The following is a 72,089-nucleotide window of genomic DNA, read 5'->3' as shown; positions in this document are numbered from 1 at the left end:
CTTGAATGTAACTCAACCAATAGACAATTCCAAGGGCTGCACCTACACTAAGAAGGAAGTGAAATTAAGGAAGAAACATGATGTGCACAAAGAGGATAATTCTTTTAAGTTTTATGCCCAACTTGTGCTACCCAATGATGAAGCGATTTATGAAGTAACCGTACATGAGGTCCTTGGTTATGGTAATGCTTCACCTAAGAGAGGGATGAGTACATGTTTTTTGGAACACAAATATTTATAAAATGTCTTCAAAATTAGATGTTGGAGTGGGATGAGTACATGTTTTTGGAACACAAATGTTTGTACACTTTCTTCAACATTATATGTGGGATTGGTGGTACGTTTCTGTGTACTACTGAGTTTTTATCTCATTTCTATCTTTGAAATTTTATTTTCTGCTAGTGGAAGGACCAAAGTGACAAGATTGCCTGAGGGCATACACTGGTCTTCATAAGTGCTCATAAACACACACATGCAAAATCGTCAATTTTGTTGGCCTATTAAATGTGATTGTACGCGAACTCAACATTTTGTTGCCACCGCAACAAATTCTTAATATCGTTACATTAAAAGGTTTAGGATTTGGAAGTATTATTGATAACAAGAAGTTGTAAACTGATTTCTTGACAGCTTTACAAAACTATTCACAAGCCACCATATATTTACAATAGCCAGTCATATATCTGTCATTTTGATCCAGTTTTTGTTGATGTCACATTTAATGACATGTAAATTCACATCTATAAATGCAAACCAAGGACAATTCAGTAGCCAACACTTACTTTGTCTACAATACATTCTTAATGTAGTTACACAAAAAGGGTAACTAATGGGAAGGAATATTATTAACAAACTAGTTGTATACAGACTATTCTTTTCCATCCATTTGATCTTGGTGTGGCATTTAATGACATATAAATTGATCATCTAGAAATGAAGGCAAGACCAATTCAGTAGCCATGGCAACCACACATGTCATGGCTCTGTCAGGGAGTTATGGTGATTCCAATAATCTGACGGATCAAATTGCAGAATCAAGGAGCAAATTTTCTGCCAACTCACCGTCCATCAATTAATGGCATCAAAAGTGCCTCGAACAAAAGTCCCTATTGGTTGCACTACAGTAACAGATTAACAAGGCATTGTAGAAATCAGCCAAGTACAAATGCCAAATACGTAGCCGAAAGCGTAAGTATGATGAACTAGTTCTAAAAAATGAGGAAGATGTACGTTGTATGTCAATCTATTGATAGGCAATGAAGCAATTTGAGAAAAAGTGTGACTCTGGTTTCTATGATGGGTTTGAGAAATTTCATTCGTATCTCCATCAGATTCGGTCAGGATATGATTAAGATTGTGTTATCACACATTCCATCACTACTGTGACACGCATAAGCTTTCAAAAACTAACCATATATGGCCACAGCTAAATAATAGTTCATCGCCTTGCAAACTGAACACATCTTGCATACTAAAGGACTAGCCACAATTTAATTTTCACATCCTGCTATTCATTATATATTCGTAAAAATCATTTAGCATTCCTGAATTACCACATGTAAGTTCAGTGTTACTGTTATGGATTGGCATGGAAATAGGCTTGGGGTCAACAACTTCATTTAGCCCAGTAACATCACCTGGAACAGGGCTTAATGTCGCCTATGTGTGTTCTTCGAGACCAGTCCGGCAACTGGACAATTACAAAACAATCCAAAATTGTTTCAAATATTACAACCATAAATATATTGTTAACCAAACCATAAACGATAATTCATTACGTTGCGTACCTTGTGCTTAGACATGGATAATTCTTCTTCCCACCACTGCGTCTCTAATTTTGACTTTGCTTCTCTTTTGTACTTGTTTTCGACACCCTTTTTCTTTTAACTTGAATGGGATCTTTAAGCACCTCGGTTTGAGAACACCTACCTCCCTGTTCACTCTGTTTTTTTTTTTTTTTTTTTTTGACCACGTTTACCACCACCCAAATAGTTAACCTTCTTCTGACATCACCGCTTTGTCAATCAAATTTGAAGCTTTTCTTAAAAACTGAGCTCTTTTGGACACGATAAGGTTGTCGGTGTCTTTGCCCACTTCTTTCCATTTTGTGTCCAAAACAATTTCGCATTTGGCGGTTTGAAGTCACCTTTTTATGTAACGTTCTGGTAGCAACTGTATTTGTTTCATTCTCCAATGAGCCAATATGTGCCAACAAGGAAGTCCCCAAAACTCTATCTTTTTGCAACTTCATTTAGCATAACCCAAGTTCGTATCAATTACCAACCTCTTCATCTTTGTCAACCCATAGCCTTCTCAAGTACTTCGTACATTGCCTCATTCCTATCCTCAGACTGCTCCCTTAAGAAACAAGTCAAACTCTTAAATTCCTCCACTTGAAACTTTTCGAACATAAACCGTGTGTACAATTTGGCCATTTGAGCTTTCATTGGGGTGCGAAGCTGCAATGGCAGGGCACAATTTTCATCACTATGGTCACCGACCACCTCTTTCTGAAGTTGTTGTCCAAGGGCTCGATTAAACTGAATGATGAATCCAATCAAAGAATGCTTTCTACGCACATATTGCATGAAAAAAGAATGACAAGCCTTGATTCGTTGACTGCTTGACATTCCGGCTGAAAAAAAAAAAACATGCTTACAATATGCTAGAACCCAATTTGCATGCAACTCATAAATGTCCTCAAGCCACGTTTTATCAACCAACACATGTTCTTCTACCAACACGTTTCACCTTACCTCAAATTCTTCTTTGCTTTCGATATCCCATATGCAATCATGCAAATCCTTGAAAACGCCCTCAACCTAATCTTTGTCATTAAGCTTGTTAATAGCAAGCCATATGCAGTATTGCTGAACGGTGACTGGTAGTTTGCTGCCAATAGCCTTTAACTCCATCTTGATCTGTAATTATGACTTTTGGCGGCACACCGACAAAGCTTTAAGCATTTCTTCAAACAACCACTCAAAGCTCTTGGTTTTTTCATTTTTCAAGAAAGCTTTGATTGTGGTTATTAACTCCTAACAAAGGAGCAAGCATCATCTCGTACACATTGTGTTGAAAATGGTGTCAAACACAATCACTTCATCAAAATGGTTGTAACCATGGCATGACTTCACATCTGCTCAAAAGAAATTCAAGTATTCTGCCTTCGTCAATCTCCATCTTTTGTCAATCTCTATTTTGAAATAAAATGAATCGTTTTTCTTTTTCTCATCCTCAAAATTCTCTTTCAACATTTCCGCATCATGCCCGATTAGATGACTTCGTAATTGCTATTCAACATTATACATATCCTTGGGGGTGCAACCAATATTTCAAATTCCTTCACTTGGCACCTCCAATAAACCCACTTGTTTACTTACGGAAATATTGTCTTGCACACATTGTTCAATCATCGCCTTCCTTACCTTCGAAACTCGATGATGTGATCTAAATAAGTGTGATGCACTTGACATAGGGTGGTTGCGTTCTTCATTGAAAACCGTTACAACAAATATTTCACAACCAATTCCCTTATTCACCGCAAGTTTTGCCTTGCACTCAGTTCTAGCATCTCCCCTCATACCTTTCTTGTTAGGTTTGGGATTAGCATCCACCCTCTTCTTGTCTTGTTTGCAATAAACAAATTATTTCCTTAACCAACATTCACCATCACTGGATATTTTACTACTATGCTCCTTAACCAACATTCACCCTTCATCCAACGACTCAAGCTCCATTTTTAATTTTGGTTTCAACTCATCGTATACCATTGGAAAAACTAATTCAACCCTCCGTGCACCACATTGATCCTCTACATCTACGTCGTCTCTTTCTACCACAATTTCCCTTGTTTCTAACTCATTCCTCATCAATATACACTTCTATGTCTACTTGCTACACAACTACAAAATAACTTATCAAAACACAACACAAGTTTTGCTCCTATATATCTAAAATCCAATTTCACGATTTCAACCAAATAAAATCCCAGAATTATACAAACCAAAATGGAATGGAAATGGATTATAACAGAGGTTCTAGATTTCTTCAGAGACTCACCTTCACAATCTCGGTTCTTCATAGCTTCTGGATGAACCACCATTGTTAGCTCTAACACAAGCACAACTTCAACCCACATTAAATCAAGCCCTAACTGACACCCTTCACCACCACCCTCTCTCTGCCTCTCTTTCTCGGCGAAGACAACCCTAATATGATCCCTCTATCAGTGACAAATATACACCCATTGAACCAAAAAAATAAAAAATAAAAATAAAAATAAAAATAAAAGGTACAAGATTACCAAGTCACAGTCGCAACGTAGATTCAATCTAACTGAAATGGGTTCCTTACCCCACCTCCCTCTCTCAGCCTCTCTTTCCCTCTTCAGTGCGCCAATATTACCTCAGCTACCCGCCTCCCTCTTTCTCTCCAACAATAAGATACCCAGTGAAGAAAACAAATTTAAAGGTATAAGATGATCGGCTCACAGTCGCAATTCAGCTTCAATCCACCTCTGATCCAATCCTCACCCCTACTCACTCTCTCTGCATCTCTTTCCCTCTTGAACATGTGAACTCTTAGCCCCCTTTCTCTCCGAATAAAAGATACCCACTAGGAATTTTGTTTATTTTTTTTTTTTGTTTTTTTTTAAATCCACTGGGTCACACTAACCCGGTTCTATCATGAGCTCAACAAATTAGGACCTTCCGATTCCCGTCCGCACGTAAGGTCTAAGGTCCACACCTTAGAAACGCCCATATGTTGAAAGGGTGCCGGGTTGTCAGCCAAAATTCATTTGGTTTGCTTCACAAGTGACCCAACCCAACTCATTTCGGTTGATTTGTTCAGGTTGGGTGGTTGACCAGTGAACATGCTCACCCCTAGGTAGCATATTCAAAACTTAAGCATGATAGCATATTAATATCTTCCACTTTGAAAAAGCATTAGGTGAACCTCGTCACACTCTGAAAGCTTTTTCCACCACCTTTTAGAACATATACATCTCCCTCAACTTGGATGATGACTTTCAGTCCTACTTCTCTCATCAGTTTGAATTAAAACTTGCTTTCCCCACCTTTTTAGAAAGTCTTTGGCTCATCATCATTATAAAAAGGTCTTGCTTTGCATTCGGTTCCTTCGTAGGGAAAAAGTTCTTTTTTCCCACTACAACTCAATGCCTTTTCAAGCCCTCCCACCTTAGCAATAATAGAGGAACCATAATGCTAATGAAACTTTCTTTTGTTTTTTCTTCTTCCCTCCAATTAAGGATTGATAGATCCACCAATAACCCTAGTTCCAAGGATTTTCCAAGTTGGCTCTCATGTAATTGATTTTTAATAGAAAAGGGCTCTCTAACTAGACTGTGGTTTGTAATGTTAAGTTGTTAAACTCGTCTTAATTACTAATCAGATAATATTTATTTAGACTTTTTGTTTATTTTACTCATTTAATTTGAATAATTAAATATGAAGATTCAACCATTTTTCTAAAAAATAGTTAAAAGAAAATTTGTATGCCATCATGTATGATACCTACACCCTAGGTTGACAAAATTTAACCGGTGATTAAGGTAAAAAATATGAAAATAAATAAAACTTAATCTAGCTATCGAGAATAGTTCAAAGAAATTTCATCTTCATACATTTATAGATCCATACCATTAAGTATATGCTCATACATATGGTAGCTACAAAATAAATTATTAGTTAACACAATTAACATGTGATGAAGGTAGAAAAAGAAACTACGATAGGATCTAGAGCAAGAAGAAGAAGAAACAACCCTAAATTCTTGTATTTAATCTAAAATTAAGTTAAGTATAATCCCATAAATAAGCTATAAGATTGATTACAATTTAATAAAAATAATAATAATAATAATAAGTTGATGTGTATAATTGGTGAGCGGACATAACCCAACAAAGTGAACTAAACCCAATAGTAACTTACAAAAGTAGACTTATTGTTGTAGAAGAAAATAATTTGGGAGAAAATGAGAGAATGAGAGAATTCTAATAGAGAATTTCTTAGTGTGTTGCAATGTGCGGCATAGCCACGATTATATAATGGTGTGGCTATCTTGTCAAATTGCACAAATATCCATGATTCAATAAGGAGAATCAATTTTGCTAATCAATTGAATGACCTATTCATTTAAGGTTTGAGGAATCAATGATCTAACAATTGCAACAGTTACACCAATTAGTGGGTGAACATAAATATCCTGCAACACTCATCATTGGACGTACACAAATTGCGTAGTTGGGTAATAACGAGAACTCCATGTCCATGCCTCACCTTTGTCTCTCTTAAAAATGAAATGTATGCTTTTCACACAGACAACCCAGAAAACTCAAGTAGGGAGAAAAACTGTTTAGTCAGCATAGGAGAAACTTTGTACCCCCTGGGGATTTCTCCCCTTGAGAATGGCAGAACACCTTGGGAGGCTTTCCATGACTTCAGGCATGACACAAGTGCCGAATGACCGTTCTTGTCTGGTCAGAATACCAAAACTGGTGCCTCATTAGACCATTTCCAAAGAACATGTCAAATACGTCAACTAGGATTAAGAGACATCAAGGTGTTCTCCAAGAGAGATGTCATATATGACTTTTCAACTGAGTCATTGGAATCCTTGCTTTCTAGCTTTATTTTTTTATTTTTTTTTATTTTGACAGCAAATAATATATGGAGTCAAATGCCTTTAATTTGATTTTTAATGCAAGGTTTCCATTGACAACCAATAGAATGAAAACTAAAATCAAATTTTAATTATTTTTTAATAGTTAATGAACCTTTGGGCCCAATTTATTAATCAAATAAATATTTAACACATCCATTGGAAAAAAAAAAAAAAAAAAAAAAAGCAGATTTAACATCTATATTCATTAGCCACATCAGCAATCAAATATACTTTTGAATTATTATATTTAACAACTCCTTTGATATGCTCTTAAAAACCTTTCTAAGCAAAACCGAATGGAGTAAAAATTTAGCGAAGGAAAAAAGAATACACGGGCCGAAGTGTTGGAATCTTCGGGATGTCGCCCCCTAACTAGCACACGACTAGGTGGTTCCAGAACATCAACATGGACAAGATGCTTCATTTTAGCTCCGAAATCTTTTGTAACCCAATACCTCTAACGTACTTCTAAAATGAGCTCTTAGTCAGGGATTTGGTAAATAGGTCCGCATGGTTATTCTGGGAACTAACAGAAGGGACCTCAATTATCTTCTCTTGCAACTGTTGTGCGAGAAGAAGAATTTAGGTTCTATATGTTTGGTGGCATGACCCTTGATAAAGCCTAACTTTATCTGGCTTATACATGCAGTGTTGTCCTCATAGATGATCGGTATGTCATCGGTAGCAGCGGTTAACTTATACGTACTTCGAATAAGCTCGATCATAGCTCGTATCCAACTACACTCCCGGGTAGCTTTATAAAACACTATGAGTTCAGCATGGTCAATCGAGGTAGAAACCAAAATCTGCTTTTAGACCTCCAGGATATAGCGATGCTTTCGACCGTAAAGATATAACCCATCTAGGAACGTGCCTTATGCGTGTTTGATAGGTACCCAGCATTGGCAAATCCAACAAGCAGTGCTCGAACTTCTGGGATGCGTGGGTATAGAACAGGTCCACAACCGTAGTACCCTTAAGGTATCAAAATATATCTTTGATGACATTCCCATTGAGGACTGTTGGCGCAAAAATGTATCTCGCCAGGAAATTCACAGAAAATGAGATGTGGACGAGCAGCAACGAAAGCAGTATGCTGAACAGGAGTCATTTGGGCAACAAGAGTTTGTTGTCCTTCAAAAGCAAGTAGACTAGTCCTCGGGTCAGAAACGGAAGGAAGTGGTGGAAAATTCAGAAGCGTAGTCACAATCATCTAGTAATATCAAGTCCCAAGCCACGAAACACATCAGTAACCAAGTCAGAATTGGAGATAAGTTCGTGGATCGCTGCTAGTAGGCCATGCTTTTGGCTGTAGCCAGGTATTCAAAAATGGACTGGGATCCTTTGGTAAAAAGAGAAGAGGCAAAAGTTTAGTTGAGCGGAGTTGGCAAGTGATTGTTGGGAGAAATTTTGTTGAAGGCACTCCCAAATTTTCTTGGAGGTAGAGAAATCGATGACTTGACAGGAAAGACAATTCGAGCTTTCCACCGGAAACTCTAGGAACACACTTTTGGGTGTCGGGTTGGGCTTACTTATGGAAGTCCCACTAACAACAAAGTTGCTATGGCTTTACGCCCAATGGGGATTGAGGCATCATGTTGAGCCTCAATATGGCATATACATGTATATTATGAAAAAGCACAAACAACCGCTTTCGATTTAAAAATCACAAACAACTGTTTTCGGTTATATGCACAAAATTAGATTAAAGAGGTTCATCATGGTGATTTTGTGTATCGTGAAGCTTTTGCAAAATTGAAAAAAATAAAACGATATATGATAATAAAAATAAATCACATAACCAATAAGAAAATATTATAATCAGGTTCATCCTTCACCTGATGTTTAAACATATAATTACAAGTTTGGCGTGAAATTGAAACCATGAAACAAAATACTTACTTCAAAACGCAAAAATGATCGTACTTTCAAAATTCAGAGAAACTGAAATTTTGTTGCCAAAAGGTGAGACCAAACTGTAGGTTTTAATTTCATTAAGAGCAAATGTGCTGATAGCATGTTGTAGAGGAAAATAATTTGAGAGAGAATGAGAGAATCGATTAGAGAACGTTCAGTGTGGTACAATGTGTGGTACAACCACCTTTACATAGTGGTGTGACTATCCTGGTAAAATTACACAAATACCCCTAATTCAATAAAGAGAATCAACTGATGAATGAATAGCCTATTCATTTGAGAAATCAATGACCTAACTATTACAATAGTTACTAGAGTAAAGACATATATGTCGTGCAACATTTATGTCAAATTTACTCTAAAAAAAATCTCGGAATTGATGGAATATCATGAGACAAAAGGGTCCACAACTCTTTTCACTAGTGCAAGGGAAAACCCCACCTAGCTCTTCTTTTCTTTGTTCTTATTTTAAAAAATACGAATATATAGATGGGACAATCATGTCACCAAGGTCAAACTTTAAGCATAAAATAGCTACAAATCATTCACAGCTGGGAAGAATTGTGAATTGAGAGTCGTCCCCTCGAAAAGGTTTTTGGTAGCTTCTTGCTCTCAAAGCAAGCAAGACTTTGAAGCCCCCCTCCTTTTTCCACCCCTCCTTTTTAGATTAGAATAAAGAGAAAGTGGCCTTGCTTTTTCATGAATCATGAGAAATGAATTCGATCGGCAAGAGGAGCACCAATCAAGCAAAAGATGACCATTGGTTCCCCCTTTCACCAGTGTGCTGTCATCTAGGTTTTATTTTTCTTTTTTGGTTTTGTTTGTATCATCTAATTTTATTACAAGGAAACTACGGGAAAAAGTTTAAAATATGATGTCAAATTTTTTTTTTTTTTTTTTTTTTTTGGGAAGAGAGAAGATTAAAGTTAAAGAGAAACCTCAGTGACACTCAAGGTCTCGTGAATCATACAACAGAGCGTTTTTTGCTTAGGGAGGAACACACTCATCCCAAACATATAAATTAGTACAGTTATGCCCAAGGTAAGTGATAGGATCCGCTGTGAAGCTCACTTCCCTGTAAACATGATTTCCATTCTACCAGCTCGAAAGATGAGGTAAGCCATTTAATATCCTCAACAATGGTCCTAACTCTCCACGGAACATCACACTTTCCTAAAACTACATCATTGACAATCTTCGAGTCTCCTTCCACCACAATTTTTCTGATTTGGCGATGTTTGGCCGAAGCCAGAGCATCCCGAAGAGCCTAGCTTCCACCATGGTTATAGTGTTTGGCCCATGATGACGAGCACCCGCCAATGAGGGCTGCCCCCGATGATTTCTGATGAAAAAACTCGTAGCAGTAGACGTGTTCTCCACCGACACATCAAAATTGAGCTTATAAAAGCCTTCTGAAAGTGCTTTCCAACTAATGGTGTTGCCTAAGCTCTTACTCATTCTTGGTTTATGTTTCAATTAGCCTTCAAGAAATCTTTATTAATTGTAGCTGCATGCCATTAGACAACTAGTTGGATGAAGTTTAATCTGTTTAAAAACAAAATTATTTCTATTATTTCACATTTGCCAACAAAGAATTACGATTTTACTAGGATTAGAAAGATCATCTTAATCTAAAAATGACATCCTTATTAACCAATCATTCATATTGGTAATAGAGGAGGATAGAGACAAGTCGTTACAGAGTTTCCAAATTTCATGAGCATGAATACAGTTAACAAAACGGTGTAGTTGATCCTCCTTTGCAATATTACGTAAAGGACAAAAAGTTTGACCATTAAGGTGATTCTTACATAATCTCTTCTAGGTAGACAATCTATTTCTTATAAGCAACCAAGCAAAAAACTCAACTTTATGCGGTATATTAAGTTTCCACACTTTCTTTAGTAAATCTAAATGTGATGTCAAATGCTGAACCAACCTTTTTTCCTTTTCCTTTCAAAACTTTCTCTAAAAGAGAAAATGGAGAGATTATTAAAACATTCACATTAGAACTGGGTGTGGATTATATTGGTTTTGTATAAACCGTGCACCAAACCGCACACAACGGTTTGTCTAATAAACTCAAACCACAACTGAAATACAATGTCTTAAAGTCGAAGTAATTAGTTCACCAGTGTTGCGATTTGGTTTGGTTCGGCTTCCTGTTTAACCTACACGTATTACCATATGAAAATTTCATAGCTGGGGACAAATAAGTTAGAAAAAATTCATAAACATATCAATTTATAATACATTCATGGAAAAATTAGGTTTTCATTCATATTTTTCCTAGTTCATTAATTAAAACCTTATTCCTTTTCAATTTTTTTATCAAGGTCCTTAGGTTTTAATAAACGCCATTAATTATTTCAATAATAAAATATTTTTTATTTAGAAATATATTCATTTAGTTTTAGAAAAGTTACATTTGGTATATTTAGATTTATGGCTATATTTTTTATTTTATATATATATATAGTTTGTAAACATTTTTAATTTGCAACCCTTTTTTTAATTTGTACTAATTTTCTTTTTAGTTCTAATTTGTACCCATACATTAATTCCTTTTTGTGCCCATATTTTTTAAACTTTTATTTGTATTTGTGCCCATATTTTTTAATTTATTTTGTACCCATTTTTTATTTTGCTAAAAGTATTATTGTTTAAAATATGTTAATAATTATGTGGGTACATTATTTTATTTTTTTTTTTTGTGAAGAACAATATTACTCTAAAATTGATTTTTAAGTATTTATTATATTTTAAAAATATTATTTGAATTTGTTTAAGTTTCATAATTTTTGGGACATTAAATGCATAAATGCATGAGTTTAATCTCTTAAATGATGCTAAGGATCTTGATCAAAATATTTCAACAAACAAGGTTTCAGTCTAACAATTAGGTTGATTAGGGATCGAAACCAAAATGACCCTACATTCGTTGTCAAGATGTCAACCTTGAAACTTAAATTCACAATCTCATAACTCAATCACAGTTTCAATCTTCCAATATCATAACTCTAAGATGTTTAGTAAACTACTAACATATATACATGTTTGGGCCCGAAATAACGCTTTGTGCCGAGTCTAGAGTTATTCTCGATCCAAAGAGGGATAATGGGAATATTCTTCCATGGACCCAGCCTAGTGGAGTTCGGTCGAATCCTATCAAGAGATGGTTTTATCTGGATAGGGGTTAGGTGATCAAATCCCAGTACAATGAGGATTCTCAAAAATTAAGGATGCTCAAAGTCAGAAAAGATGTTGAGAATCAAGGAATAAATCTAAGTGATTAAAGAGCTTGGTTCAAAGTCCTTTGGTCGAGACCTGATGAGATTAGGTTGAGGAATTCTAGTCCAAGTGAAATTCTACCTCGGCCATGGAGGAAATCATTACTATAAATAGAGAGGGGAGTGCATCATTCAAAGCCCCTCTAATTCAACACACAACTGCCCTGCGAAAACCTCTCAAACATCTTGAGATTTTTATTTTCTTTTTTCCTGCCAACACATCTTCAGTTTGGATAAACAACACTTTGAAGGCAACCAGCAACATCTTCAGTTTGGATAAACAGCACTAGAGCCGTAGAATCAACCGACCGAAGAGTACGTTCAGTTTGGATAAACAGCACTGCTTCGAGACCGACTTGGTTATCTATCCAAGTCTCGATCAATAAGGATTTCCAAGTCCTTGTTGGAAGAGGTCATCTCATCAACCTTCTTAACAAAGTGAAGTGTTACCAGGCTCGGCACATTGAAAGCTGAATTGGATATTCGCAAGTACATTTTAGAGTTCGGCATTCCGAGGGCTGAACCACATTTACAATCAAGACACTTATCTCTTTTGAGTATTTGTGTTCGTACAATTTGGTACCAGTTTAGCGTACTTATATTGTCACATCCCTGCCCGGGACGGATCACTTCCCAGGCCCGCTCCACCACCGTAGCACGATATTGTCCGCTTTGGGCTTACCATTGCCTCACGGTTTTGTTTTTGGGAACTCACGAGCAGCTTCCCAGTGGGTCACCCATCATGGGATTGCTCTGGCCCCCTTCTCGCTTAACTTCGGAGTTCCTACGGAACACGAAGCCAGTGAGCTCCCAAAAGGCCTCGTGTTAGGTAAGGATGGGAATATACATTTAAGGATCACTCCCCTGGGCGATGTGGGATGTCACAATCCACCCCCCTTAGGGGCCCGACGTCCTCATCGGCACACACGCGACCAGGGTTAGGCTCTGATACCAAATTGTCACATCTCGGCCCGGGGCGGATCACTTCCCCGGCCCGCTCCACCACCGTAGCACAATATTGTCCACTTTGGGCTTACCATTCCCTCACGGTTTTGATTTTGGGAACTCACGAGCAACTTCCCAGTGGGTCACCCATCATGGGATTGCTCTGGCCCCCTTCTCGCTTAACTTCGGAGTTCCTACGGAACCCGAAGCCAGTGAGCTCCCAAAAGGCCTCGTGTTAGGTAGGGATGGGAATATACATTTAAGGATCACTCCCCTGGGCGATGTGGGATGTCACATATATTCTTAGAAATATAATTACTGTGGCCAAACCCTGCGCCAACGATTCGTGAACTTCGAAGAAACTAGCAACCTTTCAAGCTTTAGAACCCAAAGGCTGAGACGATTTCCTTCCTCGCCGCAATTGCAAGATGCATAAGTCAGCAGCGCGCCCAACGCCACATCAACACATATTTTAATCCCCGCCCAAGTTCGGCTGACGAGTTGGCATGCCCCACATTTGATCGAATGATGTAATTAGCTTATTAATTACTCAACCTACGTGCCACGTAGGCTAGGTAGTTTTTAAAGTCAACAATGAGGATTCTCAAAAATTAAGGATGCTCTAAGTCAGAAAAGATGTTGAGAATCAAGGAATAAATCTAAGTGATTAAAGAGCTTGGTTCAAAGTCCTTTGGTCGAGACCTAATGAGATTAGGTTGAGGAATTCTAGTCCAAGTGAAATTCTACCTCGGCCATGGAGGAAATCATTACTATAAATAGAGAGGGGAGTGCATCATTCAAAGCCCCTCTAATTCAACACACAACTGCCCTGCGAAAACCTCTCAAACATCTTGAGATTTTTATTTTCTTTTTTCCTGCCAACACATCTTCAGTTTGGATAAACAACACTTTGAAGGCAATCAGCAACATCTTCAGTTTGGATAAACAGCACTAGAGCCGTAGAATCAACCGACCGAAGAGTATGTTCAGTTTGGATAAACAGCACTGCTTCGAGACCGACTTGGTTATCTATCCAAGTCTCGATCAATAAGGATTTCCAAGTCCTTGTTGGAAGAGGTCATCTGATCAGCCTTCTTAACAAAGTGAAGTGTTACCAGGCTCGGCACATTGAAAGCTGAGTTTATTTTATGATTGGATATTCGCAAGTACATTTTAGAGTTCGGCATTCCGAGGGCTGAACCACATTTACAATCAAGACACTCATCTCTTTTGAGTATTTGTGTTCGTACAATTTGGTACCAGTTTAGCGTACTTATATTCTTAGAAATATAATTGCTGTGGCCGAATCCTGCCCCAACGATTCGTGAACTTCGAAGAAACTAGCAACCTTTCAAGCTTTAAAACCCAAAGGCTGAGACGAGTTCCTTCCTCGCCCGCAATTGCAAGATGCATAAGTCAGCAGCGCGCCCAACGCCACATCAACACATATTTTAATCCCCGCCCAAGTTCGGCTGACGAGTTGGCATGCCCCACATTTGACCGAATGATGTAATTAGCTTATTAATTACTCAGCCTACGTGCCACGTAGGCTAGGTAGTTTTTAAAGTCAATAATAAGATAATATATTTTTGTTTGAATATATTTGTTTATAATATTATACTTATTATGTGTTATTTTATTATAAGCAATTCGGTTCGGTTAACTTACGATTCGTAAAAATCAAAATCGCACACTAACTGATTCTTCCAGTTTGGTTCAGTTTTATAAACCGAATGGACAAAGAAAAAAAAAACAAACCAAACCAAACCAATCTAAACAATTCGGTTTGTTTGACCGAAATTTGGATAAAATGTTAAAAAACAAACAAACAAACAAAACCAACACAGAAAATTGTCTAAAAAAATAGCTTTGTTTCCAAATTCTGCTCTATTCTATATACAGGTTCTTGAAAACTATTTATGATTAAATCTTAGTTGTAAAATCTTGATGATAGGGGGCACTTATATTAACTAAATAACTTCTCTTTATTCCCTAATGACTATTTAAATATGCCGAATCTCCACCTCAAAAGCTTTGTTGAATGAACATGCATGGCATCTATTTGCTTTTATTTTTTGGAGTTTTGGAATCCTTAAGAGTTACTAACAATAGAAAATCCCACTTTGAACATAAGAAAAGCTACTTTTTTCCACTAATGGTGTTCAAAATTAGTTTTGTCAAGCACTAATCTCTTCTACTTTACGCATAAAGCATTCAACTTTATGACAAGAAATTAACCAAAGCTTTCTAAGCATGACTGACCCTTTTAAGTACATGGCAAAAGGAAGACATGCCCACGTGAGACTCTTAAACCCTACATTAATGGATCGATACTATTGTTATGGATTTCAATTAAAACTATAAAGTTAGGTTCTAAGATGTGCTATTAAAAGTTAAGACAAATCTTGAAGATGCTCATCTCTTATAGGGACCTACTACATTAATAAATTTAATAATCACTAGTGGTAACGTGAAGTGTATCTTTATGATCGTTTATCTTTATGTGTACGGCTCCCAAAAACAAAAGTATTTCTTTTTCTCAAGTTTATAAAGCAATATTAAAGCATTTTCAAGTACTGTGTAGAGATTGACAAATTATGTGGTTAAGAGCATTCGTACATGCATCTAAGGTTTTAGGTTTTATTCCCCCCTCTCCTCCCAAAACATGCATGTTAAAGGACGAGGGTAAGGGATCCCGCACTATGTTTGATCATAACATTTACACTATCTTCACGTCCAAGTTTATTTTTCCAAGTTTCTTACTTTGTATTGAGCACAAAATGTTACACCATCTTCACATCCAGTAAGGGACCGCAATGGTCCTTTGTTAACCTCCCATTTTTTAGCATTAACAAGAACCATTCTACATAGGGATTCCTCAAATAAGCTTACTTGAGGGACACATTGTGTTTCTGTTTTGTAAGTTTTTGAACGATCCAAACTATCTATATTTTAATAGAAAAAAAAATCATCCAAAAACCATTTAGATATCCAATTTGTGAAGAAATAGACAAATATCTTACTAAAATGGCTACTGTATAATCCAACAATCATATGATTTCAGATTTGGGTGATTTTTTTATAGAATCATTGAGAGAAGACCTCTAAAGATAGATAGTTGGATCGTTGAATAACATGGAGAATTGTGTCCTGCAAGAAATATCTTATTTAAGGAATCTCTCAACAACAACCAAAAATACTTGTCTCTCATTTTCTTTCTTTTCTTCGGAATCGAATAGAATTTTTTAATTTTTGAAATTATAGTTTTCTTCCTTGTTCGCCTCTCATGTCTCAACATCCATTTTGCACTTTCGTCTTCCGATCCAATAATATCATGATCATCATCTCACTCTCACCTTCCTTAGACACCCTTCCTCTCCCTTTATAATATGACAACGACTTCACATCGCTTTGTTACTTTAGCATAACCTCCTTGAGGTAGCAAAAATCTGCTGTCTTCAATCTTGATATATTTGTACCTACAAAACAATTACACTTTGTTACTTTAGCATAACCTCCTTGAGGTAGCAAAAATCTGTTGTCTTCAATCTTGATATATTTGTACCTACAAAACAATTAACACCTTTGATCAAGAACAAAGCCACACGCGCGCAAGAGGTGTTAAAGGGGTGGGTTCGGCCAATGGATCATCGATGCCTAAGTCAATAACTATGAAAAAAGAGTGAGTGTTTAGGGCTTGTATGTGTAGCAAAAAACTTACCAAAATTTGGTGGAGATGAGGTATTAATAAGGAGGTGGCCGACCTAGGTGTAGGTTTTGCTCTACATGTGCCGGCTTCCCATTGGTCAAGTTTGTGTTATCCTTATGATGGATGAGGAAATAATATTACCAAGATATTAATTAGGAGATAATATCTTCGAATGATGATGGAAAGATCCTTGATTGATTGTGATGAGGATTACTTACTAGTTTGAGTTGATCTTCAATTAAGAATGTATTGAAGATAGGATTTGGTGATTAATCCTATCTTTTATGCCTTCGAGTTTTCCATGACTCGAGCAGGGGAGCTTTGAGCAACCGTAGTCAGCTGCTTAAACCTCCAAGGATGATGAGTTGCTCGTTGGAATATTTGTTTGTCTGTTCATTTAACGAGGGCAATCTTGTCTTCTTCAGGAAAAAGTCCATGTGTCTTCTTCAGGATTTTTGGGATTATTCTTTGCTCTACAAATGCCCCTACACCTACTGCCTACACACAGAAAAAGGTAGTAGGTGTAAAAATCCGAACCTGGATAAGTGAGAGAGTTATTTTCCAATTTGAATAGATTCTCCGCTTTGACTTGGAATAGAGTCTTTGAAGAAAGGGAAACCATTTGTCACCAAAACCTATTTAAGTCTCCCTTAAGTAGGGGTTAAGTAAATTTGGAGAGCAATTTTAATCCCAACAAGAAAGAGAGGAAACCAGAGGAAATTTGTTCTCTTTCCCCTAGTCTTATTCTTTACTTGCCCTTGCAAAGAGTTGTTTGTCATCATCGTTCTTCTTCTCAGTGTCACACCAAGGTAAGAAGAATTTAATTCTTTTTCTTTTTTATTTTTCTGGATCATCGGGGCTTCATGAGATGGTTCGACTAAGGCCAAGAACGTGAGAAAACGTGGCTGGAAAAACACGAGGCTGCTACGGGAGGAAATGGCTCAACTGGGCTAAGGTGGTAGTGTGGCGTGGCTGGCTAGGCCAAAGTGTTGGCTCGTCTTGGGCGAGACCACCCCCTCCCCCTGAGGAAGAGGTAGGGCGCAGTTAGGCAAGACTGATGCGCTAGGCCTCACACAATGCTGGGCTAAGTGTTGTGCTAGGCCAAGATGAAAGAGAGAAGAGAGGCTCATTTAGGCCTTGCTCCATTGGGAATGAGGAAAAGGGCATGCGGGCCCATCTTCTAGAGAAGAAGGAAGGAGGCACGAGCGTCTTTGCACCTTAGTCATAGGGCAACGTGGTGGACTGCAGCTTGGTGTGTTGCTCCATGCATTTTTTTAATTCTTTCTCTTCTGAATCACCCCTAAATATTTTCTCGATATTTTTTATGCAGGAATTCTTCAAGTATGTCTCCTTCTAGTTGCAAAGGTGATGAGTAACCACTGCTCTTCTATCGTCAAGGCGGACACCACACATCAGAATGTACCAAAATCAAATGGCAAAGTAGCTTTAGAATCACAATTTGGAAAGGAAGTATGACGACTCTTAGCCATGACTCATGTTTCACGCTTGACCTCTGAATCACTACAAGTGCAAACAAAGAAGGAAATAGATGCTTCAGATAACTAATGTGATGGATGTCCCAAGCGTCGATGATGCAACCAAATTTGATGTTTATCATCGACTTTCGCATTTAGAACTTCATGATTACTTGAACCTGAAACAACTATGTCTTCCATAGTCAAGATGTACAAACCCTCAATTCTTTTACCACGACCAATAATCTTCTGAGTTTTAAGGTCTTAAAATAATAATATGTGGGGTGGAACAATATAAGGTATCAAGTAGTTTTCCTTACCGACAGAAAATTGCACTTAACATTAGGAACAAGTACAACATGGACTGGTGATAAGGTCGAAGTAAGAGAGATAGTGCCAGGTGAAGGTGTTCCATTTGCACTAGTAATATACGGATCATGAACATAATTACATAACTCATCAAACACTTTAAGGTCATCAGTCACATGGTCAATGGCCCCAATATTAATTATCTACTTCTTTGTTCCAGCAAGAGAACAATTAAGGCACAACTGAAACACCCCGACCGAGATCAGGGCATTCTGGCCGTCACATGGAAGTGACGTAACCATGTGCACAGTGCGGAAGCTAATAAAATAATAATAAAAGTACGAATAAATAAAACCAGCTTTACACAAAGTAAGAACATACATGTGCAAACGTAAATGTGAAAACAAAGTTCAGAGCACAACAACCTAGTGCATTCCGGGAGAAACAACACTACTTAAACACACTCAAAGGTGGTCCTACACTGGTGATAATCTGTCAGATATGCCGGAAAAATCCTCTGGGGAGCCACCAAAAGTGCTAGCCAACTAAAACCTGGAGGGGCGCAAAACAAAAAGGGTGAGTGGGCAAAAACAAAGCTTTTCAAAAACCATTTCATAAACAAGATTCTAACCCCTCGCCGTAAAACCTGTATACTTCCCAGAAAAATAGAATATAGATATATATAAGTCATGCTCAGAAGTATGCCGTGCCAAAAGCCTCGAAATAAAATGCAAGTGCTTAGGTAATGTCAAAACAATGCCATGTAATCTGTCAGCCGGAGTCACCTAACGTGACCTATACGGCTGAGTCTAGAGCTAAAATCTCCATCTCACTAACTATACCTGCACACGAGTCGGAACCACCTAAAGTGGTCTGTACGACAGAACTGGGTGTAATATAAGTACGTTCAAGTGCTACGATCACATGAAGGTTGGACGAATAATCGCAGGTCACCTACGAGTCGGAACCACCTAAAGTGGTCTGTACGACAGAACTGTGCACCTAACTTGGATCCAAGATGAGCGTGTGGTGCGGGAGGTGAACATCACGTGAAGGATTGTGCCCAACTCTGGGCGGGAGCACTAACACCGGGGGTGCAGGTTATGAGCTCTCTATGCATCTCAAATCACTACTAAACATAAACATAAATCATAACTCATCTGGCACCTACCTGTGCGTCCGCAGCACCTAACATATATATACATATGCGACTAATAATGCATAAATAAATGGCAAACAATAAGCATGGCATATAAACGTATAAACGTTTCATTTCACTTTCTGGGAAAAGTATAAGTATATAGGTATATACGGAAAACCAGAAGCCCACTCACTGGTATGTAGAAGAGTCGTAACCCCCTTGCCTCGAGTGACCGCGCTTGTCCTCGGGATAGGTCTCATCTATATGCAAAACAACTATAAAAACGTTAATTTTAAAGCACATAACCAACATCACGAAATAACTTCTCATACAAAGCTCAAATGGGGTGTATGAATACACCAACGTGATCTACTCAACCTCAGGAATATCCCCGTATTTTTAGAAAATTTTTCTGACGCTGCACACGCCCCCACGCGCCGGCCACGCGCAGGCACGTGCCTGGTACACTGACGGCATCAGTTAACGCCGTCAGGAATATTCCGTTAACTCTGACGGATTCCGTTAACGCCGTTAGGAATATTCCGTCCAAACTGACGGAATATTCCGTCATCTTCTTCGGCGAAGCTCTGGCGCCGTTGCCAGCGCAGGAAAATCGGGAAAACTTTAAAACCTTGTATGTTCTTCGTTTTTCAACCAAATTTCACAAAATTGGTACCAAAATGAAGCTTACAACAAGAGGAACAAATCCATACCATTTTCAAGCACTAAAACCCACGGAATCTCGACGGGAAAGCACCACCAACTCCGGCCAAGCTTGTAACTCACGATCCCGACGTCCAAAACCTTCAAACGAACCACCTCGAGCTTCCTAAGGACCTCACCAAGCTTCCTACAAGCTTGAAATTCCAAAAAACACAAGAATTAACGTGTGCATGAACAGTGACCAAATCGGGGTATCCCGAGTTCAACGTGAAAACGAAGGTATCCTTATCTGAAATGGGTATGGTTGAACTTCCAAGGACCTCACGAGCACAAATATGTAATTTATTTCCTCAATCTGTGAAGGTTTGGATGGTTTTGGTTGTCGTCCGTACAAAGAGAATAGGAATGGGAGACAGGGAGGGCTCGGGATAGGGCAGGGAGAGAGAGTGAGTGAGTGTGGTGTGTGTGTGGTCCAAAACCAGCCAAGCAACACCCAAAAAGAACCACACAACGGAACCACCATAATAGGGGCAAAATCGTCATTTCACCCCTACGGTTCGAAAATCCGGAACTGGCTGTCACAACCTACCCACCTTATTAGAATTTCATCCCGAAATTCAAAACAACCACACAAATCAAACCCCTAGCGATCAAAGAACAACCGAGGATACAAATCTCTCATCCGATCTTCAGTTTCCCAAGTAGCTTCCTCCACGGAATGATTCCTCCACAAAACTTTCACTAAATTCACTGTCTTGTTCCTCAGAACCTTTTCTTTCCAATCTAGAATCGTCACTGGTTGCTCATCATAGTCAAATCCGGATTGATTTCCAAGGGTTGAGGAGGTATCACATGAGACGGATCAGCAACATAATGTCGAAGCATGGACACGTGAAAAACGTTATGTACTTTAGCCAACTCAGGAGACAATTCCAGCCTGTAAGCTACCTCGCCAACTCGTTCGGTGATCATGTACGGTCCGATATACCTGGGACTCAGCTTACCTTTCTTTCCAAACCGTACAACGCCTCTCCACGGTGAAAGCTTCAGAAACACCCAATCGCCAACCTCATACACCCTGTCAGTAGCATGCCGATCTGCAAAACTCTTTTGCCGATCCTGGGCCGCCTTCAAGTTAGACTTGATTACCTGAACATTTTAAGTGGTCTCCTCAACAATCTCCGAGCCCACCAAAACTCTTTCTCCGACCTCTGACCAACACAACAGGGTGCGACAAGATTTACCATACAATGCCTCAAATGGTGCCATGCCGATACTCGAATGAAAGCTGTTGTTGTAGGCAAATTCCATTAAATCCAACCGCTTGTGCCAAGCATCACCAAACTGTAACACCGAAGCTCGCAACATATCCTCCAACGTCTGAATGGTTCTCTCTGACTGTCCGTCCGTCTGAGGATGATACGCCGTACTATAAAGTAATCTTGTACCCAAAGCTTCCTAAAATGCCACGCAGAATTTAGATGTAAATCTTGGATCACGATCTGAGACAATACTCACAGGGACACCATGGTACTTCACGATCTTTGAGATGAACAACTCAGCTAATCGGCCCAAAGAATACTTATCCCTCACTGGAATGAAATGTGCTGACTTAGTAAGCCGATCAACAATCACCCAAATACCGTCAAAACCATTATGTGTACGCGGAAGCTTGTAACAAAATCCATAGTAACGTTTTCCCATTTCCACTCTGGAACGGGAAGTGGCTGCAACAACCCAAACGGTTTCTTTCTTTCCGACTTAACTTGCTGACAAACAGCACACCTACTCACATACTCAGCTATCTCTCTCTTCATACCTGGCCAATAATAAAATGGTCGAATGGTATGATACATTTTAGTAGCTCCTGGATGCATAACATAAGCCGAGATATGTGCTTCATCGAGAATTGCTTTCTTTAAATCCAAATTATTAGGCACAAACATCCTACCCTCCTGCATCAGCATGCCATCCGAATCACGAACTCTGAGGTCTCTCCTCCTCCCTCGATCTCGAGCTTGGATCAATTCTTGAGTTTCCCTATCAGCTACCTGAGCTTCAAGCACCCAATCAACTAAAATTGGCCTAACTTGAAAATTAGCAAGTAAAGACAACTCTCGATCTTCTGCCTCTAACCTCACTCCCGTAGATCTTAAGTTTGCCAAAAGAGGGATACGATTAGCGTACAACGCATTGATACGGCCCTGAGACTTCCTACTAAGTGCATCAGCCACTACATTTGCACGACCAGGGTGATAATCAATCGTGCAATCATAATCACTGAACAGCTCCATCCACCTCTGCTGACGAAGATTAAGATCATTCTGCGTAAAAAGATACTGAAGACTCTTATGATCTGTAAAGATCTTACATTTCTCCCTATAAAGGTAATGTCTCCACAACTTCAACGCAAAAATAATGGCTGCTAACTCCAAATCATGTGTAGGGTAATTCAACTCATGAGGTTTCAGTTGTCATGAAGCATAAGCAATTACCCTACCATGCTGCATCAACACACAACCCAGACCATTCAAATAAGCATCACTATAGACCTCGAAATCACCACTATCGTCCGGGAGCCCCAAAACAGGTGCATGAGTGAGACAATACTTCAACTGCTGGAAACTCTGCTCACACTTATCATCCCACTCAAATTTAACATATTTCCTCGTTAATCTCGTCATGGTAAAGCAATCATAGAAAAATCCTTAACAAACCGTCGATAATACCCTGCTAAACCAAGGAAACTCCTCACCTCAGTGACGGTTCGCGGTTGCTCCCATTTCTCCACAATATGCGGTAATGGATAACGGTTTTTAATTGTTACCCGATTCAATTGCCGGTAATCAATAGATAGCCTCAAAGTTCTGTCTTTCTTTCTCACAAACAACACTGGAGCTCCCTAAGGTGAAGTACTAGGCTGAATACAACCCTTATCCACTAATTCCTGCAATTGAACTTTGAATTCCCTTAACTCCGCAAAAGCCATACGATAAGGAGTCAAGGAAATAGGATTAGTACCTGGAAGCAACTCAATGGTGAACTCCATGTCTCGATCTGGCGGCAAGCCAGGTAAATCCTCAGGGAAAACATCAGGAAAATATCTGACTACCCTTACATCCTCTACTCTACTAGGAGCAGCCTCATCCAACACCATATGAGCTAAGTACCCCTAGCAACCTTTAGATAACAACCTTTTCGCTCGCATAGCAGAAATAACGCCATCTCTCACCCCACTCTGCTCGCCCACAAAAGTAACCACAGGTAATCGAGGACGATGAAACGTAACTATTTTCCCGTAACAATCAATATTGGCATGATTGAAATGCAACCGATCCGTGCCCAGAATCACATCAAAGTCAACAATATCCAACGGGATAAGATCAGCTGGCATAACAACATCCTCTATTATCACTGGACATCCTGGGTACACACGATCTACAATACATCTCTCCCCTCTAGGCATAGCAAACTCTAAATCATACCCTAGAGGTGTGGGGCGAGGTTGCGTCACTTGGGCAAATGTATGAGAAATCACAGAATGTGTAACACCAAAATCAATTAATACTCTAGCAAAATAACCAAGCATATTTAACGTACCCATGATCAGGTCTGGATTGTTTTGAGCATCCTGCAGGGAAATGTTGTGAATACGCCCCTCGGTCTGCTGTTGTCCACCTCAACCTCTGCTCGTCTGGCCACCACGACTCTACGTACCACGCCCCTGACTGGGCTGACCAGACTGCCTCGAAGACCCCGCACTACTCGTAGCAATCTCCCCCTGCTGAGTCTGTCCTCCCTGAAACCACTGAGACCCGCCTGCTGGAACTGGAGGATAGGGCATATAGCCACCAGAATACTAGGGATAACCACCCTGAAAATATGGGTCATAGGGATATTGATATTGTCCCGGGGCATAAGGAACAACATCGCCCTGATAGTAATAGGCACCACCTCGACCCATTTGCCCATAACTGCCAGGACTAGGAATCTGCTGAATCGGTGCAGGTGGTGGCAAGAAAGTCTGCTAACTCTGGGGACAATTTGCAGCCCAATGTCCTATCTGCCCACAAGTAAAGCAACCACCGCTACCTCGCCTACACTCACCAAAATGTCGATTATTACACCTGCAGCAAACTGGGGCCCTACCTTTACCAGCATCACTCTATCTCTGGCCTCTAGCACCACCAACAAACCTACCACCACAACCCTGACCAGTGGCACTAAAGCCACTGCTAAAAGAGCTAGAATTAGTGCCACCCCTCTTGAAGTTCTGGGTCCTACGAGGTCCGAACGACGCTTAACCCTTGCCCTTATCACCCTTCCTCTGATTATCGTCTTTCTCTTCCTCCTCACTCTCGCTCGGCATATTCTTTGAATCCTCAATTCTCAACAAAATCTCATAAAACTCCTAGTAGGTGTCACAAGGGGTAGTGGTCACCATCGAACGCCACTTCTTCTTAGTGCCTAAACGGAAACGACGAAGCATCTCCGCCGGATTGCCAGCAACATCCGGATGATAGCGAGACAGATCAGTAAACCTCCAGTAGTACTCGTTTGCTGTCAACTTCCCCTGTCTCAACTCAGTGAATTCCTACTTTTTGCGGTAAATATACTAAGGAGGCACAAACCTTCTCCTGAACAACTCTCTAAATACATCCCAATCAGTCTTCTCCGCTGGAGACAAACGAATAAGTTCCTGCTCCCACCAGGATGCAGAATCCTTACCCAAAAACCACAATGTCGTCTCAACCCACTTCTCGACAGGGAGATTCCCCTGATTATGCAGAACACGAAAGGTCTTCTCAATATGTTCTAGCCACCACTCCGCACCCTCAAAACCCTCGTTGCCTTCGAACTTATCCAACTTCAGATTATACATAGTCTCCAGAGGAGTCCTCTGGGGAGGGCCATGCACCAAATGGATAGCTGTAGCGATAGCTTACCCCAGCTGAGCTACATCGGGGAAACTAGGCTCAACAGAGCGACATAGTTCCCAACGAGGCAGCATAATTCTGACAAAAGACACCAAAACCATTAGAATACTCACAAAAGTACAGGACTGCGAAACCTAGGCTCTGATACCAAACTGACACACCCCGACCAAGATCAGGGCATGCTGGCCGTCACGTGGAAGTGATGTAACCATGTGCACAGTGCGGAAGCTAATAAAATAATAATAAAAGTACGAATAAATAAAACTAGCTTTACACAAAGTAAGAACATACATGTGCAAGCGTAAGTGTGAAAACAAAGTTTAGAGCAAGACGACCTAGTGCAGTCCGGGAGAAACAACACTACTTAAACACACTCAAAGGTGGTCCTACACTGGTGATAATCTGTCAGATATGCCGGGAAAATCCTCTGGGGAGCCACCAAAAGTGCTAGCCAACTAGAACTTGGAGGGGCGCAAAACAAAAAGGGTGAGTGGGCAAAAACAAAGCTTTTAAAAAACCATTTCATAAACAAGATTCTAACCTCTCGCCGTAAAACCTGTATACTTCCCAGAAAAATAGAATATAGATATATATAAGTCATGCTCAGAAGTATGCCGTGCCAACAGCCTCGAAATAAAATGCAAGTGCTCAGGTAATGTCAAAACAATGCCATGTAATCTGTCAGCCGGAGTCACCTAACGTGACCTATACGGCTAAGTCTAGAGCTCAAATCTCCATCTCACTAACTATACCTGCACACGAGTTGGAACCACCTAAAGTGGTTTATACGACAAGACTGGGTGTAATCTAAGTACGCTCAAGTGCTACGATCACGTGAAGGTTGGGCGAATAATCGTGGGTCACCTACGAGTCGGAACCACCTAAAGTGGTCTGTACGACAGGACTGTGCACCTAACTTGGATCCAAGATGAGCATGTGGTGCGGTAGGTGAATATCACGTGAAGGACTGTGCCCAACTCTAGGCGGGAGCACTAACACCGGGGGTGTAGGTTGTCAGCTCTCTATGCATCTCAAATCACTACTGAACATAAACATAAATCATAACTCACCTGGCACCTACCTGTGCGTCTACAACACCAAACATATATATACATATGCGACTAATAATGCGTAAATAAATGGCAAACAATAAGCATGGCATATAAACGTATAAACGTTTCATTTCACTTTCTGGGAAAAGTATAAGTATATAGGTTTATACGGAAAACCAAAAGCCCACTCACTGGTATGTAGAAGGGTTGTAATCCCCTTGCCTCGAGTGACCGCGCTCGTCCTTGGGATAGGTCTCACCTATATGCGAAACAACTATAAAAACGTTAATTTTAAAGCACATAACCAACATCACGAAATAACTTCTCATACAAAGCTCAAATGGGGTGTATGAATACACCAACGTGATCTACTCAACCTCAAGAACATCCCCATATTTTTAGAAAATTTTTCTGACACCGCATACGTCCCCACGCACCGGCCAAGGCACGACCACACGAGCCGGCCACGCGCCGGCACGTGCCTAGCACACTGATGGCGTCAGTTAACACCGTCAGGAATATTCCGTTAACTCTAAGGGATTCCGTTAACGCCGTTAGGAATATTCTGTCCAAACTGACGGAATATTCCGTCATCTTCTCCGGCGAAGCTCCGAGGCCGTCGCTGGCGCCGGAAAATCGGGAAAACTTTAAAACCTTGTATCTTCTTCGTTTTTCAACCAAATTTCACAAAATTGGTACCAAAATGAAGCTTACAACAAGAGGAACAAATCCATACCACTTTCAAGCATTAAAACCCATGGAATCTCGACGGGAAAATACCACCAACTCTGGCCAAGCTTGTAACTCACGATCCCGACGTCCAAAACCTTCAAATGAATGACCCCGAGCCTCCTAAGGTCATCACCAAGCTTCCTACAAGCTTGAAATTCCCAAAAACATAAGAATTAACGTGTGCATGAACAGTGACCAAATCGGGGTATCCCAAGTTCGACGTGAAAACGAAGGTATCCTTACCTGAAATGGGTATGGTTGAACTCCCAAGGACCTCATGAGCACGAATATGTAATTTGTTTCCTCGATCTGTGAAGGTTTGGATGGTTTTGGTTGTCATTCGTACAAAGAGAATAGGAATGGGTGAGAGAGAGGGCTCGGGACAGGGCAAGGAGAGAGAGTGAGTGAGTGTGGTGTGTGTGGTCCAAAACCAGCCAAACAACACCCAAAAACAACCACACAACGAAACCACCATAATAGGGGCAAAATCGTCATTTCACCCCCATGGTTCGAAAAACCGGAACTAACTGTCACACAACAGACACAAAGTAAAATTGAGACAATTTACTAGAAACGTTCGTGGCACTATGACAAAATCATTGATCATTGGCACGCACTGTAGCATATCACTATTTAATGGCACTTAGGGCGCAATCCTAAGAAAAGTGGGCACAAAAATTAAAACACACAGGTCACCAAGAGAACTGCTCTGATGTCAAGTTGAATTGAAAATGATAATTACCAAAAATATATAAAATAATATTTCAGGAATTTCTTGTACATTTATTAATTTTTAAAGTTAATTATTAGTATTACATATGCACTTCGTCAATATGAGACGAAAAACAAATGCATATATAGAACAACAGTAAATTTATTTCGTGTAAATCATTTTGGTTGGATAGAAATTCAAAAAGCCAAAAAGGGTGATGGGGTCCTCTTTCAAACATGCGCTGTAAACAAAAAGCTGACTGATAAAGAAACTCACGATAAATCCCAGAAAGAAAAAAGAGAAAGCACGGCACTTGTTTTGTCAAGGATTCACATCTTCTCATGACCTTTTTAGAGTTTAGGGTGCGCAAACAAAGCCACTGTCATTCTGTCAAAAGTGAAAACAAATAAGACAGCGAAAAAGGGAGTAGTTACTGTAATTTTTTGTTACTTAGGGTATTTTTTATTTAAGAATATAAAAATTAAAATTTAACAGCTAAAAAATTACAACCTTTTGTCACTCAATTCTATGGTCTGGTGGCATTCCTCTTAAAAAAATTAAAAAAAATAAAAAAAAAGTCAAAAGTACCCGGTATTTCAGAGCTTCGAAGAATTTTTGTTATTCACTTTCACCATGCACGATTTTTACCCTACAAAATTGCCAGTGCGGTTCTCTGTCTCTGTCTCTTACCTTTTAAGTGGTTGGCATGGAATTCAACTTTCTACTTCTTTATGTTCCACAATAGATGGGTCGGAAAAGTGTGTGAGATAACTGAAAGAAAAGGGATTCACATTTAATGCAAAAAGTGAAAGTGGGTGCTGCTAAGATGGGATGCAGAAGCACCCGTAATTGGTGCTGCTGACTCTGTGTGTGTGTGTAATTAGTTGATGTTTCGTGGCAAATGGGGGCATACGTGACCTCATATCTTAATTTCTTTAGGGTTTTCGTTTCTATTATTGCATGTTGATGTTATTGTTTTTATTGTTTTTAAACAAAAAAAAAAAAAAAAAAAAAATCAGCTGATGGTTTAGGCACAACAGTTCATTAGCTGGAAAGATTTACAGAGACATTTCGATCTCTTCCTGACCACTATAGTGTGATTCACCGACGCCAAAAATTGATAAAACTAAGTTATGTACACATTTCAGAGTTTTTTTTTAGTCAACATAAATTTGTTTTTTGTGTGAGTGCATTGAATTTGAATAGATTGGTGCAAGTAAAAATTAACATGGTGGAGAGGTTGAGAAGATGATGAGTGTGAAACGAAAAAAGAGGCACAGATGGCATACGGAATTCAATGTGATACAGACGAGAGAAGCAAGCTGGAGCACACAGGGAGGGAGAGACGACACCGAGTGAACGAAGACGTGATACAACTTTTTTCATCACCCACAAGACTTTTTTCTTTATTGGCCGGCATATGTCGACATTTGTAGAGACTTGTCGATGATGAATACAAGATACTATGGAGTAATGTTGAAGACTATTAGTGCTTTTCACCTAAAGTATTTCATACAAGAAGAGAGAAAAGAAAAAAAATGAAAGAAGAAAATAGAAGAAGTAGGAGGAGGAGACTGTAATTTAGTTTGTCTTAACTGTTTATAGAGGTCACATACAATATACAAACAAATATACATGGATTTTTTAAGTTGTTGAGATCGAGGATAACCAAAAATCCTACGCTGGCTCCGTCAATGGGTAAAAATTGTAAAATTACAACTATTTAATACTGAGGATAACCAAACACCAAAACATTGTAATTCGGTCTCTAATAAGTCAACACACGACAAGTTAGGGAGCTATTACAATGCTCCACCTACGGTATTAGGCCCAACCCGGCTGAGAAAGATGTAGAATTCGGTCCCAGCCCACTCCCAATCCTTCAAGGCCTATCGTCGTACTTGAACCTTGATCGTGGTTGCTAACTCTGATGCCAATTGTGAAATGCAGGTTCGGAATTTCACTATTTAAATTTTGAATTTGAAAGAGGACGAAAATGCCCCTGTTGCGCCTCTCTTCTTATCATACTTGGATAGTACGTGACCATACAAACGCATTGGCTCAAGGAGCAGGTAATTTACACTTGCAAAAATGGAGATTTGAGGTAGTTGCTACACATACACTGGAGCTTTTTCCAGCAACATCACTTGGTCATTCAAGCAGACTCCCCAGTTATCCATCAGCAAAACAACACTAAATATAGACGAAAGTGCAGAGGCAGCTCTGTTGGTTGCTTGGTTTGAGCATTACTCAAAAGGACTCGAATGGCTATATTTCTTTGCTCTATAAAAATGGCTGTAAGTCTTGAACGACCGTAAACGTCTTCTATTCAGTGTTGCTCTGGTTGAGCTCACAAACTGCGATTATATCAATATACGGTTTGTCTTATACATCCGATGCACCCCAAGAGACAATAATGTCCAACTTCTCTAACATCCAATGCACCAATTCACCTCTTCCACCAACCTCGATTGGTCGATTATGGCGGTATAATTCGGATGTCAATGGTATCAGGCATCGCAATCGGCGGGGATTCGCGTGAAACCTGAAATACCCAGTCCTGCAAACTAAGATGATTATGTTGTACATGAATGAGTTACACTTCGCCTTTGACGAAAAAGCTAAACCTATCTTTACACCCATAAGCCTGCTTTAAGCAAAACCTACTAATCTTCAGGCTCAGTGGAAAAGTCCGGTTCTTCAGGCTTTCGTAATTTTGGCATCTCGTCTTTGAGCTTCTGAGCTCCCCTTCTTGTGTTTGCAGCAAATCTTGAAGCCAGTAATGTGACCCCAAGATTCATTTTTACCTGGGAAGCGGGATTTGAAACAACAGAAAGATGTTCTTCCTCTTGCTCAGTCTCATAAGCCACTTTCTCATCCAAAGAAAATGATTCGCTCATACAATGATCTTTTACCGTCATTCTTCTTTTGTGGCGGCGCCAAGCAGCCTGTATGAAGCAGGCCGCCCAAGTTCTCCAATGGTGAGAGTAAAACCGAAATGTGTGCTGCAGCTTCTTGCTGTGCAGGCGTCTGAATTGGTTAGCAACAAATTTGAGATCTTCAGCTCGCAATGCAAAAGCTTCAACTTCACTAAGTGCTTTAACTGTCCGTGTTGAAGAAGGCAAATTAACAGTGGATTTTGGGAGCAAAGCCCATGCAAGCAGCTCCTCACCACAAAAGTCTCCAGGTTTTAATGTGATCGAGTTGAAGAATCCACTCCGCCCTCCATTGGTAGTAGAACTATCCAGAGACCCTCTTATAATGAAAAGCATTTCTGTCACCGGGTCACCCTCTCGAACTATGTAGGTACCCCCCGTGCTCAGGGAGGACACCAAACGCTCACATATTGCATCGAGAAGTTGATCATCCATCTGTGAGAAGAACGGGACCTGAAGAAATGAGAAAGGAAAGTGGGTTAGTAAATTTCATTTACAGGCACACGAATCAGCAGAGGTTTTATATAAGTACGACATTATAAGCAGTTAGAACCCATATTGTGCAGTGTCATTATAGCTTACACTACATTAGACTGAGTTCCCAAATGTGCCAAACACATGCACTTTGAGACATCCTCAAATGAGTCATACTAAACTTTGATGCCTGCTTAAATTGGTAAGCCTTTCAACCTTAATCCTAATCCAACATACATCGGGGACTGGAACCTAATCCTCTCATCCTGTTAATTTGGATGGAATATGAGGAATGATATTTATTGAACAAGATTGCCTGTAAGCCCAAAAATATAAATACTCGGGAAGAATCATACTCTTCGAACAAGATCTAAGCATAGGTGGCGTTGAATATCATGACGAAGATCAGCAGGTAAGCCATGAAGGATGGCTTCTTCATCAACTCCTCGAGTTGCCAGCCATTTGTATTGAACAAAGCGACGAACACGTCGTCTCAAATCTTCAGGGAGTTGACGATGCTTCATCCATTCCTCAGTGTCTCTTCGCTTAAGCCTCCACTCCTCAAGCCTCACAGTGATTGATTGGAGATAGGTCTACAATATAAAGACAATCCCCATGTTTAAACTATCAATTCCACGTGCATCAACGATTATTTAAGGACTAAAAAGTGATGAAAAAAATACTCCAGACATGAAGGAGAAGAAAAGTAAAACTAAACGCAAGATACAGAGGCAACAAGTGTTTCTCCTATTACCTGCATATTCCCGATTAAGTGGGCAAATAATACAAGACCCACAATGGCAATGAGAATGGCAAACGACGTCTCCCCAATAAAAGTGCTTGTCGACAAGTTTTGCCCATACGAACTAAGACAATAAGAATGGAACGGTAAGAATCAACATTTTTCATTCATTAACAGCTTTAAAAAAGGTACTATCATCAGATCCCACTTTATCTGAAATAAGAAATTAGAAAAAAAAAACTGCCATTTCTTATAAAAACTGTTCTGTCAAATTATAGGTACACAACTATGTTCCAACCACCTACGGTATCTCAATGTGGTAGTCGAGCTATTATATCAATGCCACAGAAATCCTTGACAGCCAAAGAGCATACAACCAAGGAAATGCTAATAAGCTGTATACTTCAAAGTGATCAGTATTGACCCTCTATGTAAGGCGCAGGTCTATTCCAGCAAATCGGAGGCACTGGTTCAACATCCAAAAGCAAAACCATCTTCTAACCATTGTAAAGTTAATCTAAGATTCAGTTTCACAATAAATGTTAACCGATTACTACACAGGATTGCATTGATAATCTTCATTCTCTTTTTAATTTTTCCAATGCATGCCTAGGAAAATGAATCTTTCTAGACCGCAAGCAAAAGAAAAACATTCGTGCCAAAGCATATTGGGTATGTCTCCAATGTGGAAACCCATCTTATGATGGTCTGTCTAAAATCAGATAGGAAGGTAACAATTTACATAGAAGTGAGAAGGAATTTAGTTTTGGAACTCAGAATTCTTCAACCAAATTATTCGAACTTAGAATTCTTATGATGGTCTGTCTAAAAAATCAGATAGGAAGGTAATCATTATAGGTGTCGCGGGATTATATCCTACTGCAGGTCATATAAGGGAATTTGCAACTAACTGGTATTTAATGAAGTATATAATGGTCTACAGACTTATAATATTTCAAAGTTCAACAAGTGAATTACCAAGACTCATTTAGAAAGCAACAGGAACCAACGATGATAATTAGTAAGTAATCAATCATAGCCACTATCATTCTTTGTGAATAAAAATAACTACCACCGGTAATAGAATAAGCCTTTTCTGAATTTAGTCTGTGAATAATAACATGGCGTCTAAATCTTCATGACATCTTAAATTTCCAAATTTTCCTTTTTGTTGATTTTATTCATACCTTTCTACCTAAAAAAAGGAAAAAACACCATACCTTAGTTGTTGTAAGCCCCACCATAAACAATAGAAGTATTTTGTGATGAAGTTTAAGGAGACAACATTTTTTGTCACTGCGCTTTCAAATATGCCATATTTGAAATTTTTGCTTGCAGGATTACAATTCTCGAACACATTTGTACTACTCGCCCAACCTTTTCTGTTAACATTGTCACAATCTAGATAAGAAAGCGAGCATTTTGTAGTGTTGAGTTCCTTTTTGCAAAATGACTTCCAGCATGAGGTATATCGGTCAATTGATAGCAAATACCATGCTGCCCCTAACACCTGTAACAACAAAAGAGGTAAAAGATTAGCATCCTGTTCTGGAACTCAGAGAGGACGGAGGGAAAGAAAAAATTAATAGGAAGAAAAAAGCAACCAGAGACATACATGGCTGGCCAGCATGTACAATAGAAGATTATATGCAGCCCCTGCCCAGGCAGTCTTTGTCACCACTCCAGTTGCTTTGATTATTTGCAAACTCAACGGAAAAATAAGATATAATCTGGGGACATATTGGATCAGAACAATTAGTGCAAGCGCATTGTTGTTATGATCCGTTTGAGCGCTTCTTGTTGCGGGGATAACAAACCAGATAACTATCTGCAAAAAAATTTCAATCAGTCATGAACCTAGCATTTCAGATTTTAGTGATAGTCTCATGTCTCATGTTAATGAATCTAGCATTTCCTCTACGGAGACTGTACAGTCTCTAATAATTAAGTATTTTAACCATATTTCGCAGGGTTTAGGGTTCTGGTTAAGATTGCCAAAACCTCACCATCAGACAAAGAGGTGGCAATCTTTGAAACAACACAAAATAAACACGGGTTTTAGTTGGTGTAATCATGATCGAGTGGAAATTGTGTCCACCAGTTTAACATGAACAATAAGCATTTGTGTTTCGAGCCAACTAACCTAACCCGAACACTTCAAGAATTGACATGTTTAATAAGCTCATATTGATACACTCAATAACTGTGTCACGTTGACACATTTATAACCTATAAAACAAGACATAATTATAAAGTTTAAAGTAACACTGACAATGTAAACATAACATATCTGTCAAAGAAAAACTAATCAGACATCTTCGATCAAATCAGGCTGATCTCTACTGCTATAACCATTTGCATTACCTGTTTAATACAACTCGCACAAAAAGGCAACAATTATGTAATCTTCTTCAGATTAATATTGGATCGCTCTGGTAAATTTTAGAGTAGCACTCACTTAATCTAGCTCTTATACATATTTTCTCTCTAATATTATATGGGTATCATAATTTTCTCACTCATTCTTTGATGCAATATAACTTGAACAGAAAAGGAAACTAAGCAAACCTACAATGTCAAGAATCAGTTATAATCCAAAAAAAAAAATACCTGAGGGAGGGGCAATGTGGCTATGAGATCAATGAAGAAGTCAGATGTAATATATCTCCGCGCAATCTTCTTTGGGTCCATGACAAGTTCACCCCTCCCAAAAACACGAGAACTTGGCGCAACATAGGCTGTCCTAAACTTTATCATCACATGCAACATATAAAAGATATCCGCAATAGTTCGGAAACAAGTCACAACAATTCGCAACCTTAAGTCCGTCTTCACACAATATGTGTTTGCATCCCCTCCCAGCATGGGCAGATAAAAATACAAAGGGTCAACAAAAAGTGCCACCAAGCAGGAGACAATGAAAACCCGATTCCATTGCAACACGATCTCACTACCCGGGTCAAGTATTCTCTTTTGCCAAGGTTCATAGTCCTCTGGAAACACCTTTGAATGCCCAATGCTGGAAGTTTCAACAAATCTATTTCTTCCCCCCACTAGTCTAGTGTCAGATTTAAGCAATGAAGACGACTTATATGCAGATGATGACTTTTCAAGCTGAGATGGCTCAGCTCTTCGCCATAAAGATTCTTTATGCCGTTTTTCATCAGAATAAAACCTAAGCCACATTAAAGGTGAGCAGAGTATTAAAGAGTGTCCTGATCCTTAGATTGAGTAAGGTTGTTTCAAAAGTTAATTATAATTCTCGTTCCTCACATTAAACTTAAGGAACTTGATGATAATATTCAACAAATTAGATGCATAAAAGGAAGTCTTATTAAGCAAATGAAAAGAAAAAAAAACCGTAGAACAATAAAATTAAGGGAAAATTGCACAAACACCACCTGGACTATTAGCGCCGTGTGCAAATACTACCCAAACTAAAAATCTTGCCAGTTTACGAACCAGACTCACGTTTTAATGTGAATGTCCAGCCTCCATTAGTTTTCTTAAAAAAATTTAGTCAAATTCATCTAAACACAAGTGAGCATTTTTCTAAGGGTATTATGTCACTTGCCAGTTTACCAACCAGACTTACGATCGGTTGACCAAAGCTCGTGGGATGTATTTTCCACTTCCTCAAGGGCAAGACACAGTCATCAAAATTCTTACCCTTAAGTCATCTAGGGGTCTTGCTGTCATGGAGTGGTGAAAATACACATGAAAAAGTGCTCATGTGGGCAGCACCATATGAGATTTTACGGAAATTCTAACGGAGATTTGACAGTGGCGGTACATGCCCACTACAAGTGGATTCTACATTGGCAGGAGTTCAGTTTGGGTGGCATTTGTGCACACAAACTAGATGTGGTATGCCGTAGGCTCCAACCTGACGGAATTTGTTTGTACGGGTTTATAGAAGGGTAAATCATTCTAGCTGTATGTATAGATTAGATAACCATTACTTTCCCGGGTCCCATATAATGAAGAATTTTCAATATTTTTCATCACATTTTCTCAGTATCCAAACAAGCACGGAAAGAAGAAAGAGGGACTGAAACATGGGGTTCCCAGAAACCTTGAGCTTCTGTCATATTTTCCCATGCCCAGTCCTACCTATTTCCTAAGCTCAATAATCATCATTCACGTTCTGAAGCAAACAAACAGAGAAATAATTTATTTAAAAAAAAAAAAAAAAAAAAAAAAAAAAAAAAAAAGGAGACTTTGCGGGTGATTCACCTGACAAGCCTTTCCTTCCTCAATTCCATGGCAAGGAGGAGGAAGCTGAATCCAAATCCTTCAGCTCAAAACCCTAACATACCATCTCCCCCACCATTTGAGGAATTTTGGTGTGTTGCAAATCTAAGTTCAGAGTAGCCGACAAGAGAGACCGGTGAGAGAGTGACAGTGGTTTAACGAGAGAAAATCTAAAAGTAGTCCCGCGAGTAGTCAAGACCCAAGAGAGAGAGAGAGAGAGAGAGTGTTCTGTCTACCGTCTACTAACTTAAGTTTGTGTTCAGATTGATCAAACAAAACCGATTCCGATAAAATTATGTTAATATTTTATTTTGAATTTTGTATAGAGAGAAAAGGACAAAAAAAATGTGAGAAGAGGAGAGAAAGGGGAAAGGAAAGAATCCAAATAGCACGTACATCAGTATATATTCTGCTGCAATACTTACATCTATTATGTAAAAGGATATACTATTCACACACCTATTTATACTTTTCACACATTTGATTTTAGTGTATGTCTTTTGATTTTCTTTCATTCGTCTAGTCCAAAAATCGAAAATTAAAAGGACATGTAAAAAGTAAAAAAGAATACATAGATAGTCCAATCTTAGCAATTGTATTACATCCCTGATATTATTTAAATTCCATTAATGGACGTGGGCCCAATTGAATTTTGTATACTAATCACAAATGATAGTGGGAAGGAATGGATGTTTTGGGTTTTGATTATTATTTTAATTCAACTAAAGGATAAAAAAAATATAATTTTGTACCAAAGACCTAATTTGACACATGGATTGTCGTCGTCCACTCAATGTTGTAATGTTGTCAAGATAGAAAGAAAGAAATTTGACAAAAAAACCATAAAAAAGAAGAAAGAAAGAAAGAAATTGAAACTTGCCCCTACATTATGACGTCCAATTATGGCGGAGATTACGACACACAGCAACCAAAAGAGAAATACAAGAGGATAATAGTAAAGACTTGACCCTAATAGTTATAATGTTTTAGGCCTCTCATGACTAGGAGTCCATCAACTCCTTCCGGAAGCCACCAGCGTCCTCCCAAGTAGCGTCCTCGACAAGTAGTCCCAGCCACTTGATTAGCCACTTGAAGTGGCAGTGTAATTGAGTAGAGGAGTTGACATGATCACGCACTTTTTTTCTTCAACAAAGAGACATTGAATGTATGGTGGATTCGAGCAATAGGGGCACCTCCAGCTTGTAAGCCAGCTTACTAATGTGTTCCAGGATTTTATAGGCTCCAAAATAGCGGGAAGAAAGTTTGCGACAATGATTTTTCTTCATTATGGTCTGCCGATTAGGCTGGAGGCCCAATTAAACAAAATCCCCCATTGTGAACTCGTGTTCAGTATGACTTGTTCAAATAGTTTCTCAACCGATCCTAAGCCATTTGTAGATTATGGCATAGCTGCTTAAGGATATAATCTCTGTTGAAGAGCAGTGGAAACCTGATCATAAGAAGTGACAGTATGCTGTTGGTAGCCATAAACTGTTGGGTTTCCGGGCATGATTACTTTAATTCAAATAATTAAATACGTAGAGGAAAATAATAAACAACATACAATATTTATCTCAATTACACATATGGTTGGTTGCAATTGATAAAGCACCAAAGTAATAAGTCGATGAAATTAACTTACTTGAATTTCTAGCCATGTGCATTCCGGATGATTGGATCATTCCATATGCTTGCAATCTTTCTCTTCATAATGGATCACGCAAAGCTCCCCAAGTGTTGAGCCTCTAAGAGTATCCACACTAATAAATCTAGAAATGGATGATGGGGTGATTGTGTAGAATTATAACTTTCTTAATTTCATTTATTCACAAGATTACAAATATATACAAGTCAAGTGACTTGGTGGACAAGTAAACCTAGGCCCACATAGATTTACAAAACCTAGCCCATATTAATTATCCTACATTAACAGCCCCCAGCAAAATTGGCGATCTCGAAGTGACAAGTTTGGACTTTAAAAATTCAAAACATGGTTTGGAAAGGCCTTTAGTGAGAACATTCTCAGGTTGATCGATCAAAGGAATGAACAAAACTTTGTGAGAACTCCCTGGACTTGTTTCACGGACAAAATGATAATCAAGCTCAATATGCTTCATTTGAGCATGAAAAATCAAGTTTGCAGCCATGTACGTGGTACTCAAATTATCACAATATAAAAGGTGGCAAAAGAAACCATAAATTAAAGCTCACAAAGCACATAAGAAAGCCCAAGAGATTCTGCACAAGCATGAGCTAAAGCCCTGCATTCAAATTCCGCAGTAAATCGAGAGACATTCGGTTGTTTGGTAGAGCTCCAGGAGATTAAGTTAGGCCTTGTTTGGGTTAATATTTTAACATTGGGCTTAGATAAAGGAAAGCCCAAGGATGCCAGATTAAAGGGGACTTGCCCGAAGCCCAGCACCAAGCCCAAAAGGCAAATTAAAGCCTTCTCAGCCAAGATGCAAGCCACGTGCTTGCCATTAAAGTGACAAGTGATGGAGACTAACCTACTACCAGCCAAATAACACTTTCTAGTGGCATTCCAAGTAAAAAGCCGATGACTCATTACCCTCCAAATGTTTTCGGGCAAGAGCAAAGTTACAGCAGTCGGGCTAATTTGTCCATAAAAGGAAGAAGAGGCCCCAGCATTTGCATCTTGAGTTTGAACTCAAGTTCATACCCTATGCCACTCTGCATTTGCATGCCTAAGCTCAGCTTCGAACTCCGGCCAGATTGTCGTCGAGTTCAAGGTTGATTAGGCTTTTGCAGTGCTCTTATATTAGTTCCTTCTTGTTTAGAACTGCAATTGATGAAGTTATACCTATTCTTGTGGTTCTAAACCTCTGCATGCTTCTCAGTGCAATTTCCCAGATTCCAATCATCTTTCCTGTGCAAACTCCGGCGAGTATGTGATTTATAGCGCTTGGGAACACCTCCAATCAATCCTAGGTATTTAGATACCTTTATGCATGTTATTGTTGGTTTGAATTGGCTGAGTTTGACATGCATGCACACTGATTTCCATTTCCAGAATCCAGTGAGGTTTTTCGAGGGAAATCCATTGAATCTGAGGTGGATTCGAACCCTATTCCTCTTAAATTGATTCAATGTAAGTCCCCTAAGCTTCTAATTGATGTTTCTATTAGTTCAGAAGTGAAATGTGTGAAATTTGGGACTGGAATCACCCTCTGCAATCTCTTGGTGCAATTTTGTAGTTTTCGGTGAGGCTCCGGTGACGGTACACGGCCACCGACGACGATTACCGTTAGTTTTAATAGCAGGAATTGAGATTCTGTTAACTTTAATGGAATCTACTAACGAAGCAGGTATGTTTTGTTATCCCTGTTTAAATCTTCACTGCACTTGCGCATGGCACCGGCGACGACGAGTGTGATGCCTACTTGCCCACGGCAACGCGCTTGCCGGCTGTTGCCGACCCACAGCAGTGCGTGTTTTCCGATGCGTGTCACCACTGCGGTGGTGCATGCAGTGGCATGTGACAAACCCGAGACCTAACCTTAGATTTTTCGGTGTTCTAATTCACGTGGTGCCTTCCGTTTGTGCAAATTCGAAGCCTAAACGATTGAATTGGACTATGTTCCATTAAAATGATGATTTAAGCTTATCTTAGCTTATATTGACATTCACCTGATTGATTGAGGATCGGAAGGATATAGGCAATGAGCCTAATTGCGAGGGACGCTCTGCTTACTTGTGAGTGGACCCTTTCGAAAAACCATTTTTTTAACGTTATATATTTACGTATACACTTTAATGCTTAATATGTGGATGCATGTTATTGTGTTAGTCTCGGATGAGACTTGTGATGATATTGATAATATCTTTAGATCATTCATGATCTATTTTCACCACATTGTCATCATGTGATGAGTTGTATAGCTATCTTTGGTCATAGATTTGTTTGCAAGTTTTATTTGTCCTAGTGGACACTAGGGTTGATGATCATTACCGGTATAGAGACTAACTAGTTGATGCTAGTATATTTCATGCTTGTTATACTTATGTTAGTGGATGCTAGCATGATTGATTGATGTAAGTTATGATTTCTGAACTTAACTTGATGGTTTTTCGTTGATATTGATGAACAAACTTTTCTATTATGGTAGTATTGTATTATATAGTTTTTCACTATATATGTTTTCAAAACAGGAGTTTTTATGTTTAATGATGATTTTATAACCGTGATAAAAGTAGTCCACTCACATTTTGTTTTATCGACTCCTTCAGGATGTAACGAGACTAAGGAGAACACCGATAGGGACGAGTGGGCTTAGCAGTAAGGCTTCCATCCTCTGGCCTTTGAGTGATGGCTCATTTACTGCAGTTTTATCTTAGTTGTAATAATGTATGCATGATCGTACTTTTGATTATGCATAGCACTGCACTTTGTGTTTATTGTTGTGTGAAACTTCTGGCTGCTCTAATCTGATGTGATTAATAACGGGGTTAAACCCGAGATAATTTGTGTCCCCAAGTGGGGAGGATGATAAGTACTTATGAAGTAACTTTGGATTTATTATTTTCAATGAACATCTTTTGGTTCAAATTCTTGCACATCATAAATATCTTACTATGGCTTCATCGTTGAGTTAGCTTGTGACGTCATCTCCGGATGGGGTCATATAGTCAATTTAGTGTCGTCCAGTATATCACAACCTCGTAACTTGTGTTATTGGGATTGTGGTGTGTCAATATTCCTACAAGTTAGGAATTTAAAGTTTTGTCACCCAGAATTGGAATCATTAACTTTTGTATGACAACTTAAACACAAAGGGCACAAAAGCCTAATGACTTAGCATGGCCCGCCATAAGAGAAAGTTTGGTTTGGTTTCACTTACGCCACTCAAATGTGGGTAGTTATATAAAGGGGATTATAACACAAACCTCATTAGGTTTTCTATGAGGAAAGAAGGAAAAATACAACTCCCTCTTTCTGTCTAGGAGGCCGACCCTAAGGGGGAGGATACTAGTATCCATCTCTCCCTTACTCACTCACCTCTTCTTCAAATCCTTCCTTAGTGTGGAGATGTTAGAGGTTCCTTCTCTTGGGAACTTGGAGAATCCATTCATCCATCCACAACTCCAAGAAACCCATGAAGTAAAGAAGCAAGGAATAAAGGCCCTCTCTTTGAGTGATTACCCTTTGCTTATACAAAGAGGAACCTACAAAGGTATAAAAAAATTATCAACTCTTTCTCTGTGAATTTGAGTTTGGTCTTTGGTTCACCACACTACTAGGCTTTGAATTTCTTGGGTAAAGTTTTATTTTGAGTACATATGCTTTAGCTTCCGCTATTTAATTGTTAAATGTAATATTTTTGTTACTCAAATGAGCTTAGAATGACCAAAATTTTCCTTCAAATATAAGAGATAGGTCTCTTCGATCTAACATTCTTATATCACTGTCTCTTAGGTTGATTATATTCTGTTATTCAGTAAACACATAATACATCAAGTAATGATTAACAATAAACATTGCCCATAAGTATTTCAAAAGTATGAGTGACTTTATGGCCATACTTCCAACACATGTACCCACCTCCACCTTTATACCCACCATATTTTGCCTAGGACAATGGTTCAGTAGCGTCAAAAAACATTGAAGTTGTGAAACAGAAGATAGCTTAAGATCGAGGCTGCTAAAACCAAAAACCAATTGAACAGAACCAAAAAACTGAGCCGGTTTGGTTCACTTGGTTTGGGTTTTTTTTTTTATTTTTTAATTTTTAATTTTTTTTTTTTTGTAGATTTTTCTATTTTTGGATTGAACTAGATTGGGTGCAATACTTAGTTAAGGTTTCAAATTTGGGTGATGAGATAGACTGTACCTAACGGTGCTCACCCTTACAAGGTGCCACTACAAACACAAACTTTTAGGGATCTTAACAGACTTTAGTCATAGTACATGTACCTGCAATAGAACTAGAAAAATGTACACACAAAAACAATAAAAACGAAATACAATTACTAGGATATTGATGTCCAAGTTTAGCCATTGCATCAATTGTTATGTTCGCCTCTCTCAAAATATTTTAGAACGACAATTTGTAAAAATCTTTTCGTGAGATGAATTAACAGTGGATTTAGTTATTTTTCTATTTCATAAGAAATAATTTTATGCACAATGTTTATTTATTTATTATTTTTATCAATAACGAATGATTTCCTTTCATAACATAGCCAATTATACCACTTGAACGAGAGAGACGAGGAAAGAAACAATCATACACCTCTCACCGGGATGGTCATTCTTCATCAGTAATGAACCACCACCAGGAAAAGCTTGCCGCCTGCTATTGTTGGAAATTATACACTTCTGTCATCCAAATCATCTTCCAAAATTGGCTCTAGCCATGGAGGAGCCTCCTCCATCCAAGTTCTGCGCTCGTTACAACTAAGCGTTGAGCGAGTGTGCTACCTTGTTTGCCGTTCTCAGCTGCCATTGACAACCAAAACTTCGAAAACAATTCCGTAAAACTTTGATCTCTTCTACTAGATGCCGGTCCACTCCTCCATCAGCTTCTTCATCTTTTAAGCCATGAGTTCATAACAAGTGCCCGTTCCCAGCAAGCATGCAACTTAAGCTATTTATTCTAGGGCTGGAGTGGAGTAAACATACACTAGTAAGAAATACATCCAAGACACCTTATCCTAGCGGTTTACACGCCAAAGGCTTCTTTAAAATCTATCAGCCTATGCCTATGATCTCTCGTCTAACCCTCTTTTGGTCCATACTTATATAAAGTGATTGAAAAGCATATAGCTATGCATCCAGCTTCATCCTTCAATGATGGACAGCCTATTTACAATATCATTTTACACATTATGCAGTACACATGCGTAATGAAGTCCACGTGAAAAGAATGCCATAGTGAATTACAAACAGGTCGGCACAGAAGCTGAGTTATAAGTACAACATATATGTTACACAATATGTTAGCAGATGCAACGATTATTTAAAACAACGAATTCATAGGATTTGAAAGAATAATACAAGAATTAATCTGCAATTCTTCAACCATGCACCAAAATCATCTCTATCGCATGAACATGTCGACAATAGCCCTCCAGTAGCCAACCAACTGAAGGGAAAAGGTTTCAGGCATGAAAATGTCAACAACGACACTCCAGTAGTCAACCAACTGAAGAGAAGAGATTTCAATCAAAGCCCACAATAGAAGGAATCCAGTGAAGTGGCAGAGGTTAAATTATCGGCCAATGAACTGGTGTGGCATATGTGTGTGGGTGTGTGACAGTTGAACACCATGTTACATGAGCACTCAAAAGCTAGGAAAGTAAGTTAACCTGGGTCGGAATGCTTTTTCCAGTTTGAGCTTCAATTAGCAAGCCTGCTGTAAGACCAATCATTGCCCATGCACCATTAATTGCTTCAATTTGACGTTTTCTCTGTAATCACGACAATATTTTTAGAAATGAATAACTTCTATGTATGATATGTAATCATAAGAAAGCTTGAAATATGACATCAGCTGACCCCAGTTATCTTGCATTTTGTGATACATTAGTAACAGAAAAGAAATGAAAATAAGGATTGGGGCCTCATCAAGGAACCAACTCTTGTTTTAAAAGAAATCAATATTAGCTAGAGGATACTGAAATATATGAATTGTAATACAGAAGTTTGTCGGACAAGTCATTTTCACACTCGCTATCTTAACAAAGCATGCAATTCCTTAACCTTGTATTTCTCTTTTGCTTTAATTTCTTCCATTTGCTTGGCAGCCAACCGCTTGGCTTCCAAAGGATCAACCATAATCACTTCATTATTTGATGCTCCTTTCTTTGAAGAAACCTGTACCGAAAGAAAATACAAATCATAGTTCAATCAGAAAAAGGAAAAAAAAATAAAAAATAAAAAAAAAAAAAAAAGGGGGAAAAGAAAGAAAGAAAACACATGAATTCTCTTTTTATCAACTGTAGGAAGAAATGGAACCAGGAAAAATAAGTTTCACCATATAGCTTCAATTTGATCATGTAATAAGATTGGCGACAGTGCATAAAATGAAAAGTGAAAGATGCAACTTCATGGACTTCTAATTGAATTGGATTGGACAAAAGAAGTTTGAAACAATTTTTCTAAGATTGGGAATATATTGAAGTATTTTACAATAAAAGTCTTTATTAATTGTAGACCAAATCTAGATGATATTCAAGGAAAGCCCTTCCAGTAAGTCATAGACTGACTAACTTGTTTGAACTCAACATCCCCGCATGCGGCTTGCCACTAACTGATATTGATTGCCTATGTTCGGGAGGTAACGGGCAACTACAGTATACAAGAGTGAACATCCCTGCTGGAACCTCCTTAACTTATGAGGATGCATAGCAAGCAAGCACACACAAGTTGGTTGATGATTCCCTTAATTTAATTTCTACAGATTATTGTTAGACGAAAGTAGAACACTCAAACAAGACTGGAAATTTAAGCAATTGATCAAACTGCACTTAAAAGTCTCAAACCCCGACCCAAATGCAATCAGTTTTAAAACTTTTAGGACTGTGGTTTCTGCTGTTATACTTGATATGAAGGTTCCAGAAACTGATGATGCATTATTAACTAGGAAAACAATGAACTACGAGCATCCGTATCTAATGTCTAGACATTCGGACCAACTACATACCTAAAATATCTTTGACCATATTCAAACCAATACATTGGTGTTATACATGTGGAATCCTTGGGGTTGATTCATACATTAGGATTGGCCAACAATTGAAGAGCACTGCCATTGGTTCTGTAAGCAACTACACTTCCACCTTGGTGTCTTCTCCAACCCCAACTGCAAAACAAATAAAATTTTGCAAAAAATTATAAGCAAGAAACAAGCTTAGAAGCTTGGATAATAAAAGTTCTAAATTATATAAGAATCCATCAGCAAAGCAATAACTACTATAATTACAACTGAACAGATTACCATACAGTCATGGAGAAGACCATCTTAATGACCTCAAACAATAAATTATTATTCTTGTGCTCAATCCAATTTATGTTCATGTTCACCTTCTCAATGGGGTTCACTTGTATTGCTACAGAATATGGGCGTTCTTTCTGAGCCACGTCAAGTTGAGCCAGAATTTAAGTGATAGATTGCATAATGCATAGAAATATCATTATTCTCCATCGACACTCTTTGATTACTAACACTGCTCAAACAAAAGTTTTAATAACTCCCCAAATGCACCATTCAAGCCTGTAAATTACAATCTTCGACTTTACGAAACTCAGAAAATCACTCAAGAAATCAGATTATTGCATCTCCAATGCGCAACTATGATTCTGATGTACAAAAACATACACAACCAGAAAACCAAAATCATTTCAGCCTACCACAAAAAGGTTAACGGGGCAGTCTAAATTAGAAACTTACCCTTGTACCAGAAAAGGATAATGGGGTATATCATATGTGTATTATGACCAATTCATCATATTTTCATCAATTAAAATTTTCTGTCACGTAATTCTTGGGATATTTATTTGTATTAAGCACCACACTGTTGCAATATCAGCCAATATTTCTTAACAAAATAACTGCCAAAACATCACAAATGAAACATAAATCGACCCCCTCGAAGATTTTTTTTTTTTTAATTTTATTTCTCATTTTCTCAGTAACCAAACATAAATTGCACAAAGCTAAAGAAACGAGCAGGTAATTCCAGTTGTTGGAGTAATACAAAAGTGGGTGTGAGAGTTTAAAACTCGTTTGGTTTTCCACGAAATCAGCGGGCAGAAGTGAAGAAAGTCGGAGAATTGGATCGAGATAGGAAAGAGGTAAGCAAGAGAAAGGATTGGACTTACTTGTAGAGAGGCGCAGAGGGACGATGGTGATTGGGAAACGATGAGCTTTGAGTGAAGAGGAGGCCTCCATTGATAGGTAGCAGAGATGTGGATGACATCCTCCCCTTTCGTACGTGTTCTGTTCTTCTCCAACGATTTCGGTTCCGTCTACCATTTTATATGCACCATTTTATTGTTCAGACCACATTTCAGTTTTACCCTCAACTTCTTCCTTCCAATTTTTCCACCTCTTGTGTTTCCAGTTAAAATTATATTTTATTTTTTAATATAAATTAGTATACATCATTGTTTGTATTCTTTTAATTTTCTACTGCTTTACAAAAATTGAAATTATACAGAACCTATCAGAAACCCTCCTTATATTGGTTTCCACGTATGCAACTAGAATATACGTATACCAACATGTTTGAACATAAATAAAAGAAAAAATTGTAACCATGATCTTTCAATTTTAACTCAATTGGAGCAACGGTCCTTTAACTAAAAATCAATGACCATTGGTCTCTTAACTCCTCAAAACGTGCCGCTATGATCATTTTTGTCCATTATAACTTCTTTCAAAATGAGTCATGTTGAAAGAATCATTGCTACATTTGAGTTCAAGTTGAGACCATTGCTCCAATTGGGTAAAAGTTGAAGGACTATTTCTCCAATTAGGTTAAAGTTAGAGATCATTTCTACAATTTTTTCATTTAGTTTCTCATTTTTGCCCCTTGATTTTGACTTCATGTGTGTGTCATGTGACTTATTTTTACGGAAGTTTTAATGGAGATGATGAAAATGATCATAGCTACACATTTTGATGCGTTAAGAGACCAATGGTCATAGATTTTTAGATGAGGGATCATTGCTACAATTTTCTCTAACTAAAAGGTGGTGTTATTGACACTCTAAAAACTTATTGTGCACTTCAAACTTTCTAAATTTTCTTTTTTAAAAATACACTTGGGAGTAGTGCATAATTAATTTTTAGCCGTATCAAAACCACACCCAAATAGAATTATTATAAATAAAACTCGATTATACAAAAGAATTTTATTAATGGTAAGAAATATAAATCTATTCAGTGAGTGACCTTTAAGTCTTATGAATGCTAGCAATCTTTTCCACTTGCTTTCTCCTACTTGCCTTTCCTACTCAATAGATGCCATCTGGACTTACCCTACACTCAAATCTATGCCATGTTGATTTATCATACACTCAAATCTATGTATTAATTGGAAAGAGATCCGGAGAGAATCCCTTTCACTTAATCCTCGTCATCAAACAATCCTGACCTTTGAAATTTGATCAAATGACTAAAGTTATTATAACTTTTTAAAGTGGGCCCTTGTTTTTTGCTGTTTAATCAAATTTTAAGGGTCTGTATTGTTTGATGAGGAGAATTAGGTGGAAGGGAGGATCCCTTTCCGTATTAATTGTGTTTAAAATTGTTTTCTTCTCTTTCCACTAATACCCCTAATTAAATCTCATACGTCAACCAAATCATTAAATTATCTACCAAATTTGACAAATCTAATTATTTTAATTATTATTTATTATTTTTTTATACAAATTTCATTTCCTTTTTTTTACTCTCCTTTTTATTTTTCTCCCCTTTGATTTTAGGCTCTAGGAGAGGACTACAAAATTTTTAGAGATGTTATTTTTTTTATAATACATATGCCACAAATAAATTAATAAAAGACCTTTTCTCCCTTCATTGGAGTAAATAATCCTTTTTAATCTATTTTACTTGGATGTGCACTACTTGCGGACGAAACTGCTCCCACATTTATTTGTTTGACGAAAACATGGGCTAGACGAATGGGTGGAAGACCTCCTTTTGCTAAATTAATTGATCCAGATAAGCCATGAAAGCTGTCATTGTAAAAGTTTTTCCAAATGGTGCGACATAGGTTGGGCTGCTGTGGCAGGACCAAAGCCTGTTGTGTAGGAGCGTGCTGGGCCATACCAGGCGCTTGAACTTGGGCCGCAGCAGCTGCAATCATGGCCTGGGCTGCAGGTTCTAGGTGGGTTTGAGACTCAAATTGCAGGAGCCGAGACCGGAGATCAGGAAAATCTGGCAAGGGATGAGAATTAATTACCGGAGTCACAAACCAAGGCCTTTAGAACAGAGCTCACCAAATCAGTATTAGAGACAAGTTGATTAATAGCAACAAGAGAGTCATCGATAAACTTAGCATGTTGAAGGTAGTCAGAGACTCAGAGATAGAACTCGAGCCCTTTGTAAGAGCAAGAAATTGAAACCGAAAGTTGATGGCATTGGCGAGAGACTGTTAAGTAAAGTGGTCATGGAGGCACTTCCGAATAGCATGAGAGGAGTTAGTAAGTGACAAAATAGGCTCGAAAAGAGTGAACGTCAAATAACTGACAATCAGTTGGTCAATCTGAAACCACTGAGCAAACATGGGATTTGGTGCAGTGGGTTCCTCGCCAGCAATAGAGATAGTAGCGGCAGGGGCCAGGATTGAGCCATCCACACAGCCAAATAAATCGTGACCTAAAAGAAATGGTTTCATCTGACTAAGCCATAGCAATTTGAAAAAGTGAGCTACGTTAGGATTGGAGAGAGATGGTCCAATTGTGGTAGAGGAAGAGGAAGAGTGAGAGGCCATGGGAAAAAGTGTGGAAAAGGCACGGCAAGGAAGGGTAAATTGCTAGGGGGGAAGGCAACAATAAAGGAAGATAAAGATTAGGCTAGGGTTTTTACTAGGAAGGGGTAACCTAAAACTAGTGATACCATGTAGAATTATAATTTCCTTGATTTCATTGATATCACAATATTACAAATATAGTCTAATCAACTAACTTGAAATACAAGTAATCAAAAGTCCACAGAGATTTACAAGACCTAGCCCAATAAAATCCTAACCGGATTCTCCTACACTAAAACTAACTTAATGATTTGGTTGATATATGAGATTTTATTAGGGGCATTAGTGGAAAGAAAAGAAAGAAGTTTTAAACACAATTAATACATGGACTTGAGTTTAAGATAAGTCCACTTGGCATTCATTGAGTGGGAAAGGCAAATAGGAAAAGATTAGTAGGAAAGGTAGCTAGTATCCCTCTAAGTCTTAAATACATATGAAAACATAATAATAAGTCTTATATACATATGAAAACGTAGCACTATTATCTTAGTTAGAATTATAAGATTAGTACATCTTTAAGTTTTAGTCGATAAAATTACATAGTTGGTAGCCACATTTCAAATGTACGGATGGCAACAATTCAGTTTATGGACAGAAATGTTATATTCATCCCTGTAATCTCCTGACTCTTGCTCTCGAACTGGCTTGTATGCTTGTACCATCTCTGTACCAGTTGCAGGTTTTGGTCCTAAAACCAAGCTCGGTTCTCTTACCAACTCCATAAGGGGAAGTAGCGGCCCACTAACAACAAAGGGAATTTAGTCTAACCATATTCATAATCATAAATTAACCATCAGGGATTATCCATAACCATACTTATCGGGTAATGGATTCCCCATCGATAACCATACTTATCGGGTAATGGATTTCCTATCGGTTAACGATTATATCCATTTTCATCAATACAAAAAAATATATTTGTTCAATTGGCACATTATAATTTAGTAGATGCTAATTTTAATTCGTCATTAAACATTTGATGTATAACATGATTCAATGAATGTATCTTGTAGAGTATAAAAATTAAAGCATTAAATTTAAAACATTGATGATGTTGGCTGATCTTTGATATCTCCCATAAATACCATTGAATTCTCATTGATTTTGATTCAAAACTTTTGAGCTTTTCCACAACATGCAATTTTTGTGTTACAAGATAATGAGTTCGATGAATAATAAATATACAAATAGATATATATATATATATATACACACACACACATATTATAAATTATATTATTTATCGTTTGGGTTGGATTCGGATACGGGTACAAATGGGAGGCTCGTACAATCATATTCAAAACCCTAATATTCCCAGTTTTTCTGTATCCAAAATATACCCAAAACCGTTTCATCCGAACGGTTATGTACGGTTATTAGGTTTAATGGTTATAATTGTCATCCCTATTCACATGGTGTGAAGAGAAAGTGATACAGTGAAGAACTAAAGCTTCTCAACCCTTCTACTAAAAACTCCGGTGGGCTGTAGTGGGATAACTTTCCTCTAGTACATTGGAATTTCGGACTGCTCTTCAGATTATCACTGATCATGTTCAAGCGCTAGCCAGAACCAATCTTCCCCTGCATGTGCTAGGTTGTTTGCGTTTATTCACCTTTATCCGCATCAACGGTATGAATTTGGATTTAGGTTGTGAACATCAAATGAGTGAAGTGGATGAACATCAAATGAGTGAAGTGGATGAACCAGTTCCCGAATTAATCATTGCCAATCAGTCTACCAATCAACCCACTACCGATCAGCATGCCGATCAGTCTGCTGATCTAGCCCACTCTCGATCAGTGTGCTGATCGGTCGTCTGAAGTGTCCTCAGAGAAGCAGTATATGAGACTCCCAAACTAGCTGTTGTCCAATACACCCCAAAGGAATTTCCTCCTCGTAGCATGAGAGGTATCCTAAAAGCTACCTATGAGGGTCGAACCTTACTAGTAAAGTCAAATATCCCATTAGCAATTATGTGTCAACGGATAGGTTATCAAGGTCATATTTAACACTTGTGAACTAATTATATTTTGTATCTATGTATCTATTCTTAACAATGCGTAGAAAGCCTTTGCCGATCCAAGGTGGAAAGCAGCAATGGACAAAGAGATGAATTCCTTAAAGAAGAATGAAACATGCGAGATCGTTGAATTACCACCAGGGAAATAACCTGTAGGGTGTTGATGGGTTTAAACAGTGAATTATAATTTTGATGGATTAATTGAAAGATACAAAGCATGACTTATGGCGAAGGGATACACACGGATGTATGGAATTGATTATGCTGAGAAACTCCAGTAGCAAAACTCAACACCGCTAGAGTTCTTTTGTCACTATCAACAAATCTTGACTGACTGTTGCACCAATTTAATGTGAAGAATGTGTTTCTGCATGGAGAATCAACTAAAGTAATGTAAATGGAGCTCCCACCTAGTTCGAATCGGCCGGCCAAGCATTAAAATAAAAGTGTGTCAATTGAAAAAAGCATCGTTTGGTCTCAAACAATCACTGGGAGCTTTGTTTGGATGATTCACGAAGTCCATGAGAGTCTTCGGCTACAAACAAAGTAATTTTGATCATACTTTATTCTTGAAGAAGAAGAAAGGTAAGGTTAGGGTACTCATTGTTTATGTAGATGATTATCCTGAGGAGCGACAAGCATTGCAAAGTTCCATGCTACGCGAATTCGAGATGAAAGATCTTGGTCCACCAAAGTATTCATTGGGTAAGTTGCCCATTCGAAGGATGGCATATTTCCGTCATAGAGAAAACATGCTGTTGATTTGTTACATGAGACTAAAATGTCAGCGTGTCACCTAGTTGATATACCATTGGAAGAAGGTTTGAAGTTGTGGTTTGATCTGGATCAACGACTGTGTGATAAGAAGAGACACTAGCGGTTGGTAGGAAGATTGATGTATCTAGCTCATACGTGGCTAGACTTGGGTTACGCTATAAGTGTGGTAAGCCAATTTATGCATGATCCTAGGAAGCAAGATATGTATGCATTTATGCGAATTTTGTGAAGTTAGCTTTAGGAAAGGGATCTTGTTCTCAAAGAATGGTCATTTGAGAGTTGAAGCATATACAGATGTCGATTGGGTGATCAATCAATGATAGACGTTCAACTTGAAGTTACTTCATGTTTGTGGTAGGTAATCTGGTGATTGGAGAAGTAAAAAACATAAAGTAGCTTCTCGCTCAAGTGTCAAAGTGGGGTTTTATCACAATCAGTCAAAGTGGAATTTTATCACAAAACGCCTCAATATTAGTTGAAGTGGAATTAGAATATTTAGATTTTTCTTTCTTTCTTTCTTAGTGTCAAATATCACCACTGTGACTTATCCCTATCCTTGTATCTAAGAGTGTTTCAGAATCAACCAACAGATGTAATTATCTAATTCGGTTAAGATTCAGAATCGGATAACATAATTTTTACCTTTCCAGTGCCGCGAAAACCTTGTTCACAGCTTACCAGACAAACATAGGCCAATGCTATTAAAATTGACAGCTCCACATATATATAAATTAATGGAAATTTAATAATATTATTATTATATTAAATTTATTAATTGAATGGAAATTATAAGTAATGTTTTTTTTTTTTTTTTTTAGAGAAGTATGATAATTCATTGCAAAGAAATTCAGAATACAAACAAAGTAAGGATAGTGTGCATACTAGGCCTCGATAAAACTTTACTGGGAATTTCACTCCAGTCCAAGAGAAAAGAGTGTCTCCCACAACATAATTGAATGGAAATTATAAGTAATGTTTTTTTTTTTTTTTTTAGAGAAGTATGATAATTCATTGCAAAGAAATTCAGAATACAAACAAAGTAAGGATAGTGTGCATACTAGGCCTCGATAAAACTTTACTGGGAATTTCACTCCAGTCCAAGAGAAAAGAGTGTCTCCCACAACATAAAGGACGTATCCTCAAATGTCAATCCATAAACAAATTCCAAACTATCTTCAAACAAAATATGCAACTTGGGGGGGTCTTCCACCCACTAAACTGATTGCTTACAAAGCTTTCAACCATTTTGTGCAGTGAGCGCCAACCGTGGGGTAAAGCTTTCGACCATTTCTTCCATAGTCTTTTACACACGCTGCAACTCAGTCTAAACCACCAGCAGAAAATGTCTCCAACAAATTGGATTAGTTGGACCCACATCCACATAGTATCAGTAGGAGACCTATGCCCGCAGAACTACGAACACAAAATCAAGGTAACTCGCCCCTATCGGCATAGACGAAGCAGTCACTTCTCCTAAGGAAACCTAAGAAGACCTAGGAACGCTAGAGAGCAATTTTATAAGAAGACCAAGACTAAACTAAAATAATTAAAATAATTAAAACCAATCCATTTACCCATCACCACTTGCAACTAGTGCAAGTCTGCTGCACCCACGAGCCAAGGCCACCAGGGGAAGGTGGAGCCAACACTAAACAGTTGAGAAGGACCACATAACACAGAAAATCAAGCCATAGGGGGGATTTGACTCCACAACAACAAAAAATCACCAGCCCAAACCCGCAGATCTAGTCCCAAAAACAGGGGAGAAGCCTTGTATAGGAATAAATCTGGAGAAATGTATCAGAGGCCTGCATTTGAGCCGAAAAGGATGGTCGCCGACAAAGGGAGAGGAGAAAAAGGTGCTACGCAGCACCACAGAGGAGTGGATGCATCGGGGGGGGGGGGGGGGGGAGAGAGAGAGAGAGAGACTGGGTAGGAAGCGGGAGGGGAGAGGCTACGAGGAGGGGGCGCTAAAAGGAGGGAGGAGAGGTTGCCACCAGTCCCAAGCCAAAGCAAAGGACCGACGACTGGAGTTTGCAATTTTGGGGTTGAGTTTGGAGAAGGAAAAGGGAGAGCGGCTAGGGTTTTAAACTGGGTGTTGTTAGTTATAAGTGATGTTTTTTTGGTGGAAATACGTGTGTATCTTAATGAAGAGTTGCAACTTTTGACTTTTTATGAATGGTCACATACTTTCCAAAAAGGTATCTCAAATTCTATAAATAAGGAAGCCCCTATAACCATTTAATTACTTCTACATTCACATAATCATAGATAAAGTGCACTAACATTAGAGAGTCTCATTGATTCCAAATGAGACAGTTTTCAACACAATTGTGGTTCATTGGAGCCTTGTGATTTGAAGTGCTACTATTACAAGGACGTGGTCGTTGTATCTTGGGAGACAAGCGCTGATCAACCATGAGCACCGTAGTAGGGCATAAACTTGTCGTAAGGACAGGATGTCTGACATTCGCCTCAACCGTATTTTCAGATTTTTATAATCTATTATGTCATGTACATTTAACACTGGTCATTCATGTGCATACATTACTTTGATATATAATTGCATGAATTGTTTCTTGATTTTATATGTGATTAATATAGCAAGTAGACTTATTTTTCCAACATAAATGGAGCAACATAAAATATGGTTACAACAGATGCGCAAATTGGAAAAATATTAGAAATACAGACATCGTTCATCATGCCACATCTGCACTGATAAAAGGGGAAGATGCAGATGTGGCCACTTTCGTATATTCGGTGCTTCCTTGCATTTCAAGCTCTTCTCCATGAGTCTCCTTACACTTATGGTAAAGGACAGTATAAATCATTAGCATGGATATCCTGATGAAGCAGAATATAAGATTCATGAGGAGCAATGGAATCGTTGCCGCATTTAGTGACTTGTTTGTCCCAGTCTTGTGCCAACCATACAAGACCAAAAGAGAGAATGCTCCGGACAAAAGATTTAGGAAAAATCCCCGTAGCATAGATCCTTTAATAAGCTGTCCAGCCTTCCCTAGTGCCTCGATGCCACTTTTTTTTTTTTCGAGTACTGAAACAACTAGTGCTAAATTCCAAACAACAGCTAGATAGGCCTGGAAAACCAAAGCCAAAAGAAATATGGTTTTGGAGAAAGCAGGCGTAGTATATGTAAGATCAAAAGTCAGCAACAAAGGAAGCAGAAAGACTATAATAAATAGATAAAAGCCTAAATCAAGTAGGGTTACGTAAAACCAAGTAACAAATGGTCTTTTCAACGATTTCACAGCCCTTGATAGGAGTTCCTTGACAGACAGGTCTTGACCACGATAAGTGACCCCTGATGCTAAAATTGAAGCTGTTGTAAAGAATAATGAGGCAAAACAGGAAGCGGAAATGAAAAGCCACTCAAGTCCAGCAAATAACCGGAGGTCCTTTTTCAAAGTAACCAAAAGGTGGTTGAAGTCGGGGGTACCAGCGACCGTAGAAGGTAGGAGGGCTGCATTGAGGGTGAAATCAATGAGCAATGGTTTGATGGAGTACATATTGCTCACCAAGAGGATAGAGCTAAAGGAAATTATGAGTAAGATGATGCAGGACATGAGCTTCACATTTTTCAAGAAAAGTTTGAGGGTTTCTCTTAGAATTCCCACGAAATCCAAAAGCATATAAAATTTCATCATGAAATTAAAAGGATTGAAGTTCTTGAAAAAGTTTCAATCTCTTGTTTTTTGAATTAATTGTAGAACAGCACTGATGGCTGATATTTATAGACCATTAATTAATATTGTGAATTGTTTTTTGTATTATTTTCTGAATCTTTCTACTGGCTACGTACACAAAGAAAAAGTAAACAAGTTGCCTTGTATTATCAGAAGCCAACAATTGAACGTAAACAAGTTGCCTTATATTATCAGAAGCCAACAATTGGTAGCTAAAAGTCAATCATGCGTTTATTATGCAGGAATAATACTTTCTTCATTACTTCATTTCCTATTAATTTCGTTCAGATCCAAAAGAGTTGACGCGGCAAAGCAGAAGAATAGACCCGGCCTGCAATTAAGAATAATTAATAATACCAGTCATTTTCAATTTATCGGAAAAACGATCATATGATGTTATTTTTTACTTACAGTATAACTTGTGGTTTTGTTCTTTATTAAAATACCCTCGAAGTGTAACACCAAGTCGTCCACTCTTATCACAACACATAAAATGATATAGTACGTGACGTGTTTTGCTATAATTAAAATTTCTATAAAAAAATATGTTAGTTAATTGTCCCATTCCACAGGAGAAATCCACATGAGGAACAGGTAAGACCTGCTACAAATTGGTGTGGATGTAAATAAAAATAAAAACAGTGACAAGGTCAAGCCCGTTGTTTAACCCAGCAGCTTATGGGCACAAAAGTAAATACCGCGGAGATTATATATGAATATCTATGGTTTAGTCAAGTCCATCTTCAAAACAGATTATCCCTCAAAAAAATGGTCTAAGACTTAGGGGCGGATCTATTAAGGGACCCACATGGTCTCGGGACCAATCGAAAGTTTGATTAAGTGGCTGTGAGGGCCTCTGAGGACCACCCAAGTCTAGGCATGTAGTGGAGGGGGAGGAGCGTGGCTGCACAACATTTCTGGTATTTTGCATTCTGGAAACTGGAGGAAGAAGAAGACTAAATGGTTTTGAGCCAAGTCATTTAAGTAAAACGGTGTGTTCGGTTAAATGGTTTGAAAAGACACCCTCCTTTAAGCCTATACTAAAGCCCGTTCTTTAATATATAGTTTTTACCATTTTTTACTAAAAAAATAAAAAGATTCAAACTTTTAAAGATATCTGACTTTCCCAATTCCAATACTAACAACCCTAATTGGTTATCCCATTCCCCAATTCCACGCTCTTCCTCCACGACCAGGTCCACGGACAACTAATCAGTTGTCTTTTCTCCACCACCATTTAATCTCTTCATTTTTAAATTTAAGTAAATTTTTCATTTTAGTCTAAATTAATCACGTAGAATGTTAAATATAGTTATTGTTAATTTGTTATGATTTTTTTATATTGTTTGGATCATGTGTTGGTTAGTTCATTTATATTTTTTTACTTTATCAATTGATATGGTTTTTTTGTTTTGCTTAATTGATATGTGTAGAAATTAGGAGTATGAAACGATATTACAAGGGAAAATCATTAGAATATAAAACCTCGTCATAGACAAATTTAGTCTTTATAGCTTGTAATGTTGTTTGTACATATATTATGAATGAAAAATTGTAATTTATCATTTAATTTTTTCAAAGTTATATTTTGTCCAATGTTCTATAAAAAGTTAGGAGCTAGTCGGGTGGCGGGCAAGGTATATCTACCCAACAAGTTCAATATTTAAAAAACAGTAAGTATATAATCATAATGAGGAGTATTCTTGGATGATAGATTATATTCTTACTGTTCATGATCCTTGTATTGGATTGGACATAGACTAAACTATTTAACGTTGCTGTATCTAGTTTATTTCTTTGTTTTGTAAGTATCCTCTCAAAAGTTCTGCAATTCATTTCACAATTGGATGAACTTGTAGTCAATCCATCATTTGAAAATTAGGTACACCATTTTCACAAGTATACCACCATGAAACTAAAAATAAAAAATAACTCACAATTAATAAAAATAACCAAATCTGTCTAGGACTGCCTAGGTGCACCTAGGACGGCCTAGCTCCAGACTGATTTTTTGAAACTATTTTCCCTAAATAGGGACGAGTCTTCACCACCTAGCTCTTAGACCGATTTTTAGAACACTGATTTTGTCCAATATTTTTTGGAGCATTTATATTGGGACCACCAAATATTAAAATCCTAGATCTGCCACTGCTAAGACTGATTCAAATACCCAACTTCTAGAGTCTAAAGTCATCGTGATAAAAGATCATAATATTGGATTTATTCTAATATAAATCAACCTTAAATGGTCTACAACATATAATAGAAATGTAATATTGGATATTAACATAGATATTGTGATTTGATCTCCTAAGGTATCAATCTTATATTAGGTATTATGTATCTTGTAATACAAGTAAGATCAATGGAGTCCTTGATTATATGTGATTATGATTTCTAAGTGATAGGCTAAAAAAAAGGGGTTTGGAATTCCTTTATGGACGGAACCTTAATGCCTTAGCTAGTATAAATGCAAACCCTAGATACACAACAAACACTTCTCATAAAGTAGTTATATCCGGCTAGATGCTTTGTAGAAGACTTTGGTGTTGCCGTAGCTCTCATCCTTGATTTGATTAAAGATGTAGAGAAAAATTGAAAAATTGATGCAGATGTCAGGTTTCTTCTTCTTTACGGTGATGACTAAGAGCTGATTAGGAACGGAAATTTTGATTAGACAATAGCATTACGCGGACTTCTCTATATTATAAATTCATTATATTATTAAGTGTTGAGAAATACAGTACACATGTCTTGAAAAATTTGTGCAATCTTTTAATCCACATCCGTCTATTGCCGTAAGTAACATCATCATATTTGACCTCCGCATTCCTTTTCTCTTGCGGCAACAAGGTCATAAATTACAGAGCATGGTTTTAATCTCTGCCATTTTTTACAGGATTTATGCTAATTAAATTCATATCCATATCACCAAGTTTTCGATCAGGCTGAATAAAATCATCTACCATAGCAAAATGGTTTGTTTCATTGAATTCAACTTTAGTGATGGTTTATGGTATTGTACTTTGGTTGATATATATTTGGTTGGATCCCTGAAGCTTAAATTGGTTATAAGATTAAGATATACTTACATAAGTGATGTGCTAATTATTACAGAGCATGTACAAACATTGAATACCATGGTTCGCTTCAATTCAGCAGTGACGTCCTAGTAAGGAGGCCCATATGGATGCCTCTCTTGAAGCCAACATCATACACAAGAAAACACCTTCCCGAGAGAAGACTAGTCATGGTAACAAGCCTTTGGGGTCGGTGACGATATATATATAGTTTTATGTTTGTTTATTTCGAGCAGATGAAATTAGTAATATTATCCGCGAGTGTACACATTCTAATTGAACGACTAGTTCTAATTGTTTTGTTCCGAAGCCAATATAATAAAATTATGTAATGTAATGTGATGCGTATACCTCAAAGAGTAGGCACTTTGGGGATCTATTTTCCTTTTGAGAAGTATGACTTATGCATTTATTCCACGCCATTTTTTGGTGTCTCTCCATATTTGGGTCAGAAACTAGCGTTAATAAGCTCGGCAAAAGTATAGGTTATATACAATTATAATCTCAAGTTTTGTAAGCATGTATGTGTATTTACATTTGTTCTAACCTTGCACTGGAGAATTTCTTGAGATCCCTCAATCTAGGAAGCCCAATGAAGAGGTTCATACATACATCAGCATGTACGATTCTGGTATGATCTTTTCTTTTGGTCATCATGATAAATTCAATTATATATATATATACACACACACACACACAAAGAATGGTTGTGTTGGATTTAAGAAGTGTTAAATTGTTCCCACAAAATCCAACCATGTCGTGACATCTTTCTGATTGCAAGAGATGGAATCAGTTTTGTTATAGAATTTATCAATACTATTGTGATATGTTGTGTCTATATATATGATTGTGATAACACATATTAAAGTTGCGTTGCAGGGATGCATATGCTAAGTTTTATATGTATTTATACATGAAAGTAAGTTAAGTAAATTTTGACAACTTTTATTATGGCGTGAATAGCATTACAAGTATGGCTATTTTGTTTCAAAGATGTGTAAGGTGACACATTTTCCCCTAATTTTTTCGTGACCTCATTTGATAAATTATAACTATTTGTTTGAACCAATTTTCACGAGATGTGAATGAAGTTTTATGCTATTAATAGCACAAGAAATCTGCATCACTAATTTGTCGGGGTTGTCTACAATTTTGCTTTCTTATCTCAGTAGTCATTCAATTCTACTTGACTAGTTCACTATAAAGAATTGGTGCATAACTTGTTGATTGACTGAGAATGCAATGGCAAGGACAAGAACGGTATACAAATGAATGAGGTTTGTAGTAATTATGTGACAGTTCACAGTTGATTTTATTTATTCTTATATGAGAGTTATGGTTAGTCATGTGATTATATATATGTTTATAAAGAAGTAGTGAACATATGAAGGCATGAAGTATGTACTTCATCCAAAGCATGTGACTTAATTGATAAGCATAAGTTTTCAAACTTGTATATAGTTTGTTAGTTTTTCCTATACCTAAAGAATTTAAACAATGCTTTCATTAGTCAATTTTTTTGTGTCATAAGGGGAGAAAAAAGAATTATTCAAGGCTAAAGTATGGCAAAGTATTGGAGATGTTGCGTTTGGAAGAAAAGAATTTTGGTTGTTCATTTATTTAATTTGGTATTTACAAGGCTAATGCATGATTTTGATGCTAATGTTTGAGTAGTCTTGTTGTGATGACCCGTCCCTAATTTTCTATGTGAATTTCCTTCACGAGTATGTAATATGACGATTATGCCCTTACTGGCAAAGTGGAACCGGATGTGGACGTATTTATTCGACTTTTAATTTATTTTTGCTATTATCGTAATTACATAGTACTCGTTGTTACGAATACATGAGTGTGAGGTAGACCTGAATTGGAATTGTAACGAAAAAGTTACATTTAGTTAAAGTACGTTAACAACGGGTAGAATTGTACACATGTGTGCTAATAATTTAGTGTAGGAAATACTATTTTTGATAAGGAGACAGATTTCGTGTACCTTGAATTATACAAAATCTTATCACTTTCTCTCTTTAAAAATCGGGTCTCGTTAACCTACCTCACCACCAATCAGCTTTTCCCCCATTTCTACTCACCCAATCAGAGGCCTCCTTTCTGTCCAATCAGAAATCTTCCCTCTCTCTCTCTCTCTCTCTCTCTCTCTTTCTCTCTCTCTTTCTTCTTCTTCTCACCTTCATGTTGAGCCTCTTTCTGCTCTCTGCAACATAAACACCATCATCAAACCTCACGGATCAGACCTCAAATCACCACCATCGTACTCCCCTCATCACCACAAGTCCATCCGTATGAACCGATTCTAAAATGATCGAGGTTTGAGCTTCCAACTCGGAGCAACTTGGAGCTTCGACTCGGGTTTAAGTTCTCAGACGACCCTCTGTTCAAGTTACAAGGTTTTGGACGATCTAGATGCAACTACGCAACTCCCTAAGGTCCCTAGCCTAAGTTTGAAGTCGAGCCAATGTGTAAACACGCATCTTTGGGAAGTTGGAGTTAGGTCTGAGACTTTTGAGCTGTTTTCAATCCATTTCCATCCACTTTTTGGACTTTTAAAAGGTACAAACTTGTTCTTCTCTTCCTAAGCTTCATTTCCATATAAAGTACGTCTAAAATGGTTGAGAAATGAGAAAGATACAAAGTTTTTACAAAAATCGGCCAAATTTTCCAGAATTCGACGAACCAGACGACGGCAAACGGTAATGCTGACGACGGAGGAGCTTTACCGGAGAAGGAGGAGGAATATTTCGTGAGGTTGACGAAATATTCTGATGCCGTTAAGGTATTTAACTGACGCCGTTAGATTTAACAAAATATTTCATCAAATTTGACGGAATATTCCCTAGGGATCTGCCAGCGCGTGGGCGTGGGCGTGGCTGCGACCTGGCGGCACGTGAGACCTCATGGTAGCGCGTGGTCGACGTGTACGAGTTTGTAAAGTCGAGTAGAATGTTTTTGTATATTTAAATCCTCTGTTTGAGCAAACTATGGGGGATTTTCCTAGCCTTTTAGTGTATGTCTTAATTAATTAATTAATTACTATAGTTGTTTCACATATAGGAGAGAATTATCTCGAGGAGGTACGAGGACAAGCAAGGCTTGGAGGCTACGATCCGACTACGTATCGGTGAATGGGTATTTGTTTATATATATATATATATATAATATAAAGTTTTATAGTTTCCACAAACACTTTTGGATTGATATTACGCTTTTCATGCCATATTTTATTTAATTTTAAAAGTGCTATTATATTGTTGAGATTTATAAATTGTCATGGCATGTTTGTATACCTTATACTTGCAAATCATGCATGCTTACATCGGTGTAGTACTCGCCCCGGGCCAGGGCCGAGCTTCAAGTGTATGTTCACATCGCACCACACCCTCACCTTGGATCCATTGTAGGTGCTAGTCCTATCCTAGGTTGCAATAGGCAACTAGGATTCGTATGTGAGGCACTTAGCACCGGTCTTCATGTGATTGTAGTACTAGAGCGTATATCATGATTACACCCAGTCCTGTTCATTTTAGAATCCCTTTGCATGAACTCGTGTGTTAGCATTGATTAATGAGCACCTAAGTTTCTTATGCTACGGTTGATATATTATGATTGGTGTATTTCTGGATTTATTGTTGATTTGCATTTGATTTCGTACTTATATGTAGTATGATTTTCTGGAAACTATACTTGTTTTATGGCGAGGGGTTAGTATGTTCAAAAAATAACTGTGTTTTATAAAACTTTGATTTTGCCCATTCACCTTTCTGTTTTTTGCCCCTCCAGGACTTAGTTAGCTAAATTTTTTGTGGCGTACAAGGGATCTCTGGCGGTTCTGACATATCCCTAGATAGATGTAAGAGCTTATTTCCGGTTGTGTAATAAGTACTTTAACTAGTATCGACTGCACTACTTATGTCGTATTGTCATCTATGCTCTAAACAGTTGTATTTTATGGGTTCTTCCCACTACTGCGCACTCTCTTTATTAGCTTAAATTAATGTTAGCTTTGGTTTAAATTTATCCCTATTTTTATGCATCACTTTCCTTTTTGGTTACATCACCTTCGGGTGTCGACCAACATACCTTGACTCTAGTCACGGTGTGTCAATTTGGTATCAGAGCATAGGTTTTGGCAGTCCTGCATTCCTCTTGTGTATAGGTCTTAATAATTTTTGATCTCTTATGTCAGAATCATGCCACCTCGTAGAGCACCACCTGTCCCTTTCGAGACAAACTTTCCTGATTTTGGGCAACTCGGTGAGGCTATCGCCAAAGCCATTCAGTCAACAATTCGTCCTCCTAAAGGACTACCTTAGAGACAGTATCTCATCTTCAGATAAATAATTTCTTGGGCAACGAGGGACCTGAGATATCCAAGGGTTGGATTGACCATGTTGAAAAGACTTTTCGCGTTATGCAGCGACATGGGGAATCTTCCTGCGGAAAGATGGGTTGAAACAGGGACATGGTTCTTTTTTCTAGGAGCAGAGTCATGGTGGGCTCAGGAGTCACGCCCGTTGTCTGCCCAGGATGCCATGAGCTGGGATGTTTTCGGGTGCCTATTTAAGGTCAGATTCACACCTCCTGAATACAAAGATCGAAAGAACGACAAGTTCACAGAGTTGAAGCAGGGTAAAATGTCAGTCACAGAGTATCACTGGAAGTTCACTGATTTATCTCGTTATTGTCCTGCTATTGCTGAAAATCCCAAAGAGATGTTTCGTTAGTTTAAGAAGAGGACTCATAAGCGACTGCGTTCTTTGGCGGCCTCTACTCCATGCTCCACTATCAAGAATTCTTTGAGATTTTGCTTCGTGTTGAAGATTTCGAAAATGGCCTTGATAATGATGATGATGAAAAGGATAATAATGATACTCAGAAGAATAACAATAAGGGGCAGTCATCTTTTGGTCCTCAAAAGACTCAAAATTTCAAGAGAAGCAATAACAATTCTAAATCGTCTAGCGGGGGTTCAAATTCCAATACAACTCGAAGGGGAGGCAATTTCACTGGCAGTTCATGTTTTCAAAGTCAAAAGAACTCCAACAACTCCGGTGCTCAGTTATGTCACAAGTGCAATAATTGCCACTACGGTGAATATAAGAGGGGAATAATGGATGTTACACATGCGGTTAGATGGGGCATAAATCTAGTAAATGTCTTCAGAATCAGAAAAATCAGCCTCCTACACTACCACATGCAGTTACTCTACGACAGATTTTAGGACCTAGTACCTACCAGCAGACAGGTTATTGGGGTGTTTTCCACTATCAGGGCGATATAGCCTAGTATCCGAGATGAGTGTATCAGTACCCACTTGTCGTTCCATATTACTAGGGCGACTATCAGCAGTACCAGGGAGGTTATACCCCGTATTGGGGTGGCAGAGCACAGTAGTATACTGGAGGATAGTATCAAAATCTCGATGTAGCTTTTACCAGTGGCAACTCGGGCAGGCAGACAAACCAAACCAACCAAGGTTGAGGCAATCAAGGACGTGGCAATCAGAATCAGGTAAACAGAGGTTGTGGAGGCAGATAGCAAGTGCAGGGTCACGTCAACAACATCACCATACAAGATGCTCAGAGTAATCCCAACTTAATCATGCGTACGTTGAATGTTCTAGGCCACTTTGCTAGAATTTTAATTAACTTGGGTGCTACTCACTCGCTTATTTCCCATATGTTTGCTCAAAAGACTCAACCTCACCCCACTCTCGTCGGTTATGATTTGGAATTCTTATGCCTAAAGGTGAAATTTTCTATGTTAGCTGGGAGTATAGGGGATGTCCTGTCCTCATCGAGGATGTAGTAATGCTAGCAAATCTTGTTCCCTTGGAAATTGTTGACTTCGATGTTATCTTAGGCATGGATTGGTTAGATTACAATTATGCTATATTGAATTGTTGCCAGAAAATTATCACATTTCATCAACCAAGTATGCCTATTGTAACCTTTGTCGGCGAACGGAGTGGTTTGAAACACGGAGTTATCTCTGCCCTGAGGGCGAAGCGAATGTTGAGAAAGGGTTGTCAAGGCTACTTGGCTCATGTAGTAATGACTGAGGATACTTCTGCTCATGTGGAAGGTGTTCGAGTAGTCAGACACTTTCCTGATGTTTTTCCCGATTATTTACCTACCACTGAATCGTGAAGTAAAGTTCACCATGGACCTAATTCCAGGTACCGACCTATTTCTCTAACTCCTTATCGTATGGCTCCTACGGAGTTGAGAGAATTAAATACCCAATTGCAAGAACTTGTTGATAAGGGGTTTATTCAGCCGAGCATTTCCCCTTGGGGAGCTCTAGTCTTGTTCATGAGGAAGAAAGACGGAATGTTGAGGCTATGTATTGATTACAAACAATTGAATCAGGTGACAATTAAAAAACGTTATCCGTTGCCTCTTATCGATGATCTTTTTTATCAGCTTCGTTGTGCTTGTACTTTCTCGAAAATCGATCCAAGGTCTGGTTATTATGAGTTGAAGATTAGAAGTGATGATGTTCTGAAAACAGCCTTCCGAACTTGATATGGTCATTATGAGTTTCTTGTGATGTCATTCGGGTTAACTAATGCTCCAATAGCTTTTATGGACCTGATGAATCAAGTATTCCGTTCGTACCTTGATAGGTTCGTAATTGTCTTCATTGATGACATTCTGGTGTATTCTAAGAACAAGGCCAACCATGTTAGACATTTAAGTTTGGTTTTAAAGAAGCTAAGGGAGAATCAACTGTATGCTAAATTTAGTAAATGCCATTTATGGCTGGATCAGGTGTCATTCCTAGGACACGTGATATCAGCTCAGGGTATTCTCATGGATCCTCAGAAGGTAGCAATAGTGGAAAATTGGGAGCAACCTCAGACTGTCACTGAAGTACAGAGCTTTCTTGGTCTTGTTGGCTACTATAGACGCTTTGTGAAAGACTTCTCAGCCATAGCACTGCCTTTGACAAAGTTGACCAGGAAATGAGTTAAATTTGAACGGGGTGATGATTGTGAACAGAGTTTTCAACAGTTGAAGTACTGTCTCACTCATGCACATTTCTGGCACTTCCCGATGACAATGGGAATTTTGAGATCTACAATGAGGCTTTTTTGAATGGTCTGGGCTGTGTGTTAATGCAACATGGAAAGGTGATCGTGTATGCTTCACGACAATTAAAGCCCTATGAAATAACCTACCATACTCATGATCCTGAATTGGCAGCTATTGTATTCACTCTAAAAATTTGGCGGCACTATCTCTACGGAGAAATGTGTCGAATCTTCACTGACCATAATAGCCTCAAGTATATGTTTACTCAGAAAGAACTTAATCTCCAGTAGCGTAGATGGATGGAATTAATCAGCGATTATGACTGCATTATTGAATATAACCCTGGTTATGCAAATACTGTAGTAGATGCTCTTAGCAGGAAATCTCACGGTTGACTTAATGCTCTTTATGCATGTTGTGTTCCTCTTCTTACCAACCTAAGATCTATTGGAGCGACTTTGGAAGTGGACTACCAGGGAGCCCTACTAGCCAACTTTCAAGTCAGACTAGTTTTTTTCTATCGTGTTCTCGAGGCTCAGATGAATGACTTAGAACCCCAGGAGTTAAAGCAAGTAGTGTTGAATGGCAATAGGGGAGATCTCAGAATTCGAAGACTTGATGGTATGCAAGGCGATCAAATGTATGTACCGAATGTGGAAGAACTAAAGAAAAAAATTCTCAATGAAGCACATATCTCAGCTTATGTGATGCATCCCGGGAGTACTAAAATGTATCATACCATCTGACCTTTCTACTATTGGCTAGGAATGAAAAGAGAAATTATTGAGTACATGAGTCCTTGTCCGGTCTGTCAGCAGGTGAAAGTGGAAAGAAACAATCCATTTGGGTTGCTACAGCCACTTTCTATACCTCAGTGGAAATAAGATGATATCATAATGGATTTCATGTACAAATTGCCTCGTACGCGTAATGGCTATGACGGTATCTGGGTAATTGTAGATTGGCTTACCAAGTCAGCATATTTCCTACCTGTTCATGCAAACTACCCGTTAAGTCAGTTGGCCGATCTTTTCGTTTATGAAATTGTCAAATGCCATGGTGTTCTAGTTAGTATTATTTCTGATTGGGACCCCAGATTTACTACGGAATTTTGGGTAGCTTTTCAAGAAACGTTAGGTTCGAGATTACTTTACAGTACAACCTATCATCCTCAGTCTGATGGACAATCCGAGGGAATTATTCAGACTTTGGAAGACATTTTGAGATCTTCAATCCTATAGTTCAGAGACAAATGGCACAAAGCCCTTACCTTTGATAGAATTCGCCTATAACAACAACTTTCACTCTAGCATTGGTATCACCATTTGAGGCGCTGTATGGGAAACCTTGTCGTACACCGTTGTGTTAGTTCGAGGTCAGCGAAAGAGTTTTGGTGGGCCCTGAAATTATAGATGAGACAACATAGAATATTCAAGTGATAAAGGGTAATTTGAAAGCAGCACAAGATCAACAAAAGAGTATAGCAGACAGACATTCGACTGACAAAGTATATGTAGTTGGAGATTGGGTCTTCTTAAAGTTGTCAATATGGAAGGGTGTTGTACATTTCGGGAAGAAAGGAAAGCTAAGCCCTCGTTACATCGGGCCATATCAGATCATTGAGCGAGTTGGTAAAGTTGCCTACCTACTTGATCTACCTCCAGAATTGTCAAGAGTGCATAATGTGTTCCACGTGTCCATGCTACGGAGATACGTCTCTGATCCGTCACATGTGATTCCTCCACAGCTGTTAGAGATTAATCCAGATTTGACTTATGATGAAGTTCTAGTGGTGATTCTTAACTAGAAAGGGAAACTTCTCAGAAACAAAACCGTTCCTATGGTGAAAGTCTAATGGAGAAACCACTATGTTGAGGAAGCTACCTGGGAGATAGAGGAGCATGTGTGAGACCTTTATCCACGTTTATTCTTTAACTATGATCCTCAGTAGTGTCGAAATTTCGGGGACAAAATTTTCTTAAGGGGGGTAGGTTGTGACTACCTATCCCTAATTTTCTATGTAAACTTCCTTCCCGAGTATGTAATATGACAATTATGCGCTTATTGGCAAAGTAGAACTAGACGTGGATAGTCATTCAACTTTTAATTTATTTTTCCTATCATCGTAATTAAATAGTACTCGCTGTTACGAATATATGAGGGCGAGGTAGACCCGAATTGGACTTGTAACGAAAAAGTTACATTTAGTTAAAGTACGTTAACAATGGATAGAATTGGACACGTGTGTGCTAATAATTTAGTGTAGGAAATACTTTTTTTGAAAACGAGACAGATTTCGTGTACCTTGAATTATACAAAATCTTATCACTTTCTCTCTTTAAAAATCAGGTCCCGTGACCTTATCTCACCGCCAATCAGCTTTTCCCCCATTTCTTCTCACCCAATTAGAGACCTCATTTCTATCCAATCAAAAGTTTTTCCCCCCCCCTCTCTCTCTCTCTTTCCTTCATGCCGAGCCTTTCTCTTCTCTCTGCAACACAAACATCATCATCAAACCTCATGGACCGGACCTCAAAGCACCACCATCATACTCTTCTCAGCACCACGAGTTCATCTGTACGACCCGATTCTAAAATGATTGAGGTTTGAGTTCTAACTTGGAGTAACTCGGATAACCCTAGTTCTAAAATGATTCTAAACCCTAGTTCTCCGATAACCCTTTGTTCGAGTTACAAGGTTTTGGATGGTCTAGATGTAACTACACAACTCCCTGAGGTCCCTAGCCTAAGTTTGAAGTCGAGCCAACATGTAAACACGTGGCTTTGGGAAGTTGGAGTTAGGGCCAAGACTTTCAAGTTGTTTTCAATCCATTTCCATCCACTTTTTGGATTTTAAAAGGTACAAACTTGTTCTTCTCTTCCCAAGTTTCATTTCCATATAAAGTACATCAAAAATGGTTGAGAAATGAGAAAGGTACGAAGTTTTAAAGGTTTTACAAAAATCCGGCCAAATTTTCCAGAATCTGGCGAACTAGACGACGGTGGATAGCAGCTGCGGAGCTCTACAGAAGAAGGAGGAGGAATATTCCATTAGGCTGATGGAATATTCTGACGTCGTTAGATTTAACAGAATATTCCTTCAAATATAACGGAATATTCCCTAGGGATCTGCCAGCGCATGGGCTTACGTGTAGCTGCGACCTAGCAGCGCGTGGAGGCGCGTAAGGGTGTGTGAAACCTCATGGTGGCGCATGGTAGACGTGAACAGGTCTGTGGCGTCGAGTAGAATATTTTCATATATTTAAATCCTCTGTTTAAGCAAACTATGGGGGATTTTCCTAGCCTTTTAGTGTATGTCTTAATTAATTAATTACTATAGTCGTTTCACATATAGGAGAGAATTATCCCGAAGAGGTACGAGGACAAACAAGGCTAGGAGGCTACAATCCGACTACTTATTAGTGAGTGGTCATTTGTTTTTATATATATGATATATAAAGTTTTATAGTTTCCACAAATGCTTTTTGATTGATATTACGCCTATCATGCCATGTTTTATTTAATTTTAAAAGTGTTATTATATTGTTGAGATTTATAAACTGTCATGGCATGTTTGTATACCTTATACTTGCTCATCATGCATGCTTGCACTGGTGTAGTACTTGGCCCGGGCCAGGGCCAGGCTTCACATGTATGTTCACATCGCACCACACACTCACCTTGGATCCATTGTAGGTGCCAGTCCTGTCCTAGGTTGCAAAAGGTAACTAGGACTCGTATGTGAGGCGACTAGCGCCAGTCTTCATGTGATTGTAGTACTAGAGCGTATATCATGATCACACCCAGTCTTATTCATGTCAGAATCCCTCTGCATGAACTTGTGTGTTAGCATAGATTGATGAGCACCTAATTTTCTTATGCTACGATTGAGATATTATGATTGGTGTATTTCTAGATTTATTGTTGATTTGCATTTGATTTCATACTTATACATAGTATGATTTTTTGGAAACTATACTTGTTTTACGGCAAAGGGTTAGTATGTTCAGAAAATAACTGTGTTTTATAAACCTTTGTTTTTATGCACCAACCCTTATGTTTTTCACCCCTCTAGGACTTAGTTAGCTGAATTCTCTGTGGCATACGAGGGATCTCTGGCGGTTCTGACACATCCCTAAATAAATGTACAAGGGATCGATTGCACTACTTATATCGTACTGTCATCTATGCTCTGAACAATTGTAATTTATGGGTTCTTCCCACTACTGTGCACTCTCTTTACTAACTTAAATAAATGTTAGCTTTGGTTTGAATTTATCCCTATTTTTATGCATGACTTTCCTTTTTGGTTACGTCACGTTTAGGTGTTGGCCAGCATGCCTTGACTTTGGTTGGGGTGTGTCACTTGTACTACGGACAGAAAGGTACAGAAGGAAAGGAACACGTTTGGCTTACGAAAGCATTTAGGTGATATCACGATTTGGCTTTTGAATTAAAGCGATTATATTTTTTTATATAATGTTTCTATTTTGAATCAATTTGCTCCATCGTGTTCTCTTATACATATTGGCATCCTTGTGGTAGAAGACTGATATTACAATTCTTATACAACCTTTTCTTTTAATCTCTTTCAAGTATGATGTCAGGTTTTTTGAGATTAATTGAATATCGAAGGGAGTCATGAAGGAGATTATTAAATTAACGCGATTTGTTGGCAAGACTCAAAGCTTGAATCAGGTTATCATAATTTTGTCAGTTACTACTAATTAATCCATGTGACATTTGTATTGTTTTAGGCTTGAGTTTGTCAATGTCATGTCAACTAAGCAAGCCGTAATAGCTTAGTTGATGTTGGGATTGTGGTTTTAAGTTACTTCGATCAACATTTCATCTTAATTAGAATAAAAGGGATAATCTTCTTCCCTTTAGGTGTGGATTATTTCTTTTGTTTTAATTAAGATGGCATAGTATGGGTTTTATTTCACAGGAGCTTGTGAAAGCTTCATCTTGCCCATAGGTGTTGAAGTTTATTCATGATGGTAACTCTTGTGAGATATAATCCAGTACTGGAAACTACTTAATTTGCTTGTTCGTAGGTGCAAATTAACCTAGTTTCATGAAGTTTTATTAGGGATTAAGTTCCATGTTTTCAGTTACAAATATTTTCACCATGAGCTCCATTATAGATTGTGGTTTTAAGGCATGGAAATCGGTTGCATTATGATGTATTTTGTGTCTCTTCATGAGACTTGTTGATGCAAAGTATTGGACCCATGAAGGTTAATCAAGGATTTCTAAGGTATGCATTGCTTAAGTAGTATACTTGTAAATTTTTTCAATTTGAACTATGATGTCGATTTAAAGGATGAAACTTGACTACTAGAGTTTCCTTTGGACATCAAAATTGAAATGATATGAAATTGAATTTGTTATGGATGCATAGATTCATGATAGATGCACATAAATGTTTATGTCAGATTGCATGTCTTGACTAAAATCGGATGAAGGACAAATCTAACGGCCCAAATGACCTGAATTTTTTATATGTTCTACATATGTATGCCTACTAAGTTATTGCAGATTTTCATACTTTTTTGCCATGTATTGTAATTATGGTAAATTTACTAGTAAACCATGCTAATATAGACAATTTTGCTGGTAGATTGTGTTGGTCTTTTGAGAAGTCACTTTAGACTACTATTTTGATCTAAAATGTCTCTATATTGTTATTTTGTGAAGATTAGTATGTCTAGTTTGATCTATATAATTTTGGTAGCGACCAAGCTTATAAATTAATTATGGTAAATTCTGAAGTAAGTGTAACTTATTGCTGAAATTCTGTTTGACAACTTTGTGTTGGCTTTGGTATCTATTTTATTATGTCTAAAATATGAAGTAATTTTATTTTGGTATATCGTTGAAAGAATGTATTAATGAGTGTTTGCCCAATTGTGAGAATTAGTGAAAAATTGGGCTTCACACTCATTAACTTATTTGTAATAAATGTATAAACTTTGAAAGCTTAGTGGGAGTTGTTCTAAAGTTTTAAGGACTTACTATTAAAGTGATTCTATCTTCCATGAGTATTTGTTTTGGTTGATGAAATTGGAATTAAACCATGACTCGAATGACAATAATATGTTTAAGTTACATGAACGAGTACTTGGTGTATGTGTATATTTTTTATGTTACTTGCAATCATTTGGATGCCTTGATTGATTATTTGTTAATCTTTATAAAGAATTTTGAGGCTCATGAGACTTAGCATAAATATGGAATTATTAATACAAACAAGATGATTGTTGGATGCCTGATTTTGTATAAACAGTGGTGAATGTCTAAGTTGTACCTTTCATTGAAATTATGCTATTTATGCGTCAAGGAAAGGTTAAAGAAAGGCAATTTTATAGTGGCATGCATTCATTGACTAAGTAAGGGTGTTCCCACAAGCATATTTCAAAAGTATGATTTAAGTATTGATTTCCAAATTAAGTGATGATGTTGCAGATCAATGTGAGCTTGAGTTTCATGTTAGTAATGCCTTACATTTACAGATGACCTATAAGGTATGTATGGTTTTTTTTAACCCATGCATTCAGTTTAATCTCTGGTTGGATTCATCGAGTCATATTTTTATGTGTTGGTTAATTATTAGAAGACTATATATTTGATATCAAGTTAATTAAAATATATTTTAAATCATATGGAAGGGTTAATCTTCTTGCTCGTAGGTGTGGTTTGATTCTTTTGGTTCAACTTAAAATAGCATGACATGTTTTGTATGTTGTATTAGTTGTGAGGGTTTTTTTTCATCTTGCTCATAAGTGTTGAAAATTTTCTCAAGAAAGTAACTGATATGGTATATGACCAGTGTCAAAAACATGTTAATTCATCTTGCTCGTAGGTGTTGAATTAATTATGTTTTATGATTTTTTTTGTTTTATTTGCAACTGCAGTAAAAGTTTGGGTTGTGTCAACCCAACAACCTTGTTAGTTCCATGTTGAAAGACTTATTTGAC

General features: G+C 38.1%; 3 protein-coding genes across 4 annotated transcripts; 1 reads left to right on the top strand and 2 right to left on the bottom strand.

Annotated features, from left to right (window-relative positions):
- Window positions 1-29,837: 29,837 nt before the first annotated feature.
- On the bottom strand, window positions 29,838-36,183 carry LOC137731516 (cyclic nucleotide-gated ion channel 17-like). Its single transcript, XM_068470638.1, has 7 exons — window positions 35,958-36,183; window positions 34,332-34,896; window positions 33,337-33,549; window positions 32,942-33,231; window positions 31,734-31,845; window positions 31,336-31,572; window positions 29,838-30,958 (listed from the first exon to the last, which is right to left on the bottom strand). Exons 1-7 carry the CDS (start codon window positions 35,984-35,986, stop codon window positions 30,236-30,238), a joined length of 2,169 nt encoding a protein of 722 aa, XP_068326739.1. The 5' UTR covers window positions 35,987-36,183; the 3' UTR covers window positions 29,838-30,235.
- A 6,668-nt stretch (window positions 36,184-42,851) lies between these two features.
- LOC137731906 (uncharacterized) lies at window positions 42,852-46,019 on the bottom strand. 2 transcript variants are annotated; one of them, XM_068471163.1, is made up of 5 exons: window positions 45,817-46,019; window positions 44,713-44,797; window positions 43,696-43,809; window positions 43,302-43,403; window positions 42,852-43,078 (listed from the first exon to the last, which is right to left on the bottom strand). In XM_068471163.1, the coding sequence occupies exons 1-5, from the start codon at window positions 45,912-45,914 to the stop codon at window positions 43,034-43,036; spliced, it is 444 nt and encodes a 147-aa protein (XP_068327264.1). In that variant the 5' UTR covers window positions 45,915-46,019; the 3' UTR covers window positions 42,852-43,033. The 2 variants fall into 2 exon arrangements, with proteins under 2 accessions (XP_068327264.1, XP_068327263.1); XM_068471162.1 differs by having other exon boundaries at window positions 42,852-43,138; window positions 45,817-46,017.
- A 16,475-nt stretch (window positions 46,020-62,494) lies between these two features.
- On the top strand, window positions 62,495-64,222 carry LOC137732872 (uncharacterized). The gene is made up of 4 exons (XM_068472130.1): window positions 62,495-62,792; window positions 62,894-63,201; window positions 63,502-63,584; window positions 63,841-64,222. The coding sequence occupies exons 1-4, from the start codon at window positions 62,495-62,497 to the stop codon at window positions 64,220-64,222; spliced, it is 1,071 nt and encodes a 356-aa protein (XP_068328231.1).
- The last annotated feature ends 7,867 nt before the right edge of the window (window positions 64,223-72,089 follow it).

Source organism: Pyrus communis, chromosome 4, assembly GCF_963583255.1.
Source record: "Pyrus communis chromosome 4, drPyrComm1.1, whole genome shotgun sequence".
Taxonomy (NCBI): Eukaryota; Viridiplantae; Streptophyta; class Magnoliopsida; order Rosales; family Rosaceae; genus Pyrus; species Pyrus communis.
Note: the sequence above shows the minus strand (reverse complement) of the source record. Positions and strands in the feature narration are given on the sequence as shown.

What these genes read in the sequence shown, in the direction of transcription:
- LOC137732872 (XM_068472130.1), top strand. Translation starts at nt 62,495, where the DNA reads ATGGGGAATCTTCCTGCGGAAAGATGGGTTGAAACAGGGACATGGTTC. An exon ending in AAATCCCAAAGAGATGTTTC is followed by an intron (nt 62,793 to 62,893) that starts GTTAGTTTAAGA and finishes TTCGTGTTGAAG; the next exon opens with ATTTCGAAAATGGCCTTGAT. An exon ending in GACGTGGCAATCAGAATCAG is followed by an intron (nt 63,585 to 63,840) that starts GTAAACAGAGGT and finishes TTTCTATGTTAG; the next exon opens with CTGGGAGTATAGGGGATGTC.
- LOC137731516 (XM_068470638.1), bottom strand. Translation starts at nt 35,986, where the DNA reads ATGGAATTGAGGAAGGAAAGGCTTGTCAG. An exon ending in TGTACATGCTGGCCAGCCAT is followed by an intron (nt 33,232 to 33,336) that starts GTATGTCTCTGG and finishes TTGTTGTTACAG; the next exon opens with GTGTTAGGGGCAGCATGGTA. An exon ending in TGGGGCTTACAACAACTAAG is followed by an intron (nt 31,846 to 32,941) that starts GTATGGTGTTTT and finishes TTATTGTCTTAG; the next exon opens with TTCGTATGGGCAAAACTTGT.
- LOC137731906 (XM_068471162.1), bottom strand. Translation starts at nt 45,914, where the DNA reads ATGTCATCCACATCTCTGCTACCTATCAATGGAGGCCTCCTCTTCACT. An exon ending in CCCTCTGCGCCTCTCTACAA is followed by an intron (nt 44,798 to 45,816) that starts GTAAGTCCAATC and finishes TTTGTTTTGCAG; the next exon opens with TTGGGGTTGGAGAAGACACC. An exon ending in GAAAAAGCATTCCGACCCAG is followed by an intron (nt 43,139 to 43,301) that starts GTTAACTTACTT and finishes TCTTCTCTTCAG; the next exon opens with TTGGTTGACTACTGGAGTGT.